The sequence below is a fragment of the Trichosurus vulpecula genome, chromosome 1 (assembly GCF_011100635.1).
Source record: "Trichosurus vulpecula isolate mTriVul1 chromosome 1, mTriVul1.pri, whole genome shotgun sequence".
Lineage (NCBI taxonomy): Eukaryota > Metazoa > Chordata > Mammalia > Diprotodontia > Phalangeridae > Trichosurus > Trichosurus vulpecula.
The window spans coordinates 80,091,398-80,155,360 of record NC_050573.1 but is presented as its reverse complement, the minus strand read 5'-3'; the positions used below and the strand labels follow the sequence as shown (position 1 = coordinate 80,155,360).

Sequence of the window (63,963 nt, the reverse complement as noted above, 5' to 3'; positions counted from 1 at the left end):
TGAGGACCTATCAGGTCACATGTGACCTCGAGGCCACAGGTTCCCCATCCCTATTAGATGTTTGAAACTCCACACGTCCAAAAGTGAACTAATTTTATTCCCCTGTCCCTTCTTCCTAACTTCCCTATTACTGTCAAAGGTATTATAATCCTCCTAATCTAGCTGTCATCCTGGATTCCTCAATCTCTCTCACCATACCCTCTTCCTGCCAACCCCCCCCATATCCAATTTGTTGTTAAATCCTGTTCTTTTTTTTAACCTTTGTAACATCTCTAATATATGCTTCCTTTTCTCCTCTGATACCGACACCACCCTTGTTCAGGTCCTCATCACCTCACCCTGGACTATTACAATAGCCTTCTGTTGGCCTCCCTGCCTCAGATCTCTCCCAGCTCCAGTCTATCCACCACTCAGCTGTCAAATTGATATCCTTAAAGCACAAGTCATACCATGTCACCCCCACCCCCATTCAATAAATTCTACTGTCTCTCTGTCACGTCCGGAATCAAATATAAAATTCTGTTTGACTTTTTAAAGCCCTCCATAACCTGTTCTCTTCTTCCCTTTCCAGTCTTCTTATACTTTATATCTGAACCCCATCTCCCCACCCCATACTCTGCAATCCAGTGGCACTAGGCTTTTTGCAGTTCTTCATATAAGATGCTCTATTTCCCAACTCTAGGCACTTTCACTGGTTTCCCAGCATCCCCCCTCCCCCACGTGAAATGCTCTCCCTCTTCATCTCTACTTGGCTTCCCTGGCATTCTCAAATCTCAGTTAAAGTTGCACCTTCTTGAAGAAACCTTTTACTATCTTCCTTAATCTTAGTGCCTTCCCTCTGAGATTATCTCTGATTTATGCTGTATGTATTGTTTTTGTACATAGCTGTTTGCATGCTGTCTACCCCATTCAATGGTGAGCTTCTGGAAAGCAGAAACTGATTTTCTGTTCTGTTTTGGTTTGGTTTGGTTTGGTGGAGGGGGGCATTGCATTTCTTTTCATCCCCAGTGTTTAGCAAAGTACCTGGGATATAGTAGGCACTTCTTAAATAATTATGGACTGACTGAGGCACCACCAGCCTAGTATTCTTGCCAGAGTGTCTCTGTGGTCTAATTTCAGGATAAAATGTTCAAGAACAAGAGAGGTAAGAAAGTATTTTCCCTGAGATAGGGGGAAAAACACCAAGAAGGGAAAACTAATGTGGTACTGCCAATGACTACCAAAAAAAAATTAGCTTTCAGATTTCTTGGCTTTCTCTCATTGCTAAGCCCAAGGCTTCAGCAACTGCCCTATCTAGGTGCAAAATTAATCTCTGGGAATTGAGTGGAATATTACTTGAAATATTAAAATGTAAAATCTGTGGTATATCCACAGGTCTAGAGCCCTTTTTTCTTCCTTCTCCTCCACATATGAAGAAGAGATAAAGCATCTATTGAGCACTTAAAATATACTGGCCATGGTGCTGTTTTAGGAATACAAATACAAGCAAACAAAGCAGCTCGTATTCTCAAGGAGCTTACATTCTAATAAAGAAAAAAAATACATAAATGATGCCTGGAAAGAGAGGCAGAGGAGAGAGAGGAAAGACTGCTATCAAGGAGATGGGGAAGTTTACAGACTAAGTTGATCCAGGAATTAAGTGAACCTGACTGGGGACCCTGGTGAAACGGTGAGCACCAGTTTCATCAGAATGCACCTTGCTAGTTACATTTTCCCCAAGTCCAGTGGAAAAGAATCATTTAGCTAGTATTTATATAGCTCTCCTCATGTGTCAACTCTTTTGATCTTTACAATAACCTTGGGAGATAGATGTCATTATTATCCCCATGTACAGATGAGGAAACTGAGGGTAAGAGATTTGCCCAGGCTTACACAGTTAATAAGAATCCACTGGATTTGAACTTAGATCTACCTGACTCAAAGTCCAGGACTCTACCCACTATGCCACTTAACTGCCTCTAACAAGATAGGAAAGTAAGGCATCAGTAGGTTAATGCCAAAGGTTAATGTCAAACACACACCCCCTTGGTTGGGTCATGTATATTCCAACATTAGAAATTTATCATTCCTGCAATCACAAATGATCATTAGGTCATATTCTGAATGTAGAGGATACTCTGGCAAGATCTGGATACTAAGTTTTCACAAAAGTCCTCTAATTTCAGGATAAAATGTTCAAGAACAAGAGAGGTAAGAAAGTATTTTCCTTGAGATAGGGGGAAAATCACCAAGAAGGGAAAACTAATGTTGAATAATGGAAAAAGTGTTAGCTTTGCAAATCAGAGATTCTAGGTTTGAATCTTTAGTCTGCCTCCTTAAATCTCAGTTTTCTGATCTATAAAATTAAGTAATTAGAATAAATGACCTCTAAACTCCTTTTCATTTCTAAAACTTATAAGACTCTGCATAGTTACCAAATCAAACCCAGTCCAGAGAAAGCACCATCTCCAGAGGCCAGTCCAAGCCCCATAAACTAGCTTAGACATGTTCAGGGGCCATACCTTATGAGTCCCCAGAGATAACAGAGGGGGCTTCTGAGGCTGGAAGTGGCAACCCCAAAGAGGACACCAAACTGTCCAAAATTTATTCCTACTTCTCCCATTCCCTTCATAGATCTGTGATACTTTAGAGCTGAAGGAACCTTAAAGGAAGAGCTCACCCCCTCATTTTACAGATGGAGAAATTGGCCAAGAGAAGGAAAGAAATTTGCCCAAGGTCACATGGCTAATAAATATTATTGCTGGGATTAGAACTCATGTATTTGGATCATTCATCCCATTGTATCAGCTTGACCCTTCCTCTCATTCCCAATTATGTTGGATCATTCCACAATGAGTATTTCATATTCACTGGACCGATCCTCAGCAGACAGGACACAAACAGGTTCCCGTCAGCACCCAGATGGGGTCCTCACATACTATAGTGCCTTAGTAAATGCTCCTCCCTCTGGGAGCTCACAAGCTATTAGGGTATACATGTGGTTACACTGCAGAAGCCCCATGAGATCACAGAGCACTGAGATTTGGAAAAGGGAGGGAACTCTTCTGGATGATGGCCTCCTCCTGGAAGAGGAGGCATTGTAGCTTAGACATGAAAGATGGTTAAGATTTCATTAAATGGAAATAGGAGAGGAAAAGAGTTTCAAGGGGAAAAAATAACATGAGAAAATGTGGGTGTGTAGCTGGGGCAGGGAGGAGGAAGAATCAATTCCACAAATATTTATCAAGTGCCACCTCTGAGGGCTAGTTTGACATAGTGAAGAGAGAGGACCACCTTGGTGTTAGGAGACCCAGAGTTCTGCATCTAACACATACTAGCTATGTGACCGCTAATAAATCACTTAGCCTCTCAGAGCTCTAGGCAGCTAAGACTATAAATTACAGAGTCATCATTAATTTGCGACAGTGGCAGGAGTTTCCATGCTAAGATCTCCCTATACTATTGAAATCACAGGCCTGGATTTGGGCAAGGAGGAAGGGAGGGGAGACATAGAAAGTTACTGAAGTCTTTGGAGGAGGGAAATGTGCTTTAGGAAGACTTTTTTGGTAGCAATATGGAGGATCATTGGAGAGAGGAGAGAAGAAGCAGAAAGGACAATTCTTAGGCCTTGTTCAGGCCTTGCCCTGAATAATGAAACAAATTTAAGATGAGAAAATTTAAAGGAGTTTATTGTAATATCCAAGCAAAAATATGTTGAATGTAGCCAGGTGATGAAATTCAAACCCCCAGGTTCTTTTATAGACAACTTTTTGTAATAAATCATCATAGGTACATGTTTCCAAAAGGCGATGGTGCTATTGCATCTCAGCTCCTTCCCCACTGCTGAATTGCAGGGAAATAAGATTAGGGCAGAAGGGGGAATCTGTGGCCTTGAGGCCATATGTGGCCCTCTAGGTTCTCAAGTGCAGCCCTTTGACTGAATTCAGTCACATATGGCCTCAAGCCACAGGTTCCCCACCCTCGGATTAGAGGTAAAGTGTTGGGGTGAAAGTGAAAGTACATGTAGCTATGTGTTGAGTAACAGGTTGAGGATGAGGTCAAAATGCTGAGCCCCTCCCAAAAGAGTGATTAACACTACCCAGAAGATAAGTCAGATTGGAAACAATGGGGTAACCACAACTGAGCTAGCATCAAATTTCAATAATACCCTGCTGTGATGCTAACCATACACAAGGTGCGGCACCACAATTAGACCTATGTCACTTCTCTATCCTCAACTACAACATCCCAAACTCTTTTGCCTGTAAATGTGGAAGTTGGCTTGAGGATCAGTTCTTTGAGCCAAGGAAGACATTGCAAACATAAACAGCATGCAATCTTTATGAGGAAACACAAGGGAAAACCCACAGACAGATATTTTAGCCAGTGAAAAGTTCTGGACTCCAAAATATTTTTATAGCCCATGGATTTTGGCAGTTACTCTTGTGGGTATTCAGATGGTAGGGTGCCCATCTCTACTCCTCCTTTATCACAGTTTTCTACACAAGGAGTTAGACTGTCGACAAGAAAGGCAGCTAGAGACCACTCAGTGGGCCTCTGCATAAATACCGTGGGCAGACCATGACAGGCAAATATACACAGTACAAGGGCCTAGGTTCCTGCACTGGTACAAGTCCAAGCAAAAATGATAAGCAGCTTACAGAATGGATAACAGTTCCATAACATGACCAGACTAACATAACAAGCAAAGGTGAATAAAAAAAAAAACTCAACATAGCAATAGCTTTAGGGCCGTGAAGTCCTTTGGCAGAGACAATGATCTTCAAGGGTCTGGCAAGCACTTCCTGTGCATCTGGCAAATAGCTGTGTGTGGATCAGGGCAGGCCAGTGGAGGCAATTTCTCAACCATATTCAGGTCCTGTTGTGGTTTTCTGTTCTTAGTTTTTGAAGAGGACCAATGACATCAGGGGGTGATGTCTTGACTTACACATGAATTGGATTTAGGTGAGGCAGAGTCCTTCAGGTCCTAGGTCACTTGGGGAAATCTTCTTGGTAATGCTACTAAACCCTTCTAGTGATAAGACTTTGGGTGATTGAGTAAACTGTGACAATTGGATCAGATTGATTTTCCAGTAATTAGTTCATGTGGTGAAAATCCATTCAGATCTTATGGAAGTAATCCTAATGACAACAGAGCTAGAAAAAGAACAACAAATTAGGAACCCATAATTCACCTGAAAGTTCAGAGATCTTGTTTTTATGTGGTTCTTGCACCTTCTACCTTCACCCAAACCTCATATCTGACATGCACAATGCCATCCACAGGCTAAAGGAGGAATCGTAAAAGGGTCCATGAAGGCATGACTTGGAAAATAAGCTCTCCCATCCTTTAATATTCTACACAAATACTTCAAAATAGGGTGGGAAAAAACACAATTTAAAATTCTTTGGAATCTTTATATATCATATATAATTATATTATAAATAATATTAATTTATATAATTGTGATATATTATACATATTATATTATATTCTTATATAACAGTTTATATGTAAAAAAATGAATCTAATTTTGAAACTATTACCAAAAAATACTGTAGGTGTGATATAAACATATATACATACATATACACATGCACACATATAGACACACATATTCTTGCTTTTGTTCGGTTGTTTTTCAGTTGTATACAACTCTTTGTGACTCCATTTAGGGAGTGTTCTTGGCAAAGATACTGGAGTGGTTGACCACAAATACAGATTAACAAAAGTAAGATCTTTAATACTTGTGTCCTATTAAACTCAGATGTTTTAGTACCAGTCTATTTATTAATAGATTTAGTATTGCAATGACAAATTTCCATTATTCACCTGCCTGATTATAGAAATTTGCTGTGAAAGGAAAAAGGAGGGATATGGTTATGAAAATATTAAAACCGTCCCTTCCAGGGCACAAACTGATCTGACATGAGCCATAACAGAGGGAAAACTCCCTTAGTTCTCTTTGATGCTAGGCATAAGTAGCACTTAACAGACAACTGTGCAGGCAAATTCTTCATCGTTCACTGAGTATCATAGCCAGGCTCAGTAATAATCAGTTGGGAAATTTTCCTGTTCAGAAAGAAAATAGTGCAATTGGAAATTGAGTGAAGAGGATCCCACTTTTGCTTGCATAAAGTCATCCCCTTGACTTTTCCCAGGGAAAGACATCTACCTGTAGCAGTTCTCAAATTGCACTCCCTTTGGGCAGCACATGGCATTCGCCTTGAATGGTGGACTATTGGCTTCATGACAATTCAGACAATCACACCTGAAATCAAAACTTATAAGAATATCAGATTACAATCCCAGACACTTTACTTCAAATAGCAAAATTTTCACTAATCAGAGTTTAGGGCTAGATTGTTATTATTATTTTTCTCATGTTGCAACAGTTAACAATGAGCAAGTATAAGGATATTTCATTTATCCTTCACTTATAAATTAAGAATAATCACATTCTGGATCTTCAATTGACTCAAAACCCTCCAGAAAAGTTCTGGCCACTATAAGTCTCCAAACTAACATATCTGTATTGCCTATTAACCCCTAAAGCAAAATGAAATCTTTGAATTTAAGGTCTGTTGTTACTAAGTTGCTTCAAAGATGTAACTTCAGTATATACTATTTATTAATAGATACAATTTCATAATATTCACAAGTGATAACTAAATAATCTTAAATGAAATGTATTCTTTATTACAAGCAAACTTGTAAGTTTCTCCACTTTGGCTGGGAGTGGTCCTAGTTTTCCTAACTTCAGAATTTTTCAACACACTATCAGCAAGGCTGATAAAATCTTATGACTTTGTCCAAGTAGAAAGGCCCAAGGAACCTCACAGATGAGGATAACTTAAAGAGGTCCCTGGTACTTTTTTTCCCCCAAGGGTGAGTTATCAGTATTATCCATTTTTAAAACTAAATATATCCAATTAAATATCTAATACCTTTTGGTGACTTTGCTTCTAGTTTACCTAAACAATTAAGTTGTGTTATATCATTCACAGAAGAAAAGACAGTGGTAACACAAAACATTCTTCCAAATTAAATTTTATTTACTTTTAAGTTGCTCCCTGATTTAAATAAGATTCTCTTTTTATGGTCAAGAAAAGAGTTAATAATAGATAGTTCTCAAGTACCAGATAAATTTAAATTGTAAATGCAAACCCACTTTTTCTTCACTTTGGAACTTCACATATACTACTTTTTTTTTAAACTAGTTCCAGTTTCTTTTTTTTCCCCTCTAATCAGTGAAATCTCCTTCCTCCCTTGCACTAAAATAGTAAATCTCACTTTCCAGGGAAAGACTAGTCTAAGTGCTATTTCCACACAACTTTCAAAGAGTTTTTTTTCATAGTTTCCCTTAAAACAAATTCTATGGAGTGGTACCCCGAAACTCACTAAAACATTTCAGCTTTTACAAAAGATTCAAATCACAATTTGGAAATTCATAGTAGAGAAATTATATTTCAGTCACAAATTTAGTCTCTAATTAGTTTACAATGCCATAAATTCCTGCAGATTGGAGGAAAAGATTATATTCCCTCTTGTCTGTGTTCTCTAGTCTGCCACTCCAACTTAGAAAAGGAGAGGGCAGAAAGGAAGAGAAGGAAGGAGGGAAGGAGGAAGGAAGGAGGGAAGGAGGAAGGAAGGGAGATGGAGAAGGAGAGGGAGGGAAAGAGAGAGAGGGAGAGGGAGATGGAGAAGGAGACATTCTTTCCTTTTTGAAGGCTTTGAAAGTTCTGTAGAAAAATGGTCACTCCCTTTTATCCTTTGGCTGATTAGGCCACAGGAAAAGGTTAGTTTAATCTACTAAGACACAAAACACATACAATAAGTCAAGATAGATATATAGAAGCACTAGCTGATGACGTTTTTCCTATCTCTCACAGTAAGTTTAATCAAAAAGTCTGAGTACATCTGTCCCTAAGCTGTTTTGAAATTCCACCGTTCTAAGCTCCCCTCCTGGGCTGTCTCCCTTTCGCTCAAGCATATTCTCGTCTTAGTTGTAGTGATAATGACAGAAGTTTCAGCTTCCAAAGCCCCTCTCAATCCCACCAAAATCCCATTTTGACTAGACTACTGATCTTTAAATCTTGTTTAGAATGTGCATTTGACTGACTATAATTTTAATCTTTTATCTGGCCAAATTTTTTTCTCTCATTCCCCCACCCCCAGCCCCGGCCCCTACAACTTTCTCAGTCCCTACCAAGTGATGAAGTTCAACATACAAAATCCAGCAGGGTACCTTTTTCCTTTCCCCAAGCTCTTTTTTTCTGCTTGTCTTTCTTGGGAGTCAGGAGGAGGGCCTGTCCCAATCCCAAATGAATCTGAATATGGATATTGCCTTGCAAATAAGGGACACTCCCTTGCCCACCCTACGAGCCCCTTTCCTTACCCTGCCTTTTCCATGTTCACTCTTGCTCTTCATGCACAAATGAAAAGGGGGAAAAACAAAATTTGGATTTGGGAAACTATTTCTCCTTTACCTTCTTGAGCTTGGGGAGTTTAATTTTCTAACCACTTCATCACATCTGGCTGACTACTGGGGAAGTGCACTACTGCCTATGATAGGATAAAAAACCCTGGTGCTGGCAGGAAGTTGAAATAAAATTCCACAGTGAATGCCCCCTGTGCAAAGTGATTTCTCTTGGTTGATTTGGCAAAAATTGTTAAAAGAAAATTTTTGTTCAGGCCTTGCCCTTAATAATGAAGCAAATCCAGAATGAGAGAATTTAAAGGATTTTTTGGTAACATCTAAGGCAATAGTTGTCCTTCATACTTGAAGAGGACCAAAATGACATTACTATGTTGGGATCAACATACAATGGGTCTAACTGTGGCTGATTAGACCAATATGAGCTCAGAAAGCTCTACCACAGATCAGGCACAAATAGTCCTTATGAATATTTGAAATGGAAATATCTCTAAATTTGGATATCTCATTTCTTTTGAGCTAGTGTGTCTTCTTTTACATGAGCACATCATGCTGGACAGTTCTATGTTACTGTCTCTCATGTCTCACAATCGATTCCCAAGTTCTTCAAAGAGACCTTGAGAGTGTCCTTGTATGACTTCTATTTTTTTTAATTCCATATTTTATTATCTAATATTTTTTAGTTTTCAGCATTGATTTCCACAAGATTTTGAGTTACAAATTCTCTCCCCATTTCTACCCTACCCCCCACTCCAGGATGGCATATATTTTGATTGCCCCATTCCCCCGTCAGCCCTCCCTTCTGTCATCCCACTCCCCCCCATCCCCTTTCCCCTTACCTTCTTGTAGGGCAAGATAGATTTCTATGCCCCATTGCTTGTATATCTTATTTCCCAGTTGCATGCAAAAACACCTTTTTTTTAGTATCTGCTTTTAAAACTTTGAGTTCCAAATTCTCTCCCCTCTTCCTTCCCCACCCACCTTCCCTAAGAAGGCAAACAATTCAACATAGGCCACACATGTATCATTATGTAAAATACTTCCACAATACTCATGTTGTGAAAGACTAACTGTATTTCCCTCCACCCTGTCCTGTCCCCCTTTATTCAGTTTTCTCCCTTGACCCTGTCCCTTTTCAAAAGTGTTTGCTTTTGATTACCTCCTCCCCCATCTGCCCTCCCTTCTATCATCCCCCCTTTTTATTCCCTTCCCCTTACTTTCCTGTGGAGTAAGGTACCCAATTGAGTGTGTATGTTATTCTCTCCTCAGGTCAAATCTAATGAGAGCAAGATTTACTTATTCCCCCTCACCTGCCACATCTTCCCTTCCAACAGAACTGCTTTTTATTGCCACTTTTATGTGAGATAATTTTTTTTTATGGGATAGCCAAGGAAATAGCTAGTCTTTTATTGGAGGGAAGAAAACATATCACATCTCAAGTAAACCAGTTCAGGGGCTCAGTGGCTAAACTGGTGGGGTACCAGCTTGTAATGGGTTCCACAGTTAGGGCAACGCTGTGTCTCACCTTTATGAAGCCAGAACCAGATGACTGCACTGCTGTCCTCTTCACAGATACAGCCCACTATTCACTTGTCATCAATGGAAGGGACCAGGTTGGGTTCCTCCTTAGTCCCTGGAGCTGCCTTTGGGGCTAGGATATTGTATGGATCCAAATCATTCCCTGAAGCCATCATAATCTCTCTCTCCAAGCCAGTAGCCTGCTCCTCATCAGAAGGGATTCCTCCTCCGGTTGCCATAGAGTGAACGGCCACTTGAGCCGGGCCAGAGGCCCTCAAGGCCTGGACCGCCAGTGCCCGGCTCCTCGCAGTAACCTTGAAGCCATTGCGTCTGAGACAACTGCAACCAGTTGTAACAGCCTATGTGAGATAATTTACCCCATTCTATCTCTCCCTGTCTCCCTGTATCAATATATTCCTCTCTCACCCCTTAATTTGATTTTATTTTTTTAGATGTCATCCCTTTATATTCAACTCACCCTGTGTTCAGTTAAGATTCTTTTAGTTTTGATTCACTCCTACAAAATGCCCAGACCAATTCAGAGGATAATAATGATAATTAATTAAAGAACAGACAAATGCACATTAGTGTTGCAGAGGCAATATCCTAAACAGCTTAATACAATGACTGATAAGGTGAAGCAAAGATATACAAGTATAGTTACAGAAATCATCACTGAATCAGGAGAAGCACCAACTCTGAAGTTCACAGCTGGGGAATCCCGGGTGATGTGGGGGTGGGGTGGGGAGCCTGTTGAATCCAGATCCAGAAGGTCCCAGGCAGAGTATCCTCTCAATGGGTGAGACTACAATTAGGTCCCTAAACTTTTTTCTTTAAGTAGCCTGAGAACAAAAAAGGCTCACTGCCAAAAGTGTTGGCAAGGTACCAATCCTTACATGAGGCTCGGGGGTGGGGGCAGCCTCTCCAGAGTCCTAAGGACAGCACTTTCCCAGGATGGCTAGTCCCAGGAATTCATAGGCAGTTGATAAGTACTTCCTTGAGGGTTTGGCCAATATCCCACAAGGACATCTCCCTCACATTCTCAGGACCATGTGCTCTCCAAACATGCTAGGGGTGAATTAAAGTTCATCATATCCTGTCTCTTTAGTAAACTGAGGTCTGTGCTTTGGTAAACTGAGGCCTGTGCCAGTATAATCTTACCCTGGATCGACATGATCCTTTTGCCCTGTATATATATGTATATTCCCTTCAACTACCCTAATGCTGAGAAAGGTCTCATGAATTACATGCATCATTTTTCCGTGGAGGAATGTAAACAAAACAGTTCAACTTTAGTAAGTCCCTTATGATTTCTGTTTCTTGTTTACCTTTTCATGCTTCTCTTGATTCTTGTGTCTGAAAGTCAAATTTCCTATTCAGCTCTGGTCTTCTCACTGAGAAAGCTTGAAAGTCCTCTATTTTATTGAAAATCCATATTTTTCCTTGGAGCATTATACTCAGTTTTGCTGGGTAGGTGATTCTAGGTTTTAATCCTAGCTCCTTTGATCTCTGGAATATCATATTCCAAGCCCTTCAATCCATTAATGTAGAAGCTGCTAGATCTTGTATTATCCTGATTGTGTTTCCACAGTACTTAAATTGTTTCTTTCTGGCTGCTTGCAATATTTTCTCCTTGACCTGGGAACTCTGGAATTTGGTGACAATATTCCTAGGAGTTTTCTTTTTGGGATCTTTTCTGAGAGGCAATCAGTGGATTCTTTCCATTTCTATTTTACCCTCTGGCTCTAGAATATCAGGGTAGTTCTCCTTGACAATTTCTTGAAAGATTTTTTGATCATGGCTTTCAGGTAGCCCAGTGCTTTTTAAGTTATCTCTCCTGAGATAACTTTTCCAGATCAGTGGTTTTTCCAATGAGATCTTTCACATTGTCTTCTATTTTTTCATTCCTTTGGTTCTGTTTTATAATATCTTGATTTCTCTTAAAGTCACTAGCTTCCACTTGCTCCAATCTAATTTTTAAGGTGGTATTTTCTTCAGTGGTCCTTTTCCATTTGGCTAATTCTGCCTTTCAAGGCACTCTTCTCCTCATTGGCTTTTTGGAGCTCTTTTGCCATTTGAGTTAGTCTATTTTTTAAGGTATTATTTTCTTCAGTATTTTTTTGGGTCTCCTTTAGCAAGTCATTGACTCATTTTTCATGGTTTTCTTCCATCACTCTCATTTCTTGTCCCCATTTTTCCTCTACTTATCTTACTTGCTTTTCCAAATCCTTTTTGAGCTCTTCCATGGCCTGAGACCAATTCATAATTTTCTTGGAGGCTTTGAATGTAGGCACTTTGACTTTGTTGACTTCTTCTAGCTGTATGTTTTGATCTTCATCACCAAAAAAGATTCTAAAGTCTGAGTCTGAATCTGAGTCTGTTTTTGCTGCCTGTTCATGTTCCCAGTCAACTACTTGACCCTTGAGGTTTTTGTCAGGGTATGACTGCTTGTAGAGTAGAGAGTGCTTTGTCCCAAGTTTTAGGGGCTGTGCTGCTGTTTTCAGAGGTACTTCTACACAGCAAGCTCTGCCACACCAGCACTCTTCCTCCCCTTAGAACTGCCAACCAGGACCACAACCCAGATCCAAGCAGGCTCTGCGCTCCTGCTCTGATCTGCTGCAGGTAGGCCTGGGGCCAGAAGCAACACAGCTGGAGCTCTGGAAGCAGCTGCAGAGCTTCACCACCTCTACTGCCCCCAGGATTGGGGTCAACCACGCACTCCTCTCAGTCCAATCTAGCAGTTTTTCCACTCACCTGCTCCGTTGTCTTTTGGCATTTGTGGGTTGAAAAGTTGGTAATTGCCACAGCTCACTGATTCAGGGCGCTACGGCCTGTTCCACCAGGCTCCTGGTCTGGTTGGTCCTGGTGTGGCCCACGCTGGGCTGTGCTGTGCTCCACTCTGCTCCCAGCTCCATGCGATAGAACCTTTCCAGTGACCATCCAGGCTGTCCTAGGCTGGAACCCTGCTTCCCTCTGCTATTTTGTGGGTTCTACAGCTCTAGAATTTGTTCAGAGCCATTTTTTACAGGTGTTTGGAGGCACCTGGGGGAGAGCTTAAGCAAGTCCCTCCTTTCCAGCCACCATCTTGGCTCTGCCTCCATATCACTTCTTCTGATCTCCAAGAGAGCACTTGGCTTGTGTGAATTCTCTGTAAAATAGTCTTTTAGGCAAACATAAATTTGGCATTTGAAGAACATCGTCAGCACTCTCTGAGGTATAGTTTGAATGCTTGTCAGTTTAGCTCAAGAAAGGACCTGAGTGTCTTATTTTGCTAGGTAATCTTCAGAATCTTCCAAAGATAATTTAAATGAAAGTGATTCAGTTTCCTGGCATGGTACTGATATACTGTCCAGGTTTCCCAGGCATACAACAATGAAATCAGCATAATGGCTCTGTAGACCTTCAGTTTGGTAGGCAGTCTAATACCGTTTCTCTCCCACACTGTCCTTCAGAGCTTCCCAAATACTGAGCTAGCTTTGGCAATGCATGTATCAACATCATCTTCTATGTGTACATCTGTGGAAAGTATGCTACCAAGGTTAGTGAACTTATTCACAGCATCCATTTACTGTAAACTATGGTTCCATGTATGGATGGTGTGGTGCTGGCTGGTGGAGAACCTCTTTTTTCTTGATGTTAATTGTAAGGCCAAAATTAGCACAAGCAGCAGAGAGTTAATTCACACTTTGTTGCTTCTCAGTCTCAGGGTCTGCATTGAATGCATAATTATCTGAGAACAAAAAGTTGTACATCAACTCTCCCTCTACTTTAGTCTTGGCTTGTAGGTTTTTCAAGTTAAATAATTTACCATCAGTAAAATAGCTGACCTTGATGACCTTTCAGTGTGGTAGTTGACCTTTCATCCTCATTGAAGGCATCAGACCATATTAATGTAAACCATCATGCTAAAAAGCATGGGAGAAATCACATAACACTGTTTCACTCCACTGAAGACTGAGAAAGTGCAAAAGCATCATCCATTTGCCAGAGCCCATGTAAGCACGCCATCATGGAATTGACATACAATACCGATGAGCTTCTCCAGGCAAGTAAATTTTGCCATGATCTTCCACAAGCACTCACAACTGGCAACGTCAAAGGCCTTGGTCAGATCAACAAATATATACAGACCTCTGTCCTGCTCCAGGCAGTTTTCCTGGAATTGTAGGGCATCAAATACCATATTGATCATTTCTCAGTTCTTTCTGAAACTACACTGGCCCTCAGATAGATGATCATTGTCCAGGTGAAGGATCAGCCTATAAAAAAGGACTCTGGCAAGAATCTTGTAATGACTAAGAGAAAGACCCCCTTGGATTATCACAGGACAACCTATTTCTTTTTCCTTTATACAGATGGACAATGGAGGCATTCTTGAGCTCCTGAGGGATAATCTCCTCTTGCCTTATAACCTGGAAGATGTCAGTAAGGTTTTATATGAGCAGTGGACCTCCTGCCTTGCAAATCTCAGTTGGAATAGAATCAGCACCAGGTGCTTTGCCGCACAAGAAGAGCCTAATGGAATTCAAAACCTCTTCTTCAGTTGGAAGTTCAATTAGAAAGGGATTGATGTCAACTTGAGACATATGGTCAATGACTTTAGCATTGTTTGATGATGCTCTGTTGAGAACACTATGGAAGTGTTCAGTCCATCTCTCCAGCATTATGTCCTTATCACTAATCAATGTGGCTCCATCAGTGCTGAGTAGTTGAGATAGACCAATAGGTTTCTGGCACATAAATAGGCTTCAGAGCATCATAAAAGCGTTTTGGATTTTTCCTATAAGCATAAAACTGAATTTCATTTACCTTACCAATGAGCCAAGAATCGTGCATCACTCTAAGCTTTGCTTGCATATTACTTTCGATGGAGTCAAACACTGACATTTTAGAGACTGACAAACTATCCTGCTGTTAAATCCTGTGGAATTCTCATTTTTCATGCAGTAACTTCTGAATTTCCCCATCATTTTCATCAAACAGTCCTGATGCTTGTGAGTGTTCTAGACCTAGATGTGTAAATGGAGTGCTGTATACCACATCTTTATAAGCTCCCACTCCTTTTCTGATCCATTGTTGCCAACTGTGTGTTGGCTCAGCTTTCCCTCCAGATTAGGAAATTGTTCACACATGGAGATGTGCTCTATTCTGTTGACATTAAGTCTTTCAGCAGTCATCTTGCCTTGGGGCCACCACTTTTGTTGAATGTGAATGTATAGCTTGGAGAGGATAAATCTATGATCAGTCCAGCACTCTGCACCACACATCATAAATCATAAAATGCACAAATCTTCAGTAGTAAGTGACTGTTGCTGTTGCTTTTTCTGACTCCATTCCTCCCAAGGACTCCCTACCATGTCTGTGCCTACCCTGGCATTAGAGTCACCCAGAATTACAAGCTTATCTCCTTTTAGCACACTGATGACAAAGATCTCCAGGTCTTCAGGAAAATTTTCTTTGATCTCATCAAGGTTCATCCTGGTGGGAGCATACTCACTGACGATGGTGGCATGGCATTTTCTTACAAGGGGCAATCGCATTGTCATGAGCCCATTGTCCACTCCTTTTGGAAGGAATACAAGCTTGCTGGTTAGATTAGTTTTGATTGTGAAACCTATGCCAGCTTTACAGTACTCCCCATTACTTCAGCCACTCCATGGCTGAACATGAATCCAGCTCCAACTTTGGTAAGTTGGCCTTTATTTGCCAGCCTTGTTTTACTCACAGTTGCTACTTGGATGCAATAGGTGTAGAGTTTTTTTGCAAAAAGAGCTATTCAACTTTCAGGCCTATTGGATTTCATGTTGTCCACATTATGTATACATTATATCTACCGATGGTTAGTGGAATCATCTTTGTAAAAGTTTTTGAAAAAAAAATTGCGTGTGTTTTGACCACAGGATAGGATCCCCATCTGCCAGGGTAAGCAAGTCAGGGATGGGTTAGGTGAAGTGGACAATTTTTAGGGAACCTTTTATAGTCCCATCATCATGCAGTGAGGTCCTTTAAAAAAGGCTGCTCAGACACCCAGGGGATTGACAAATCCCACTGCTGCTTCAGTTAGTGAGAAGAGGACTCTATGACCTGGACTATCTGTGTGCAGGGTTGTGACTACAGCTCCCATTGTATCCACACCTGCTGCTTTGTTGCTTGCCCACCACCACAGTACTTTGTGGTAGGCAAAAATGGTAAAATGGTAAGAGTGATGTCTTTTAACTTGCACATAAATTGTCTTTAAGTGAGGCAGATTGCATGAAGTCATCAGTTTCCTTCTCCTCCAGAGTCATCAGAATCCATTGGGAAGACAAATTCTTTTTTTAAAAATTAATTTATTATTATTATTTTTTAGTTTACAACACTCAGTTCCACAAGTTTTTGAGTCCCAAATTTTCTCCCTCTCCCTCTCCTCCCCCTCCCCCCAAGACAGCATGTAATCTGATGTAGGTTCTACATATATCTTCACATTAAATTTATTTTCCCAATAAACAAGTTGTAAAGAAGCATTATAACCAATGAAATGAACCATGAGAAAGATGTAACAAAACCGAAAAAAAAAGAGAGAGCAAATAGTTTGCTTCAATCTGCATTCAGATTCTGTAATTTTTTCTCTGGATATAGATAGCCTTTTCCTTCATGAATCTTTTGACCAGACACATTCTTGCTGAATTTGTCTACTGAAAACCATCTACTGAAACAGTTTTACTAAGGTGTGGCCACTGCACATGATATAGCTTCTTGGAGCCACAGGTGAGAGTTGTGTGGCAGGTGGACACCGAAGATGGATGGGAGCCCTTAAAATGGCTCAGTTGCCCTCACACTAGAGGTACTAGTCTTCCCCAAACACTCCATACTCCCCAACATGTACACATACAAGTAAATATAAGACAATGTGAGAAGGGTTATGAAGGAAATGGTACTTGAGTTGGACCAAAATGGAAGCCAGGGCTTCTAAATGGCAAAGGCGAGGAGGAAGCACAGACCACGAATAGTGGACGGCTAGTACAAAGACACCGAGATAGAAAATGGAATGTCAAATATAAGGAACAGCCCTTCATCCAGTTTGACTAAAACACACAGTTTCTGAAAGGTGTTAATGTCACAAATCTGGCAAGGTAAGTTGAAGCAATACTGAAGGTGAAGGTAAAGGTCTTTAAATGACAGGATTAGGATTTTGTCCCTTATACAAAAAGGCAATAGGAAGCCCCTAAGATTTTGAGTAAGGCAGGGGTAAGGTCAGATCTGTATCTTAAGAAGGTATTTCCTCTCTATGAAAAGTGCCATTGGAGAGCAGAGAGACTTATCTAACTCCTTCATTTTACAAAGAAATAAACCAAGGACCAGAGATGGAAAGTGACTTTCCCAGAGTCAGTAGGATTTGGATCATCAAACCCAGAAGTTAAAAACTAAGATCCCACGTGCTCCTTCCTCTGCATCTTGCTGCTTGCCCAGACAGCCACTGCACAGTGGCTAGGATGCTGGCCCTATCAGGACCTGTGTTTGAATGTCAGCTCTGACACTTCCTACCTGTGTGATTCTGATCAGATAGTGTCACGGTTCTGTACCTCAGTCTCTTCATCTTTTAAATGGACACATTAATAGCGCCAACATGGAATAGGTTATTGTGAGGCTTAAATGAGATTTAAAAAAAATAATTCTAGACAAGAGGTGGTAAGAGCTGGATTATTGGCAGTGTGAGTGGAGAGAAGATATTACAACACAAAATATATAAAACAATACAAAAATATCGTGGAGATAGAATCAACAAAACAGCACATAGCAACTGATTGATATTGATGGGGGAGGGAGTTTAGTGAAGAAGAGGGAAAAGTCAGAGATGATACTGAGGTCCTGAACCTGGGTAGCTTGAAAGATGGTGATTTCCTCAATGCAGATAGGGAATTTGGGGGGAAATAGGTAGGTTTAAAGGGGAAAGATGTTTAATTTTAAACCTATGGAGGGAGACAACATGGTACAATGGAAAGTGGACCCAAATAGGAGTCAGAGGACCAGTGTTCAAACTCTAGCTCTGCCACTCACTATATATGTCACTTCTCTGGGCCTCAGTTTCATCTATAAAAAAAGGGGGAGGGGTTGGACAGAAGACTGGCAGCCCAACTTCTAGTTTTCTAATGTTATCTCCACCAGTTACTTTAAGTGCCTCAAATGATCTTCCTCAACTTCCACATTTGGTTTTGGGTTTTTTTTTGCAGGGGGGAAGGCAAGACAATTGGGGTTAAGTGACTTGCCTAAGGTCACACAGCTAGTCAATGTGTCAAGTGTCTGAGGCCACATTTGAACTCAGTTCCTCCTGACTCCAAGGCCAGTGCTCTACTCACTGCGCTACCTAGCTGGCCCCAACTTCCACATTTGCGGGAAAAATAATAACTACACCCCAGAAGGGAAGAATTCATAATGAAACAATGTTTCAGAGATCAAAAGAATTTATTTCCATAAGCTGCTGCCTCATGTATTTCCAGATAATATGGAACTTTAACAATGAAACAGTTTCATAATAAGGACTTCAATTTAGAGGGAATCTAAAGACTTTGTTATGTTAGACCTAGAGTAGGAAACTTGGGGCTTTTGTGAAGAAAGACACAGAGGCTTTAAAACTGTCAATATTAAAGCCTTTCAAAGTAAAATTAAAAAGTAATATGGAGGAGTTGTGTTGGGTGATTTCTAGGCTTCAGTCCCATTCTACATCTATGCTTTGTGACTTAGTTTGTGTAATAATAATAGCTAGCATTTATGTAGCGCTTTTATACAAATGCCTCATTTTGACATCATCTTAACCATTGGAGATAGGTGCTACTATTATCCCCATTTTACAGATGAGGAAACTGAGACTAAGGTTAAGGTTAAGGGAGGTTAAGTGAAGATGAAGAAGTATCTGAGACTAGATTTGATCTATGGCCTTCCTGACTCCAAGTCCAAGGCTCTTTCCACTGCACTACCTGTCTGTCTAGTGACCCACATGAATTACTCATCGGGACATCCACGTGTCCTAAAGGTCACTCATCCTTCCTGTAGGTGACTGGAGATGTGGTGCTGAAGCTCAGGGGAGTGCAGTATAGATTTGAGAGTCATTGATATTGTCCTACCTCCTTCCTTCTGGAAGAGGGCCTTGACACCAGGAAGGTGGTGCTGTGACATGCAAGTGAATTGGATTTAAGTGAGGGAGGGCTGTGCAAAGTCACCAGCTTCACTTTCTCCTCGGGAGCCACCTGGGTCCAGTGGCCAGACAGAGATCAGGATGACTAGAGATGGTGCAGATGTCGGTGAGACCTTGGCCTTTTTAAGCTAAGGTCTTAAACGGGTCTCAGTCATTGCTATACCAGCTAGCCGCAAGTAAGGGAGTGGCTTCAATCACACAGGGGACAGTGGGTGGAGAGAAGAGTGTGCAGCGAAGAGCCCTGGGGGATACGCAAGTTTAGGGACAGGAGCAAGTGTGTGCTAGAGCCAGCTCATCCTGGTTCACGAGAGCTGGCTGTTAAAGTTTTAGTGGGAGTATTTACACCTCAGAAATCTGCAAACATTACAAATCAGGGCTCGATTTATCGTTCTGTTCATTGTCTGTTCATTCCCATTAAGAAATGGGAAAATGTGAACTTGTAAAAAATAAATAAATTCCGGACACACAGTTAAAAATGTACGAGGACATCTCTTGAGGGGAATGTCAAGAGAATTATCTGGCACAGGGGAGGTGGTTGTAGGGTCCGGGGACGCAGGGTTGGGAATATGGGTGAAGGTCGGAGCAACATGGCTTTTGATTGGACTACGGAAATCTCGAGTCCTCCTACCAGCCTAGAGAGGCCCCAGTGTTCGGGAAAGGAACTTCCGCTCTCTGAGGGGCGGGCCCGAGGCCCCGCCCCTCGGAGCCGAGAGGTGGAGTCCTAGGGTGGCCGAACGGGCGTGGCCCCGACGTCCGAGAGTCCGACCCGCCCATTTTACACATGGGGAATACTGAGTCCGGGCGAGGCTCTGGCGCTAGTCTCACGTCACCCCGAGGGCCCCTGGCGGTGTGCGCGTCGGGTCCCCGAGCCTGACCTTCGGGCTCCGTGCGTCAGGAACGTCCCGGTCCCAGCGAGCGAAGCAGCGACCTCGGCATCGAGAGAGCGCGGGGCCATGGCGGCCTTCGGGGCCCGGGTGGAGCCGCCACCGCCGCCACCTTCTCAGCCTCTGCAGCCGCATCTGCAGCAGCCGCAGCCGTGGGCGGCGTCGGGCCCGCGCTTCCGCTGGTACCGCTACCAAGAGGCGGCCGGGCCGCGGCAGGCGCTGCGGAGGCTCCGCGAGCTGTGCCGCCAGTGGCTGCGGCCCGAGCGCCACAGCAAGGAGCAGATCCTGGAGCTGCTGGTGCTCGAGCAGTTCCTGACCATCCTGCCGGCCGACGTGCAGGCCTGGGTGCGAGGCCGCAGCCCGCGCTCCGGGGACGAGGCGGCCGCCGGCGTGGAGCTGCTGCTGCGGCTGAGGCTGCAGCAGGAGCAGGGGGCCGAGCCGCAGGTCAGCGCCCCGACGGGACGGGCCCCAGGGAGGGGGAGGGGCGACGGGGGGATGGGAGGAAGGACTGCAGGCGGCCCACCCTTCCTGTCCCGGCCACGGCCCCGACCAGTGCACACGGCCACCTTGGCAGGCTCCTTACAGTAATTACAAGAGCCAGCACTTAGGTTATATTAGATTATTTTATGATATCGTATTTATCCTCACATTGTATCGTATGATACATGTAATATGTCATGTCATATGGTATGTCATATTTTGTGTCGTAGTATGTCCTGTATTATCATGTTTTGTTTTATGTTACATCATCATCTCATTATATATTGCATTTTCAGGGTAGTAGATAGAGCACTGGACCTGTAATTCAAACCAGCTCAAATGCGGCCCAAGACATTTATTTTCCGAGTGACCCTGGGCAAGTCACTTAACCCCTATCTGCTTCATTTTCTTCACTTTTAAAAAAAAAAGAAAGAAAAGGGAGTAATAATAGCACCTGCGTCTCAGAATTATTGTGAGGTTAAAAGAAGATAAAATGTATCGAGGGTGTATTTTACAGGAGAGGAAGTTGAAGCAGGCAGAAGTGAAGGGATGTGCCAGGGATTGATTACCCAGCTACTAAGTGTCTGAGCTCTGGTCTTCCTCACTCCTGGCCACCTAGCTGCCGCCCGATGTAACTCTGTCAATGGATAGAGAACTGGCCTTGAATCTGGTAGAGCCTCTGTCCTATACAGGCTGTATGTGGCCTTGGGCAAGTCAATTAACCTTGCTGTCTCCTGGGGAACTGCTAAGACCACAAATTGCCGAGAGAGTCAGTCTGCTTTGGTGGCGCTCCCCACTTCCAAGAAATCACTGGTCCTTTTAGGAAAACAAACAATATTATGAGTACTTTAGATAAGTATAAACCAAGTGCTTTATGAGGTCTGTGTGGAAAGCTCATTCCTGACTGGGGAGGTTCCCGGAAGGCTTCTTTGAGAAACTTGAAGGTCGGGTTGGATTTGGTAGGGAGGGAGCATTCCAGGGTTGGCCTGCCTGAGAAAAAGTACGGAGAGGAGAATCAATCATAAAGCATTTATTAAAGGCCTACCATGTGCCAGGAATTGTGCTGGGAATACAGAAACAAAAATTATACAGTCCCTACCCAGGAGTTTGACTGTGAAAGGGACAAGAGATAGAAGGTTGATGGAGGCCTGACCATGTTTATAGGGATCAGGGAGTGACCCAGGAGACAGAAAAAGATTGAAGACTAGAGAGGGAAGAAGGGGAGAATAATTTTCTCCTTTCTGTGGAGGAATTGGAAGGAAATAGATTCAAGGAGACAAGGAGAGGACTTGGCCTTGGCAAGAGAAGAGCAGATAGGTTTTGGAGGCTAGAGAGTAGTCTTTTTTGGCAGGAATGGAGGGGTCATAGAACAGTGGGTGATGATGGAAAGAGCCTGTTGAGGTTTCTGGGTTTGACTGCTGGCTCTGTTACTAATTGTGTGACTTTGAGTGAGTCACTTCAACTAGATGATCTGTTAGGTCTCTTGTTACTTTAATGATCTATGACCGACTAACTCTGTGAGGCTAAGAAAGGTTGGTATACGCAGGGATGGAGAACCTGGGGCCTTAAGGCCACATGTGTCCTTCTAAGTCCTTAAGTGCAGCCTTTTGACTGCATCCAATTTTACAGAACAAATCTTTTTATTGAAAGGATTTTATTATTTATTCTTTATTATTCAGACAAAAGGCCTAGCTTAAAGACCTGGAGGGCCTTAAGGCCAAAAATTCCCCATCCCTGGTATAAGCCATATTATAGAGGTCTTTCAATACCAAAGGGTTTTGAAGGGCGCTGTATGTGGGTCTCTGAGAGTGTGTCTGTTTCAGCAGTAGGTCCTCACCATGTGGTTCTACTTGTTTGTCCTCATGAGAACAGGTGCTTCCTTAATCAGACAAATTCCCACAGAAATTGGAGCCCTGCATTTAGTTCATCAAGTGTATTCCCTTTCCTGGGACATATCTCTTTGTGCTGTAGACAGGTGTATAGGCCTTTACTTTGAGTTGGGGTTTTCCTGGGTGGGGGTGGGTAAGCTGGCTCCCCTTCCCCTTTAGTGTTCAAACCACTGCCTTCAGGATGCAGGCCTTAAAACAGACTTGACTCTTGAGTTCTAGGTACACTGATGATTGCTCCTATTTCTGTATTTCTCCACCTGAAGCAATCCTCAGAACTAGCTGTTTCTCCTTTTTTCCTCCCAAACAAACCAGATCTCTATCTCTCCAGCAACACACATTCCTATTTTCTTTTTATCACACCTCATCACACTGTGTGCAATTGGATGGCAGACTTTGGTTTTCCTATTTGGATTTGGCTTTCTAATTTGCTGTTCAGACTGTTTGTGTGTATCTCTTCCTGAGCTTTCTGGCTATAACGAGAAGCATGGCTTCACATTGTTTGAACTGCTTTTCATGGAATTGTCACAGAAGGACAGTTGTCCCCTTCCCCTGAAGAAGGCTACACTCCAGAAACTAAGGTCCTAGCCAAGATAAATTTGTTTCTGAGTGTTTCATTCCAGTGTGCTGATCAGTCTATACCCAGGCCTTCTGTGAATGTTTTCTTTACATTGATTTTCACATTATCCCTTTGAAAATAGTGACATGTTTCCAGAATTGAGCCTCCCTTAAGAGATTCTAGACTCAGTTGTGGAATTTCCAAGGATTTGAGAAGGTTCTGGACTTTAGGATTCTCACCAGTCTTGTCAGTTGGCACCAGGGGTACCCTTATTCATTTTTTACAGAATCTAAGCCCATCTCATCTAACTTAAGAATCTTTTCTGCATTATCTCCAACAAGTGGTTCTGCAGCTCTCTTCCTTAAATTTCCCCCTCAGTCTTCTCCAGATTCAGCCTTCCACAGAATCTCATAGTTGAAAAGGATCTTAGAAGTCACCAGTCCAGAAATCCCTTTGGCAACATCTCCAACAAGTACTTATCCCGAACTACTGGAAGACCTAGAGTGAGGGGAACCTGCTTCCTTCTGAAGTTTTTTTTTCTAAATCTGATTATCTCTTTCATGCTTTCATGTTTGCATATTTTGCACATGCTCTTCATGAAGCACATCGTGTACACAGTTTAAAAATGTGTTATGTATTTTGCCTGGAAGTACTTTATTTTCTACTTCAGGACCTATGATCTGCAAACTAAAACAAGAAGAAACTGAAGGAAAAAAAATCCTAAAAGCAATGCGCTTATCTCTTTCAGGAACTTGAGAATTAGAACAACTTTTGCCTTTGGAACTACCACGTACATACTTTGGGGATAGTTACTTGACAGCAGAGAAGATACTAGAAATTTTTGACACTGCCATCAAACATGGCAGGACCAGAAGATTTAAGAAGTTCTGTCTTGACTCTGGGACCTGAGTCTATTTCTTGCTGAAGTAGAAGTAGAAACTACTAGGAGATTTGGAAAGGACCATCATCACATGGACCAAGAGTAATCCATCCAGACCTTATACTGAGCAGATGTTAGCAGTAATTCTTGAGAGATTGCATTTAAGAGCTTTAGTTGTTATGATTACATAGTTTAGTTAGATGCTTTACACTTTTCCAGTATCTTGCCATAGGAATTGATATTGCTGTGCAATATCAAATCAGTCAAATACAAGCAAATACAAGGGTCCATTTCACCAGGATTCTCAGGGCCAAATGAAAATATTGGAGTCTAAAATTTGACCGCTCCCCTTGAAACTATCATACTTACTCGCACAAATGTTCTTGTACTTGGGTACATCAAAATTAGTGTTTTCCCTTTGAATTCTCTGCTAGAGGTACTCAGAGGCTTTAAAATTCCTTGGAGGTCATCTGTACAGAGATGTCAGACAAGGTCCATAACACCAGCGAGACAAGAAGATTTTTTTAGTGTCATCACAAGGTCTGCCAAATCCTTGGAGCCAGAGTTCTTTGTAACGTATGCCAAAAAAATGAGAAAAAGGCTGGTGGAAACTGTATTAAGAAGAGATAGTGAAGCAATTTATTCAACTACTTCTAGACTGGGTTTTTCAAAGTGAACGTAGCACTTGCCTATCATTATGCAGGATGTGTTTTGAGAAAGTGCACATGTAAGAGCACCTTGGCCCAAGGGCAGGGCTTGAAGGCATATTTACACATATGCATGTGTTATCTGTGTGTGTGTTTGTATGTATGTATGTGTATATGTATATGTGTGTGTGTGTGTATGTATTGTGTGTGTGTCCATACACAGACATTGGAGTAATTGCCTGATTATATCCTGGACATCTTGGCTCTGATAACAGAAGAAATTTCAAATGCTACTAGAATCGATAAGATAGGAGGCAGCTAGGTGGCACAGTGGATGGATTGCCAGTCCTGGAATTAAGAAGATTCCTCTCTATAAGTTCAAATCTGGCCTCAGACATTTACTATCTGGGTGACCCATGGCAAGTCACTTAACCTTGCTTGCCTCAGTTTCCTCATCTATAAAATAAGCTGGAGGAGGAAATGGCAAACCACTCCATTATCTTTGCCACCAAAACCCCAAATAGGATCACAAGGAGTCATACATGACTGAACAACTACAAACTAGAGGGTTAATTTTCTAAAACTGAAGTGTGACAGCCTTTTGTTAGGTTTGGAACTCAAGGTGGGACTCCTGTACTCACTTTGATTTTTAAAGCTTTTAAAAAAATTTTCAAGGATATAGTCCTGTATGAAATATTTCAAGCTACCAGCTGTCTCTTACATAGTGCACATGTTTAGATGTGTTATTTAAAAAGAAATACATTATTTTACAGGTTGTGTGTATGATAATACAGCTATACATTACAGAAATACAAACAGTAATGCTTGGAGACTATTAAATAAATGCTTTCTTGTTGGATTCCTTCTAGCCTTTGCTCAGTACAGTTGGTTTCATAGCCCAGGAAGGTTACTTTGGTCAATGTCAGCATATTAAATCTGACTCTTCAGTTCCCTTCCTTAGAGTTCAGGAGCCAAGTAGCCTTGTTTTAGCTGTCCCTCATGCCTGGAATACACTCCTTCCTCGCCTTCATTTCTCAAAATCCTTCTCAGAATAGCTTCTTTTAGAGCTCAGCTCAAGTGCCACTTCCTATAAGAAGTCTTTTTTAATCTTCCTCACCCCACCCCCATCACCATGTATTTTGTACAGACCTGGCTAATCCATAAAGGCAAGGACTCTTCACTCTTGTCTTTATGTTTCTACTGCCAGCATAGTTCCTAGTATATGTTAGAGCCCAATACTTATGAATTGATAGATTGTTTAGTAACATCAAGGTGAGTAAAACCACCAACAAAGACTACAGCTCTTCTGTGGTAGTAGAGAGAGCATTGTAGAATTTGCTGTTTGAAGTGTCTTCCTCTGTGATTTTTGTAGGCTCTGTAAGGGCAGAGACTGTCTTCAGTGTCCTCTGGTACCTTGTGCAGAGCGAAAGATTTAGAAAGTACTCAGGAAAATCAGAACCTGAGAAACCCTGATCATCAGATCTATAGGGGCCTTCTAGAGCATCTGGTCCAGCTTCCTCCTCTTACAGATGGGGAAACTGAAACCTGAGTTGGGAGGGGACTTGTCCAAGGTTTCACAGTTCAGCCCATTGTGCACATTTGCTGGATGCAGAGCATCATCACTCTAGACCCTGGGAGCAGGAAGGGGTGGGATAGAAAGTTTAGATAAGCTGGTAGAGGAATAAGCTATAAACAGTGATAACCTTAATATACAAAAAATTGTGATGAATTCTAGCATTACAAAGCATAGCTTTAAGTTACTGCATGGTTGTTACTGATGGATTAAAAAATCTCTGTGGAAGCAGTGGTATTTGAGTTAAGTTTTAAAGGCTTATGGACTTTGGCCTTCCATGTCATCATTAACTGACAAGTAAACTAGCCCAGAGGGGTCAGGTGGATTGCCTAGCGCTGTTAGGTCAGGATTTGAACCCAAATTGTTGGACTCCAAATCCAGCAATTTCCACTCTATCACTGGTATTGCCTCAGGAAGGCAAAGGGGATGAGGAAGTGGGAAGGAGGATTTTTTAGGCTTGGAGAACAGGAAGAAAAATGCACAGGGGCAAGAGAACACAAAATGGAGAGGGAGGTGCAGTACAAAATATTCCCTTTCAGAGATTTGTCCTCAGCACAGAATAGAGCCTAGACTGGCAGGCTTCTGATTACCTAATGCTCTCTCTTGCCTCTACAACATATGATTTCTGCCTGTTGCTTTAGAAAGAAAAAAAAAAAAAGAAATCCTAAGTTTGAATCCTGGCCGTGCCACCTCCTTATCCTGTGACCTTGGGCAAACTGACTTTTCCTCTCCTTTCCATTCTATGAAGGGGTCAGACAAGATTATCTTCAGTCCCTTCCAACTCCGAGACTCCTAGATTGATTGTTTAGGTTTTTTCCAATGAATCAGAAGTTGTCCTGTCTCACAAGCTTAGAGACTCCTTGCCTTGAAATGGAAAAGCATGAATTCCGATGAAAGGGTTGGGACAAATTCCTACAGGGTAGCTCTCATGGACCTACTTGCCTGTCTCATAAAACAGATGCAATATAGTCAAGGTTCAGTCATCCCTGGTGACTGGAACTTTTTTAAAGCAGGAATGATATAAGGAAGGGAGTGGGTTTCAATTAGGGCCAGGCAGATTACATAGGAATGTGTTTTTTCTCAAAATGTGGGTAAGGTAAATTGTAAGAAATCCCATTTATGTTGATGTCAGAGTTCTTCAACTAGATCTCCTGTGGCTCGAACTCCTCTTAGTTGTCTCTTCAGACTTCAGGGAACTTTTTCTGTGCCATTTCCATGGGGTAGTGGGTTAAAGCAGTGGACTTTGAGTCAGGAAGACTTAAATTCAAAGCCAGCTTCAGACACTAGCTATACTTCTCTGCTCAGGTCACTTAACCCAGGCCTTAGTTTCCTTGTCTAGAAAATCAGGATTAGACTCAATATGTGGCATGCATTCCTTCTAATTCTAAATCTACAATCTACCCCATGCCCCTTATCTTTTAGTAACATTCAAGGTTTCTCTCAAGTCCTTTCCACTGCCTGCAGGCCTACATACTTGAGTGCTATTTATCTTCCCGAGCCCTGCTGGGCCTTCTTGGATGGCTCCATGCCTCACTAGTGCTTGCTGTCTTTGATGGTTTCCTGCCTCTTTCCCCAGGGAGAAAATCTGGAGGCTAGAGCCTAGGGTATTGGTCCTGTGCTGTGCCAAGGGTAGACTTGCCCTATCCTCAGAGCCATGTCCTCACCTGCCGTGTTCCTAATGGTCCCCCAGGTACCAGGCTTTGCCCAGCAACCGGAAGTGCTGTCAGAGGAGAAAGCGACAGAGATGACAATCCTAGGAGCAGTGCCAGAGTCATCTGCTTTGCCTCCCATCAGTGACTCTTCAAGAACAAAGTCTGAATCTCTTCACCATGGAACTGTGGTCTCCCTCCAGGATCCCCAGCAAGGTATTCTCTCTTTCCCATTAATGGGACTCAAAGACTTCAAAAATCTGATTTCATTGGTACAAGCATCCCATCCACCAAACACAGATCACAGCCTCTCTATGCTCCATGAATTGCTGTAGCCAAATAGTTGTTTTTCAGTAATGAGTTCTGCTCAACTTGGCTATGCAAGTCCTCTGACAGAAGATAGAAAATCCATCACTGGGCTCATGCATGAAGCCTTCCCAGTTTGGTAGAACTGCTGGTATTCTGCTGCTATAGACTTTGAAAATCTAATCACCTCTATGCCACAATGACAGTAGAACTTTGATGGAGGTTAGATACAGCATGGCACAGTGATATTGCACATATCTATAAAGCCCTTCATTTCCAAAAAGCTTCCATAGATATAACTTAGCTTGAGCTCACCACAACCCTATGAGACAGATACTGCAAGTGACCTAGGGACATAAAAGTGACTAGCTCAAGGTCTTATCAAACTGAAGTCTTTTACTCTTGGTCCATTGATCTTTCCATTATACCATTTCATCTGGGAGGGAATGCCAAGATATATCATATAAACTGTAAGTAGTCCAGAGGAGAAATAGAACTACCTTACCTTTCCTCATGGCTGCACCCTCTGTATTCCTCCCCCCCATTCATCCATCTGCATTCCCCAGCTCATCTTCCTCTTTTTTGACAAACCTTGCCAGGCTCTAGGGATGGAAAGGATAGATAAGGCACGAACAAGGACCCTCCAAAGACAAGTATATATATACAGTAACTGGGGTACAAAGAGGGGGATAAGTTAAAAGGAGTGGTACAAAACTGTGTTATTAGAAATAAAAGGAAAGAGATCACTTTTACCTAGGGTGGGTCTTGCATGTGGGAGAGAGATGCAGTCATGGAAGACTTCAGGGAGTAGATGACTTTTGAGTTGGACATTGAAGGATAGAAGAGAATAAAATAGAATAGAATAATTTCAATAAATGAGAGTTGGGGAATTTCTTTTCCGAGGTTGGATAATAGTGTGAGCAAAGTCAAGGAGATAAAAGAGAGGGCAAGCTCTGGACCAGCCAGAGATTAGCCTAGTTTATCTGGAATGTAAAGTACTTGAAAGGGATTAGTGGAAGATAAGATTGGGCTGGTTGATTGAAGCCACTTTGTGGTGGGCTTAGAATGTCAGAGTTTGGAGCTTATCCTTTATAGGGCTATTCAGAGCCCCTGGAAGTTTTTTAGTAGAGAAATGCCTTGCTCTTAGTCTTGCTTTTAAGATTACTGAGACCTCCTCGTGGAGGTTAGTGTCCAGAAGGTGAGCCTAGAAGCAGTGACACAGGTTAAAATGTTATTACCTCTGTTCTGATAAGAAGCAAAATCTTGAACTGTTGGGATTAGGGGGAATGGTAGGGACTAGGTTGGAGGGTTGTTAACAAAGGTAGAAATGATAGGATTTGATAATGAGGGCCTAAATTAGGGTGGTTTCTATGAGCTGAAGGAAGAGGATTAACTTGAGTATTTGTATGGAGGTAGCCTAAACCAGATTTTAAAAGTGGGATTTAGAAATACTGGAGGAATAGTGGTACCATTAAAAGAAATAAAGGGGGTTGGGAGGGTCAGGCTTGGAGGCTAAATGAGTTTGGATTGGAGCACGTTAAATTTGGGATGTTGAGATGCTGGCAGAACATACTAACAGATATTCAGCAGGCAGTCGGAAGTACAGCACTGGAGTTTGGAGGAGATGTATGTGGCATCATCTGCATAGAGGCAATAATTGAAACTATGATAGTTTATGAGAGTCTGGAGAATCACCCCTATTTAGGAGGTTGGTGTAAGAGTAGCTATGAAAATACAGAGAAGAAGTAGACAATAGGAGAAGAATCTCAGTAGTGTGTCTTAAAAGCCAAAGGAAGAGAAATATCAGCAAGCAAGGGGTGGTCCACAATGTCAAATGTCACAGAGAGACTAAAGAGGATGGGGACAGAAAAGAAGTCATTGCATTTGTTAATGAGTTGATCTTGACGATCAGAGTTTCAGAAGAGAAGAGGGGCAGAAATCAGAATGAAGGAGGCTAAGGATTAAGTGGATCGTGAAGAAGTAGACCCAGAAAGTTTGGCTAGAGATGTAAAAGTGAAGATGATAATCCGAAGGGTGGCATGGTCCATAGAAATTTTTTATAGGATTGGGTAAACCAGAATGTATTATGAGTTAAGAGCTAGGAAGCAGTAGAGAGATTTGATGAAAGATCAATGGGATGGAATGCATTCTTTGGTGAGTAGAATTTAAGACCACCCTTAAGGTCTAGTTTTAACCTGGCTTTATAGCATAGTTTCACAAAATTCCCTTTTGTCAGTCAGTAAACATTATGTGCCAGGCATTGGGCTAAGCACTGGGGATACAAAAAGGGGCAAAAGACAGTGCCTGCCCTCAAGAAGTCTACAGTCTAACAGGGGAGACCACATGCAAAGAAATATATACAGAGCAAGCTGTATACATTTCTATATATATTCTTATTTATTTAAGAAATAATTAACAGAAGGAAGGCATTGGAATTAAGATTAAATTAAAGGTTTGGAAAGACTTTCTGTAGAAGGTGGGATTTTAGTTGGGACTTAAAGGAAGTTAGGGAGGCCAGTAGTTGAAGTGGGAGAGGGAAAACATTCCAGGCATGGGAGTCAGCCATAGAGAATGCTGGGAGCCAAGAAGTAAAGTGTTTTGTTCATGGGGAAAGCCAAGAGGCAGTATCACTAGATTAAGGAGTACATGTTGAAAAATAACGTAGGAGGGGACCAGGTTATGGAGGGCTTTGAATGCCAAATAGAGTGTTTCATATTTGCTTCTGGAGGCCTTAGGAAGTTTGTTTATTAGGCAGGGTGGGGCAGGGCTGGGAAGTGACTTAGACTGGTGCTTCTGGAAAATCACTTTAGTGGCTGAATGGAGGAAGGATTGGAGTGGTGGCACTGGTAGAGGAGAGAAGGGTATTCCAGAGATGTTGCAAAGGTGAAATCAAAAGGCCTTAGCAATAGATTGGATATGAGGGTTGAGAGATAGTGAGTAATCCAGAATGACTTTCATGTACTCTTTGTTCCAATACAACTGGTGTTTATTCTCCAGCTGTATATCGGAGAAGTCTGGTTTCCATCTGTGCAGTGTACTCTTAATTCAATTAAAGCTGAACTCAATTGCCATCTTCTCTTTGAAGCTTTTCCCAATTTCTGCAGTGAAAAGTCTTCTTGTTTGGATCTCTCTTTTGCTCCCATCAAATGCTACCTTGTTATCCCATCCTCATAGTGGAATCTAAGCTCCTTGAGGCCGGCAACTCTCATTTGTTACCTTTTTTCCCCATTACCTTACACTTAGCAGGTGCTTAACAAATGTTTATTAAAACATCTATTAATTGAATTAATTAATGTTGAAAAATACATTTGTCAAAATTGAATAGAATTAAAGATCCAAGAGTTGGGTTATCCTTATCAAGGAGGAGGTCTATTCTGAGGTGGGAGAAAAGAAGGAAAGAGTGAGTAAGTATTTTGAGAGGAAGAGAGGAGTAGAACACAAAGGGAGCTCCTCTCAAAATGGCCTTAGTCTGCTCAAGACAGTAAAGGTCATCAATTGAGTGTGAAAAAGAAGGAAGTATAAATAGAGGCCTCAGGAGAAAGATTGAAGAGTGTGAAAGACTCAGTCCCTACTTATCTTTGATATTCCTATTGAGCGCCCTATCCTTGATTTTTCTATTGCCCTGGCCACTCGTCTACCCTCATTTTTTCCTCATCATCTCTCGAGTCACTTGGGTCCACTGTGTCCCTTTCATCCTTTTCATTCTCATTGTTTCTCCATAATGAGATCACTATTAAGATGGGTCATCACCTTTTTGTTGAGGTTTTGTAATTGCCCTGGGCTACAGGGAAAATAAATTTGCAGAAAGGATGAAATAAAGTTGGAGGGGAAAAAAGACCTTTGTTTCATTGAGATTGTACTGTTTCTGCCTTGAGTCCTTTGTCTCAGATTAAGTATTGAGTGACATTTGCATTTTTCTTTATTTTAGATCATGAAACCAGGACTGTGAATGAGGAGTTAATTCTAAAGCAGGAAATTTCTGAAGAGGTAGAATCCCAGTGGATGGTTTCAGAAAGACCCACAGAGGAAGTTTCCCAGGGACCTGTGTTTGGAGAAGCCCTTGAACAGGAGGTCAGGTTAGAGAGGCAAACAGGAAAATCTGGGGAGGAGAGCCTGAACAGATCCCTTTCCTTGGAAAGGGGTTTCAGACCAGTGACAGCAATCCACCAGACAGCCTCCATAGGGGAGCAAGGCCAAGAATTTGATGAATTTGAGAGAACCTTCAGTCTGAGTTCAAATCATGTTACAGATCAGAGATTTCCTATTGAAGAGGATGCTCATTGTGATACCTGTGGTGAAATCTTTCAAGAAACCTCAGAGCTTATTGAACATGAGAAAATTCACATTGGAGAGAAACCTTATAAATGTGATGATTGTGGAAAGGCCTTTGGTCGAAGCTCACACCTTATTCAGCACCAGAGAATTCACACTGGAGAGAAACCCTATGAATGTAATGAATGTGGGAAAGCCTTCAATCAAAGTTCACACCTTGTTAGACATCAGAAGATTCACACGGGAGAGAAACCTTATGTATGTACTGAGTGTTGGAAAGCCTTTAGTCGGAACTCAGTCCTTATCAGACACCAGAAAATTCACACTGGAGAGAAACCCTATGAATGTAGTGAATGTGGGAAAAATTTCAGCCAGAGTTCTGGCCTTAGGAAGCATCAGAGAATTCATACTGGAGAGAAACCCTATGAATGTAGTGAATGTGGGAAAGGTTTCAGGCTGATCTCAACCCTCATTCAACATCAGAGAATTCACACTGGAGAGAAACCCTTTGAATGTGAGGAATGTGGGAAAGCCTTTCTGCGGAGCTCTGGGCTTGTTGAACACCAGAGGAGTCATTCTAGGCAGTGAGCAACCACCCAGAGTAGCCCTTGTGAAGGAGGCAGCATTGGATCAGACCCTTCATCTGGGATAACTCCAAAACATAAATTAATCTCAGTTGCATCCTTTTTGCCCAACAAAGACCTACATTAGTATCTCTGTGTACCAGTGTCTTACCTTACAAGACCTAGTGCAAAGGAGAAGTTGGGGATCAAGGGTGCCCTGGAAGGAGACTTCCTTACTAAATGGAGGTGGGATGCAAAAGCACCTGTCCTGAGTACAAAAAGCAAAGGGGGCTCAGGCATGGCTCTTGAAACAAAAAGATACTGTGTTATCCGAATCAAGACAGCCGAGAGACCAAATTCCTATAACATTCCAGTGAACACCAGAGAAAACTTGTTTTTATGATGCTTGTAACTTTTCCCCTCTTCTGTTCTTTTCATTGACCTTCTCTTCTCAAGCTCCCAATCTATCTTCCTGTGGTTAGAGCAGCAAAAATCTTCAGAAACCCCCCTGGTACCTACATAGTCCTGCCTCAGGGACAGGGAGTGCCGAGATACTAGGAAATTGGGTTCTGCGTTTTTGGAGGGGCCTAGATACAGTAGTGGCACCTAGGAAGAAAGCTGGCAGGAAAGAAGAAAGGGGTATTGGGAAGCCAATCTAAAACCAAGAAGTGCCTCTGAGGTTTACCCCAGCAGGAGGCCCCAAACTCTGCTGGGAGGAGTATCCAGAAAAAAATCAGAGGTGGTTGTGCGGGGCAGTGCACTACCACTCCTCACTCCTGCTCTATGTTGTGCTTGTCACTTGAATGCTTCTTCAGAATTCAGGTTGCCCACGTATGGCCCTGGTTTTGTCATGAATCTGATCCCGGATCTGTGGCAAGTCCTAGGGCCTTTTCATCTCTGTCCCCCTCCTCAGCTATAGAAATGGGAAGATCACCTATAAAGCCCTTTCCAGTTACAGTTCTTGATTGTATTATCTTCTGTCCACCAGGTTATCTCTTACTTTTCCAACTTCCAGAATGCTTTTTATGGGGATATACAGTAGACAGAATGTAGACTCCATGTAAGGCAATTTGTGTATGTAATACCAGGAACACTGGATTTGGAGTCAGAAGATCTGGGTTAAAACCTTGGCTCTACTGCTTACTATCTGTGTGACCTTGTGCAATTCTCACATCTTTGGGCCCTAGTTTACTCATCTGTAAAAGAGATTGGAATATGAAAGTATATGCGTGTGTGTCCTGAGCACTGTTCTAAGCTGGTAGAAGACAGGCAAAGGGCTTATTTTTCCAAACTGCAGAGGAAGATGTGAGAATGGGCCAGCATGCCCTGGTCAGAATTGGCCCACCCCTGAAGGAGCTGACAGGGGTCCCTGTGTGAGAAGTTGATGGAAGCAATGCATCACACGCATCAGTCTCCTCACTCTCACTCCCTAATTCCATGCAAAGGTGACTTTGGATCTCAGTAGAAAACTCAGACCACTCTTTCTAAGGTTAATAATAATGTCCTTAATTGCTAAATGTGATGGCCTTTTCTCATTCCTTATTCTTTCCCTCTTTGCAGCGACCATCCCCTCCTTCTGGAAACACTCTTGGTTCAGTCTGTTGTTCTCTCAAGGTTCTTCTGTCTTTCCTTTGCCAAATCATCATCCATCTCCTTCCACAAGGGTAGATGTCTCTTAAAGCCTTGCCTTAGTTCTTCAGTCAATCCACAAGCATTTATTAAGGACCTACTGTGTGCCAGGTACTCTGTTAAGTCCCTGCTCTTGAGAAGCTTTCAGTCCAGCTGGGCTAGACTACATGCATATATACACATTTATAAAATTGATATAAATGATTTGAGGAAAGGTACTAGTAGCTGGCAAAGAACAGAAAGGCTTCTACTTGAAGGTGGTGCTTGAGCTGAGCCTTGAAAGAAACTAAGGATTCTAAAAGGCAGAGATGAGCAGAATTATCTTTCGGGCTTGGAGGATAGCCAGAGCAAAGGCAGTGCAGTAGGGGTATAGGAAATGGCAAGAAGTCACTTTGGTTCACCTGTCTCTCCTGTTTTTGTGACCACACAAAGTTCAAGTGTCATTGGTTCTCAAATTTATACATTCAGTCATAATCACTCTCCTGAACTCTCTTCATGCATTCAATCCAATTCAGCAAGCATTTGTTTAGGACCCACTGTGCCAGGCACTGATGTAAGGGCAACAAGATGGTCTCTGCCCTGAAGGAGCTTATAGTCTACTTGGGGAAAACAACATGTATTCAAATAAGCATCTATAGAATAAATTCAAAGTGATTTGGGAAAGGAAGAAAGAGCAGGACAACTCTGGAGATCAGTCAGGAAAGACTTCCTGTGGGAGGTGGCCCTTGTGAGGTAGAAGTGAGGAATGAGGGTTTCTGGGCAAGATGGGGAGAGCCTTTGCAAAGAGATGGAGATGCAGTATCATGCTGGAGGATTGGTATGGCAGTTTGGGCTCAAATACTGAGTGTGAGGAGGAATGATATGAGATGGGTCCATAAAGATAGGTGGGGGCTGTTATAAGGGGCATTAAATGCCAAGCAGAAGTGTTTTATCCTAAAGGCAATGGGGAACCACTGAAACTCACCAACTGCCTACTTGATTTTCCCACCTGGATGTCCTGTAGTCATCTGAAACTCCAGTTGAAAACAATTGACATTTTCTCAGACCTATCCATCATCTTCCTAATCATCCAGGTTTGTCACCTCTCTTGACTCTTCTTTCTTTTTACCCCCCAGTTAATCAAATCTATTTTATTTCTCCTCTGGAATTCCTCTCATAGCAATCCCCTTCACTTCACTCAGATTTCCACCACCCTAGTTCATCTATAACCTGGATTGTTCCAATAGCCTCCCAATTGTTTTTTCCTGTTTCCAATTCATCTTGTATACAGCTACCAAAACTGTTACTAAAACAGGTTTAACCATGTCACTCCCGTATTTGGACATTTTAAGTAGCTTTCTATCACTTTCAGGAAAAATAAAGATTCCTTAGCCAGATCTTTAAGACCCTCCATAATTTCTACATACAGATTGATAGTTAATAAGTAGTAATTAATACCTATGTCATATTACTCTTCTTCATACCCTAGTTTCAGCCAAACTGGCATACCAGCTATTTCACAAATTTGATGTGCAGTCTCCTATCTCTGTGCATTTGTAGATTTCTAAACCATGCCTAGGATTTCTTTAAGGTTCAGCTCAGATTGCAACTCCATGACACCTTCTCTGATCCTGTCACCAGTGAGTGGTGTCCCCTCAGATTGCTTTGTTTTGACTTACCTAAATACTTAGTTTAATGTTGAGGGCAGGGTGGTCTCTATTGTCAGTTATCGTGCTTTAAAAAATGTTTGTTCCACTGCCCGCTACATCTCAGAATTGATAAGGATCTCACAGGCACAAGAACTCTCTCTACAGTTTGCATATATCTCCTGGAGCCTTTGTTGAATCCTCTTGCAACCCACTAGGGTGGGGGATGATACAGCTATGAAGCACAGTTCAGTAGGTGACAGGTACATTGATAACTAATTCACAACCTTATATGAGACAATTAGAGAGGAACAAGCAAAGTTGAACCTAGGTGACTTTTCTAGCCTTGTTTCTTGGTTCCTCTCCCCCAACCCCTTTTCTAGCCTACCTTTTTTGGGCTGCAAGTAAGACCTATTTCAAACTACCCTAGGCTGAGCTTCAGTATCTTCCTCTATAAAATGAGGTATTAGACAGGGTCCCTTTAATTTTTGCTCTCTATCCAGGCCCATTTCTTCTAGGAGCTTACTCCCTCCATTGTACCCCTTCTCTTCAGTCTCTCCTAATTCGCTTTCTCATCACCACTGCCTGACAATATGCCTGAGTTTCCGCCATCCTTAAAAATCCTTCACTTGATATGTGGACATATTCAACTTAAGAGAACATATAGCCCAGGCTTTTCTTGAAAAATCTAACACAATTGCATTCATCAGAGGGATGTTTGAGTTCTCTAAGAAGTCTTTTTTCCATTTTTTGCCTACACAGAAACTTTCTGTGCACATGCCTTAGGGGATTGTTAAATTGTTACAATGCCAAATAACAATGTTGGGGTTTTTGTGTTTTGTTCTTTGCTGAGGGCAAATTTGATACCACAACCTATATAGCTCATTAGAAACATTGTTATTGACATAGGAGATGTGGGCACATTTATGTCTTCATTGGATGAGATAACTTACTGTTACAAACATACTTAACATAATTTTACTTTGGAAGTCATTGAGTTTTCTGACTGGTCTTTGTAGGAAGAGTAAGTGATCATTTGTGGGATGGGAAGTGATTCAAATAATGTCAGTTCAGTAACTATTGCATTAAAATAATGTTGACAAAAGAAAAAAAAATCACTTCTCCCTGTCATCCCCTCATGTTCTTAGCCTGTACTCTCACTTTTATAGCCAAACTCCTCTGAAGGGATTATCTATAATTGGTGGCTATATTTTCTCACCTCCTATCCACGTGTCAGCCCCTTGCTTTCTGGCTTCCTATCCCACCACTTAACTAAAACGGCTCTCTCCAAAATTTCTAACTATCTCCTTACTCTAAGCCCACTGACCTTTTCTCAGTCCTCATTCTATTTGCGTCCCCTGCAGCTTTAGACAATTTGGAGCACTCACTCCTGGACACCATCCTTCCTTGATTACTGTGATGTTATTGTCTCTCTTGGTTCTCCTACCTGCCTGATCACTCTTTAGTCTTCTTTGCTGGGTCATCATCTTCCCATCCACTAAATGTCAGCAACCCCTAAAGCTTTGTCCCACGTGGACCCTTGTCTTTGGTGACATCAGCTTCCATGGTTTTAGCCATCGGCTCTATGCAGATGACACCAAAATATATTCAACCTTAATCTGTCTTAAATTATCTTCACATGCTATATATTTCCTTCCAGTGTCCTATAGCCATTTCATACTCAGCCATGTTCAAAACAGAACTTGTGTTTTCCCCCACACACTTCCAAATTTCATAACCACAAGATCCTCCATGTCCCTTCCCTCTCATCTCCTAGACTCAACCAGTTGTTAAAACTTGTCAATTCTGCCTCTTCCTTTTTCAGTCCAACCCCTCCCTCCACTTAGGCAGCCTCTACGCTATTTCAGGCCCTCATTAACTTCTCCATTAGACTATTAAAATAGCCTCCCAGTTAGAATCTCCAATTTCTCTCATTCCACTTCATCTTCCTCTCAGCTGTCCAGTTGATAATGCTAAGATACAAATGCAGCCATCTCACTGCCCTGCTTAAGAAATTCCGAGGGGCCCCCATTACTACCAAGACAAGATCCAAACTTCTGACCCTAATATCCAGTATTGTTTCATATTGTTCTTTTCATGTATTTTATTCAGGGCAAGCTGATCTGTTCCCTGTAAACACCATTCCATCTCCCATCTCTGACCCATGCTTAGGTATTTTCTACACAAGATGGCTGGCATGCATGTTCTTAGAATCACTCAGTTCCCTTCAGAGCACAACTCAGGTGCCATTTTTTTGCATAAGACATCAGCCTGCCAGTTTTTAGTTGTCTTTCTCTTGAAATTTTTTTTTTATAGTATACAGTGGTTAGTTAATGTTTGTTAATAGAGTTGAGTCTCCTAGATGCTTTCTAGCTTTAGCCAGGAGGACTCGCTCTTGTACACAGCCCCTCTCTGGTCAGACCTCACATACCCAAGCATGCCTCCATTCTGTACTTGAGCTGTACCAGTCCCAGAATCCTTTTCTCCAAATCATCTCTCCCTCCTGCTAATTTAATTTCTCTCCAGGTAACATCACTCTTGAATCCTTTAGCTCTACTAAATCTTCCAAGCATTCAGTATGTTTTCTCATTAAACTTGTTCAGAAACAGGCTAGTTTTCTGTTCAAACTCCTTCACCACATTCAGACTAGTTTTCTGGCTCCGAAATGGCCAACCACGTCTTTGAATCTTCTTTCTGATCCCCTTAAGACTGCAGAAATGGAGGCAACTATGTTCCCCACAGCCTTGGTAACACAGCTGTTCTCTTTTCAGATCTTCTCTCTCTGGCTTAGCCAAGAGAACTATCTACAGACTGCAGGGTTACATAGGGAAGGCTGTGGAAAACCTGAAGCATTCACTGGCCTAAGACTAGCTTCTCCCTATTTTTTTTCATACTGATAGAATGGGAGCCCCTGGAGAGCAGGGAAAGTTTTTTTGTTTTAATTTTGTCTTTGTATCCCCAGCCAGTCAACTAGCATCTATTAATCATCTGCTGTGTGCCTAGCACATAATAAGTGCTTAATAATATGCTTCTTGTTTGATGTTCTTCTGAGGACTTAAGTGTTGTGAAGTAGAAACCAATCCTTACTGTAGCCTACAAGATTACACTTCTTTGTAAGGTCTATTCTCCAAAGTGATTTGGAGTCAAAGGATTTGTCCATAGTCCTTTGAGCTTGGATATAAAGCCTCCCCTCCCCTTCCCCCTTACTCCTCTTGAGGGGGAAAGGATTGTGTTCTCTCCTTTCCATGCTCTATGCAGCTTCTCTCCACTGTTAATGCTGGATTCCAGCTACCAGTGGATTTTTGCCTCTGAGTCCAGGCTGATGGAGGGTAATTACTTAGCTCTCCCATCAAGGAAGGCCTGCTTGCACCCAGAAGTTGAGTGTCTGGGCTCCCAGGTGGAAAACAAGCTCCATGTTGCGCCCAGTATAGCACATTCTGTCCACCACTACCGTCTGTAGTAGTTACTTCTTCTTTGCTGTCCTGGGCCTCCAGGATGTACTGAAAATACACACCATGACTTGCCCATGCTGCCAACACTAAGGTGCTTCCCAATTTCAGGTGGCTTCCAGTTATATGGGCTCAGGACTTAGGTTGCTGGTCCTTGGACCCATTAGTTACTCCTCTGCCCAAGTCCTTTGGGTCACATTCTTGCCCTGTTCCCTAATGTTGCAACCTTGTCCAGCTGGATGAGCTGATGAATATCAGACCTGTGTAGTTGTCAGCAACGGAATGTCCTCCAAAGTGATTTTGGAGTATATTACTCAGTCCCTGCTTCTTTTCCCAACTCCAGATTGTCCTCAGATGCCTAAACTCATTCTGGGAGTAGCCTTATCCTTGTTTGATGTTGGGTGGTGACAATACTGGCTGTTCCCCCCCCAAAATGCAACAATGTCACAGGCTGTCAGTTGCAAAAATGTTGGGCATTTAGATGATTAATGATACTGTCCCTGAAATGACAGGGTCCCCTATTTTCCCTGGAAAACATGTGGGGATATGATCCCTGGCTTCTGCAGCATGTGTGTCAAAGCATTCTAGTGACCTGGGTTGGATCATCTTATTGCTCCAAGAGATTAGTGTTAAGTATTTGGCAATGCCCTGCCCCTGCCCCAGTGTTCTACACCACCACCCCCACTTCCTCCAGAATAATAGGCAGAGGAAGCTGTCTCCATTGTCATCTGGATAATCTGGTCACTTGTGGTCATGCTTTTGCCTGATACTTTAAGTTCCCTTGTGGGCCTGGCTCTAACCCAAACAGCCGTGAAGTGATTTTGTTAAGTGGTTATAAGACCAAATCTGATTATTATATTATATATTATATTGTTGTCTTAATGCCCTTAAATCAACTTAGGAATCAGGGGCAGCTGTGTAGCCCTGTAGCCTTCTTTTCTCTGAGGGGGAAAAAAACCACAAAACCAGGGAATGGGTAAGGAGAGGCAGTAAGAGTCAGCAGAAACCTTTGTCGGACCTTTATTGGTTCCCTGCTAATAGGAAACAACTGCCCAAACCAGGGTGGGGAACCAGCAGCCTTGAGGCTACATATGGCCTAAAATTCGGATTCAGTCAAAGGGCTGCCTTTGAGGACCTAGAGGGCCATCTGTTGCCTTGAGGCCTCATGTTCCCCATCCCTGGTCTAAACTCACTCCCTACAACATATAATTCTTTTTTATCATCCAGCCCCATACTTCATCTGTTTCAAAATCTGAATTCTACTAATGCTCTTTTCCCCCTTTGTTTCCTAAACAGTTTTATTTCCTGAAAATTTTCCAAGGGTTTGGGTGTTGCCTCATTACCATTTGGGTGTTGCTGGCTGCTAGAACTATTTGTTAGAGTCAGCACTGGGGTCAGGATGGTCACGTGGCTGGAGTTGCAGCAGTCAGGCCGGGAGTTGACAAGCAGCTGTTGCCTCCACCTGCTGTTAAGTCTCATCTTCAACATTTAGGGGTGGTATAATTCTTAGAATCAAAATGTCATCAAGATCAAATCACCATGTAATTTATTTTTTGAGTTCCAACTAGATATTACAAGAATCATCATGATGGAAAAATTGTGACATTACTGAAATCGCAGGAGATAGAATCATGTATGTTGCCAAAATAAGAACAAGATGAACAGAGCTACAGTTTGCCCTGTAACCCCCTTCCTATAGTGCTTTATCAGAAGCGCTCCAAGTTTTGGAGGTTTTTGGTTTTTGTAAATAACAGCCTTTATGAAAACAAAAACAAAATTTTCTCAGTTATATGAAATAGGGCCTCATAGTGCAGTGGAAAGAGCACCTCATTTGTACTTAGAGGATGGATTCAAATCTCAGCTCTGTTAATTACTACTTTGTGTGACATTGAGCAAATCACTTAACCTTTCTAAACTTCGGTGTCATCTGTTAAATCTCAGGAGGTTGGATTTGTCAGTTTGAGAACTTTCTGATCTAAGGTCAGTCCTCTTTGCAGTCAGTAATTATTGAGAAGCACTCCCAAAGCACTTCTGTTTATGTGGCTTATATCTCTTGATATTCATTGCATTAGAAATTAATTAAAACATTAGTATTACTATGAAAGTGATTTTCATTCAGTCAATAAACATTTATTAATTGCTTACCATGTGGTAGGCACTGTGCTAAGTACTGGAGGTTTTGACCTCATGGACCAACTAAATGGGTCTTGGGGATCCCTGGGCATCTTTGGATCATACTTTGAAATCTGCTGGATTAGATAATCTCTAAGATCCCTTTCAGCTCTAAATCCTATGATAGCGGACCTGGAGAAAATGAGTAACATCTGGCAAGTGGTATTGGGTTAATTAAAAGGAGAGAGGGGAGATAATCCTCTCAGGAAAAAACAAAAACTGGTAGTGGTATAGTGAAGGGCACAAATAAAAACCTCTCAGATAAAAATGCTTTCTTGATCATTGATACTTATCAGTTTCATCAGTGTGGGAACTCAGTAATACAGATTGAATCTATACCTTCTCATGCTATGCTACCCTGGTCTGTACTTTCCTATAAATCTCCTACCATAAATACTCTATGTTATCCACCCAGTGTTCTGCGGGCCTCCCTCTAGATCTCTTGCTCATATATAGGTGCCAGTGAACAACATGGTTCTGTTGTATCTTGCTGTTCAGGTCACCAGCCTACCTCCTCTTTAATGTTGCTTTTGTTTTCCAAGCATTCATTTTGACTTAAACTCCACTCCCTCTCCAGACCACTCCCATTAAACCCTGGTAATTAAAAAATTCAAGGAAAACCAATTCACACAACAATCACATACTGTATATCATATCTATAACCCCTGCCTCTGTCAAAAGCAGGAAGGGTGTGTTTCCTCTATCAATTCTGCAGGACCATGTTTTAATGATGTCTTTTACACCAACAATGGCATGCATTTCTTTTTTGGTAATGTGCTACATACTTCTCATGTTCACCATATGTTTCTCCATTGCCTTTTGGGTGACCTGCAACTTTTAATTTTTTGGAGACTAATATTCCTGTTTCACCACAATGTAGCAGAAAAAGATTGGTGTTAAAAAGATGGGCCTTTGTTTCAAGAAATTTGTGGCTGTTTAAGACATTGCTCAGTTTACCAAATACAGTCTAGTCTGCTCTTTCCCCCCCATTAAGTTCTTGGTGCAGTTCATTGTCCATGAACATTTTCTATCCAAGATACATGTACTAATGGACCATCTGTATACATTAGCTATCCAGCGGCATATCATAGTCTAGATTCTTCTCTCATTTGGTTTTAGATAGTTTAGTCAAACTCTTGAATTATAGTAGACCTCATTAAGGAGGCTGTTCAGTATTCTAGGTTTTTAAGTGATCCACATGGTGTCATCTGCAAGGAGGAACATCTAGAGAACACTACTATCTATTGATAAACCCTCTTCCAAGTCAAGTCAACAGGCATTTATTTTGTGCCAGGCACTGTGCTAAGTGCCTGGGATACAAAGAAAGGCAGAGATAGTCCCTGCTCATATTCTGATGGTGGAAGACAACATGCAAACAACTATGTACATACAGGGTATCTACATGGTTAACTGGAGACAATCTCAGTGAGAAGCCATTAGCATTGAGGGGGACTGGTAAAGGCTTCTTACAATGTTGGGATTTGAGCTGAGACTTGAAAGAAGCCCGGAGATGGAGATGAGGAGGGAGAACATTCCAGGCATGGGAAACAACCAGTGAAAAGGCACAAAGTTGGGAGATAGAGTGGCCTGTGTGAGGAACGGGAAGGCTGGTGTTAACTGGATCGTAAGTCAGATTGTGAAGGGCTTTAAAAGTTAAATAGGATTTTATATTTGATCCTGAAGGTACTAGAGAGCAGCTGGAATTTATTTCATAGGGCAGTGGCATGGTCAGACCTATTCTTTAGGAATTTCACTTTCGTAGCTGAGTGGAAGATGGACTTGAGTGGAAAGATCCTTGGGCCAGGGAGACTAGCCAGAAGGCTATTGCAATTGTCTAAAAGTGAGCTGATGAGAACCTGTACCCGGGTGATGGTTCTGTTGGAAGAGAGAGAGGTACATAAGTTATCCCTTTCACAGTTTGGGGGTTAAGGGCACACTGGCTCCGCAATTTGGAAAATCCGCAAAACACTTTTTGGCCTCCCCTTCATACCAGAAAAGAAGTCTGATTTTTTTTTCTTTTTTCTTTTATAGGGTGTTTACAGCACCTTGTAAAATTTGGGTGAAGTATTTGATCATAGGCTCTGTGTCTTCTGTTGGTCTTTGTGTATTGTCTGCAGCTTCTGCAAAACTCTCAAAAAAAATTCCCATTTAATTTCTTCTGCTGAAATCATGATGGGCAAAGTTGCTATGTGGAAGGGATAACTGTATGTGAGAGATGTTAAAGTAGAAATGATGAGACTGGCAATAGATTGGACATGTGGAGTGAGTGAAGACTTGAGGGTGACACCAAGGCTGTGAGCTTGAGTGACTTGACTTGTTGACATATGCATGGGAGGCATTTTGTAGAAAGGGACCCTTTGAGATAGCACTTTGCCCTATGAAATAAAATGATGTACAGTCAACACAAAATAAACAGTGGAATTTCGCATTCTCTACACTTTATGCTTGCATGACCACAAAGATGTGGTCTGCTTTAGAGTACCATTTGCCTGTGTATTGCCTTCTTACCTTTCATCAAATATGCCTTTGATATGTCTGTAAATTATTCTCACAAAGATTTTAAGATGGGAAAGGAGGCAAATGGGTCAGTACTTGCTGATATTTATTTGTCTTTTTTTTGGTAGTAATATCCATGCTTAAGATATGGTTAAATTTTTTTGTGATATTTGGTGCTTGCCTTTTGGACACTTCTCAAGGAAAGTATTCATGAAATATAGATATGAAACTTCTGTGTGCTCTGCAAACCTCTTTCATTTCATAATATGAGCCACATTTTCTGATGTATTTTTGATGTTCCCCCATGTTTCTGCCTTTGTATTGAAGTCACTGGGTATTAAAAGTATATATTGATTTAATTTGAAGTATCTTAATGAGTTCTTTCTTGAACTCGATTACAGGCTACTCCACCTAGAAGAGCCTTTTCTATTTTTATTTTTTAGATTTTTAAAAATATTTTTAAATGTTCATTCTTTAAATTTAGAGCTTCAATATGCTATAACACATCTGTAGTACTCTCATTTATCACAGCTTCATGACTTTCATCAGTTCCATTCAGCAGCATGTGAACAACACTGAAGATGACAGAGTAGTCCAAGGTTGGAGTTTGGCAAGGCATGATTGGTGATAGGACAAAAGGCCAAAGAATTTGAGTGTAGAGTTGTACTGATTCACCAAGGCATTCTCAAGTCTTCCAGGCTTTATTATTTTTTCTTGACACTGTTCCCTTCAGATACATGGGCACTGTCAGTCTGACTTGATGGTATATCCTAATGACCCCTGAGTATTGCTACTCACCCTTCCTCTTTTTCCTTAGGTACAGAGGGCCTTTCCCTCCAGAATTCCCCGTTGTTTTTCCTTTTGTTTTGTCTTCCCCAGAGTGTGTGCTCTGTGGGAACAGAGACAGACCCATTTTTTTTTTCTATTTGTGTCTTTAGCCTCTCTCCATTAGCATAATTCTTGGCACATAGTAAGTGCCTAATAAATGCTTTTTTCATTCATTTATAAGTAAAAGGCAATTGGAGGTGGGAGAGAGTACTGATAATCGGAGGCCCAGGGAACACTGCACAGAGGAGAACCTGAGCTGAATACTGAAGGAATATAAGAATGCTAAGAGGCTAAGATGAGGAAGGAATGCAGCATGGAGGATGACTGCTGTACGTTGCACCTGGGACACCCTCCTCTCACATGTGGGACCCCAAGACTAGCTATCATGGTTTCAAGGGACTCTGTGGTTCTACACCCATTTAAAATGAAAGCTCACTAGCCTCCCCTGAAGTGTTCACTTTTTGCCTAGTTGGCTTGAGGATGCAGATATTTCAAAGCAAAGGCTTTGAAAAATGAAATAAAAAAAGAAAGAAAACAGTAATATTTGCAATAAGACACTCCCCTCATAAGTCTAGAATATATGCTCTCACAAATATACATAAGAGTAACACACACAAGGGGGCCCCACACAAAGCATATATGTGAAAGGGCAACATCCCTCTGATGCTGCAATACCACTGATATCTTCTGGTGATGTCATTGTGCTTCTCTCACTAGGCCCTGTACCTGATGGTATGGGTCTCTGTTGAGCTAATAGCTCTGATGTGTTCCCCTGGTCCCTGCTGATCTCATAGCGATTACTGTGCAGCTGATGATACCCTGCTGGTTCTGTGGCATCTTGGGCACATTATTCTGCAGGTCCTGAAGAACTCAGCTGAATGTTACTCAAGGAGGTACTAGACATATAATCTCTACTCTGTAGCTCCCTGAGACTATTCTGACAGTGATTACTCTGGCTCTACTGCCTGACAGAGTGTTGGACTGATCATGGATCACCCCTCCCCAAGAGATAATTAAAGTCCTCAATTACAGATCATTATCTAATGGTCAGTTACTTCCAAGATCCTCTTAGGCAGCATAGAAATGAATTTGAGTAAAAATAAAAGGTAGGCTAAGGGCACAAGATCAGTGTTTGACACCCACATAGCCCACATTCCAATCTTTATCATGTATATCTGTGAGCTGCAAAATCCTATTTCAGTGATGCAGTATTGAACCTGTAAATACAAGAAGGGGAGCGATGGAATGTCCATGTGCTACCGGGGCAGCCACCAATTCACATGGTAAATCTTGCAGAAGAGGCTATCTCAAGTTCAGGGTACTCCATGGGTACACATCTGATAAAAACCAACAAAATATCATAACTCATGAGCTTTTATCCATGTGTTTACTTTAACTAGTTGGCTGGATGACATAATTCATTCAAACATATAATAAAATAGTATAATCAGAGAACTACTAATAAAGCACTTCCCCTAGAAACCTGGATTGCACATACACATACAATTTTATATATACATATGAGCACACACACATAAAACTGTACAATATATAACATGCAATATGTGTGTATATATGTATATACATATATACAGCTCTTAACACATGTATGCAGGGGCAGTTTACACTTCTACTGCAGGGTGGCCAATGCTATCTGCTGCAGTGGATCATCCTAGTCCCTGATTGACTTGAGGGGCATGCAGTCTCTCTGCCAGTTTTGTAGTCCCTGCAGACGTGAGCGTGGCAGATGATTTCTTGTGAGCCTTGCTCCATGCTGTTCTCCACTGGTCACTAACAGCTGCATCCCTACTGGTCACAAAGTAATGGACAACTTTGCCCTAATTCAATTTTCAGATGGACTCCTTGATGGAGGTGCTATTTCCTTGCTATAAAATGAAGAGTGGACTCTACCATTCTCAATTCCAGTTTAAAGTCCAGGGGCTTTTTACTCTAGCTCTCTTAGAAAGGTAGGGGACTTTACACTAGGAGAAAAACCCCTCTGCAGTTGTTTCTCTTCCTCCCACAGCAAATGTCCCTCAGTTCTCAGTCTTGGTTATAATGGCTCTACCTTCTTTCAAAGTGGCCCTCACTCCAGGTAGCTAATTCTTACAGACTCAGAACAGACTCAGAGTACCAGTGCATTAAGACTTGTCAAGATATTAAGAGACACTCTGTTTTTCCAGAGCTAATGCCCAGCAAACAGGCTGTGCCCTGAGCTTGGCATAACAACAATCCATTGCACTCACCCCTTGGATGATCTCATCTTTTAGCAAAATATATTCCTTTGACCAGCACCAAATGTTCTCCCTTTTTCTCAGGGACCTGAGAGCCAAAAGCAGCCTACTAGCTGCAGCAGAAAGTGATCAGTCACACCTCCTGACACCTGTGCTTGTGTAACTGCTAAGTGAACCAAACCAGATACTGCACTCCTGTTCCTGCCATGCTAATTCTGGTACTGTACCTCACTGAAAAATCACAAAGCTCAATGACCCTTATGCAATGGATCTAATGATTTAAGAACTGTCCCATGGGACTCAAGAACACCTGTATTGTCCCCAAAATGCCTGCACAGGTGTGCCTGCTGTGGGAACTGTTTACTCAAGACCTAAGGATGCCGGTGTTAGATTCTACCTTTTTGTGGTTTTCAGGCTTATAAGCCCTACCCCTACCCAGCAAGTCAAGTCCTCCTACTTAGGCAGGGCTTTGGTTTGCAAACCTGTTTTACACAGTTTGAAATTAATTAAACTGCTATTTGATTCCTGACTCTCCTGTCTCTGGCCTGCTTTGGTCAGCTCTGGCCTCCCACAGGTTACAGACCAGTCCGGTACATTTAAAATTCTTTTGTAGGTTCTAAGTTTTTTTTTTTCCATCTCTCAATCTCTCATTTTAAATCTCAACTTCCTGGTCACTAAAGACAAGGGGCTCTCAGCCAGAGGCCTTAATCTGCTTTGGAGTTAAAAACTGCTAGTCCCTCTCTAGGAGGATGGTTGGATTTTTGACATAAATGGAGCTGTTTGGAAGAAGCGTGGGTTTAGAGTGAAAGATGAATTCCATTTTGGACATGTCAAATTTGAGGTGCTGATGGGACATCCAGGCGGAGTTATTCAGCATGATGTTATTGATATGGTACCTTGAGTTCAGGAGAATACTGCTGGATATATACATTGAATAGTCATCTGCATAGAGATAGTAAATGAACTGATGAGATCACCAAGGAGAAACAACAGAGAAAAAGAGAGAGAGAGACTCCATCATCATCACCCTAGAAAAATGCCCACATTTAGTGGGCCGGGGATATTATCTGTGATAAACAACAAAGCCTAAAAAGAAGCAGTCAACAGGTAGGAGGGGAACGGGGAAAGAGCAAATGAGGAAGGAGAGAGTATCCCGGAGGAGGTTTGGTTGACCATATGAAAAGCAGTAGAGAGGTCAAGAAAGCTGAGGAACTGGGGTGGGGAGGAAGGGGCAGAGAGAAGGCATTCCATGATAAAAAGGCAGTATAGCACAGTCATGTGTAGGATTTGCAATGTGAAAGACCTAGCTGGTTTCAGGATTTTTCTCAAACACTGATCATCTGTATCATCCTGGGTGGGACTTCATTATCTGTAAAGAGGTTAGACTAGATGATCTCTGAAGTGTCTTCCAGCTCTAGATCTATAATCCTATGATGTAGCATTGGAAAGATCATTGATAGCTTTGCAGAGACCCATTTAAGCCAGAATAATGGGGTCTGAAATCAGATTGTAAGGAGATGGAGGCAGTGGATTCGGTGACTCCACTGCTGTCAGGAGACAACCCTTTAATCAAGTTTGACTGTGAAAGGGGGATGGGTGTGGGGGGAGCAAATGAAGGTTTTTTTTTTAAAGGATGGGAGAGAGCTGGGCATGTCTGAAGGCACCAGGAAAAGAGCCATTGCCTAAGGAGAGGAGAGGGGCAGATGTGGGTTGTGAGAGAAAATTATTTGGGGGACAAGCTCCTTGGAGGGGACATACATACAGAGAATCGGTTTTGATGAGCAAGAAGGGGGAGAGCTACCTAAAAAGAATCAAACAACCTCAATTTCTTAAACAGACAAGCAGAGAAGACGGAAACACGAGTGAAAAACGGGAAGGTGAAAACAAAAAGCTCAGGAAAGCCTCACTTTGGACCTTGAAATTGTAGATGGGGCAGAGGCCGGCCACCGAGATGTCAAATCCTCCCCGCCGCCTAGAGCGGCCGCGCGGGGCCTCCTGGCCTCAGAAGGCACCAAGACCCTCGCTTCCGGTCAGAGGTTTCTGTCTCGCGCGGGGCGTCTCTGCAGCGCCGGGTGAGTCGGGGGTGGCTTAGGTCGGGGGAGGGTGTGAGGGTGAGCGCCCCGGGGACCTCTCCAAGCGCGCGCGCGCTTGGTATTTCTCCGCCCTGCCCAAGGGAAGGAGGGGCGGGTTCGTCCCTGGCGGCCAGACTTGGCCCGGCGTGCCGGCAGGGGGCGGGCCCCGAGGTGGGGCTTTGGGTGCCGGGGCGGCCCCATCAGGGAGCGGCTCTAACTCTGGAGGAGCTGGAGCTGGGACCGAGCTGGGCCAGGCGAGGCCTCCGCCCTCCTGCACGCATGCGGACACGCGCACCCCGCCACGCCAATCTCGGCCCCTTCCACTCCCCGCCCCCCCCATCCGCCCCTCACCCTGATGCTCCGCTTGGGCTTCGCGGCCGGCTGCTGCAGTTTGCCCGCAGATTCTCCGCCAAGCTCCAGCCGACCCTGCCCCCCCCCATCCAAACCCCCGCTGAGCTCCAGCGGAGTCCGAACAGAGCCCCAGCGGAACCCCCTCTACCCCTACCCCCCCCAGCCCTAGCCGAGCGCCCGTTTGAGATACGGCTGCGGCCGGAGTCCCCGTCAAACATCAGACCCTCGAGCAATAATACGGCAAGCTAGTGTTTGGTAATAATAAACGTATGTATATAGACAGTCAATTAAAATGTATTAAAATGTGACAGGCACTGTGCTAAGCGCTAGGGATACCAAGAAAGGCAAAGGCAGTCACAAAACACAATCTTTTTGTTTGGGGTCACTAACAGCTGGGGATACCAAGGGAGCCTTATTTTAGCCATGGCTCTTGAGCTGAACTTTGAAAGGAGTTTGGAGTTTGGAGAAGTGGAGAGGGAATGGCAACTGTAAAGGGCAGCAGCAGAGTGCCAGAGGAGATACAAAGCGTAGATCACACTTGCTACTCACACTTATTGGGGGATGAGACACTCACACGTAATTGCAATACAAAACTTTTCATGATAAATGACTTAGAATGGGTTGTGAGTTACTAAGTCCCAAGTATAGTGAGAAGATGACTCAATGCTTTCATACCAGGCTGGAGACACCCGCCCCCAACTCTTAAGTAAGAGTCTTTCGGACAAGGCTGACTGTCCTCAGTTTCTGGTGCTCTGGGTTTCATATCGGCTCAAAACCATATAGCTTGATGTGTTTATATTTACTAGTCATCCAGAGGGTGATTGCTCAAGGCAAAGTCGTTTATTGAAACAGCATGATTAGAAAAGTATGGCTGAAACACTTCCCCCATAAATAAGGCAAATTCTTTCAAATACACTTTCAGTGGGAAAAAAGAGACATGTAAGTAACAGTAATGACATGTGGACATGGTATATATGTGGATGGGCAGCACCTCTGATGCTAACCAAGGTCCTTGTAAGGTTTCCAGTTTGTTGTGGTGACACAGGTCCAAGTCTTTTTGGTTCTGTCTCCTCTCGGCATGTTAGCCTATTTTGCTGGCTCTCCTATGGTCACTGTCTTGCCACAGGCATCCTTTCTCATGCCCTATCAGACTCAAACCTGTTTTTTATCCTTAAACGTGTTCTTCTGACTTATTATTTCTGTCTTCTGTACTACCATTTATTTACCCAATCTCCTTTGTTCAAAACATCAAGGTTATCTTTGGTACTCCTCCCTCACATCCATTTAATTGTTACATTCTGTCAACCGTTTTCACAACATCTAATATCCATTCCTTTCTTTATCCCCTGATACAGGTCCTCATCATTACTTGCCCAGACTATTATATAGTGCTATATACTGTGATGTTTAATGGATCTCATGGATAATAGGTTTACTGTCCACTGGCACATGTCACAACTCACCCATACTTTCTTATCCTATGTTATTCTTTTCTATGTACAGAACTATATAAATGTGAGTTTGTCACTTATTGTTTTAATATATAGGGAATTATATTTATTCTGCTTAATCCCAGGGGACTGAAACAGAAACAGATTTCCAGAAAGGCAGATTTCAGTTTAATAAAAGAAAGAATTTCTAACCATTACAACTCTTCCCAAATGGAGAAGGCTGCCCTCAGAGGGATGCAGTTTATTAGTAGAGGTCATAGGATCACAGACCTTGAGCTAGAACCCCTCATTTTACAGATGAAGTTGGAGGCTAAATGATTTGACCAAGTTCACACAACAGTGAGATCAGATAGAAGCTGATGACCACTTGGGGATTACAGATTTAGAACTGGAAAGTATGTTAGAGGCCATGGAGATCCTCCACATATGAGGAAATTGAGGAGAGATTAAGTGCCTTAGCCAGGTCATACAGGTATTGAGTAGCAGAAGTGATATTCAAACTCAGGTATTCTGCCTCTTCATCCTGGGCTATAACCCCTGTATATAGTATGGTGCCTTCTGTATTGTAAAGGAAGCTTTTATTCCAGTATGAGTTGAACTAGATTCATCCTGCCAAGTTTTCTTCTTGTTCTGTGATTCTATGGTTATTGTTACACTATCTTTCTAACAGATACAGGCCTAGAGACTGTAGATAGTTATAGAGTATCAGAGCTGTATGGGACTTTACAAATTATTTTGTTGATTATTTGGTTACTTTACAGATGAGAAACTGAAGCCCAGAGAGGGGCTTTTTTATGGTCACACAGTGAGGTAGTTTTTGAGCTGGTACTAGAACCTAGATCTCCTGCCCCACAGAATCATATGAGTCTGTCCTTCAAATCATGGACTCATAAGATTACTGAGGTGAGAGGGAGTTTAGAGGCTTTGTAGTCCATTGTTTCCCAACCACTGGCTCATAGCAAATTGTTCCTGGTTACACTCTTGTGGGGAAGGACCTTTGCTCTTGACATTGATGATCTTCATATAACTTCTGTAGTGAGCTTTGAAAGACTAGTGCATTAGGAGCAGGCCTTCACAGGCTTGCTATAGGGAGACCTGAGCCTGCTAATGGATTCAATACAAGGTATTTATTAAGTATCTTCTCTCTGCCAGTCACCATTCTAGGCACAGGGAGTGCAGAGACAAAAATGAAACAGTTTTGCTTTCAATGAGTTTGCATTTTATTACATTTATTTTATGTATGCAGAAAATTAAATACAAAATATATGTAATTTGCAAGAGAACACTGTCAACTAGGGATCAGAATAGATTTCCTGTAGGACATGGCATTCAAGATAACTTTCAAGGAAGTTTAGAATCTTATGATGTAGAGATGGGGTTTCCCAACTGTCTAATATTCCCCTTTCTGCCTTAAAAACAGACAGGCTGCCTGGGTTCTCTGTCTTTCGTTGTGGGGCTGTGAGCATTTCTTTTTAGGCATCTGAAGATATTACGGCTCATGGATGGGAATAGGGTGGTTGAAGAAAGCTTTCTGGAGGCAATAAATGTTAAGAATTGGCTTAGACAGCTGATAAAGTGGTGTCGGCAGTGAGGAGAGAGGACTTTTCATGTTGAGGGACAACAGGGGCTGGAAATTTGGGATCTGTCCTGGTCTCCTCAAAGTTCCTTTGTTCCCCTAAATCTTCCTAGGTTCCTGCCCATTCCACCACAGGAAGGCCAGGAAAACTGACAATGGAGGCTGAATGCCTGTCAACCAGGCCCCAGGTGAGCAGTCTTTTACCTGATTGTTTCAGACCCAGTGTGGCTTTTCTTTCTTTCCTTGGCCAGCAGTTTCTCTGTTAGTTTCTTTCCCCTTCAGGGACCTGAGCTCAAATATTCTTTCCTTGGGGCTTATAACAGGCCTGGGGAAGAGAAACTCTATGGCCTGTATCCCAGATGTCTAAGCTACCCCCAGTATACATACACACACATACATCCCTTTTACCCATGCAACTATAGAGTTTGAAGTCACTGCCCTAGGGCCTCTTTATTAAATCATTGTAGCTAAGATGAGGGATTTTGCTTCTTTTTGGATTTGGAAAGTATTTTTAAAAGTCCATTTCCCTCCCAAAGTGTGGCTTTCCTCACCCCATCAACCCCAGCCCTTTGCTGAGAAAGGGATTTACATATTCTTTTCCTTCCAGCTCAACATAAACATGCATAAATTGGACAGTATCCCATTCTTAAATATATCTGGATGGGTTCACACACTCAGTTTTGCCACCTTCCCTTCCCATCCTCTCACCTTTGGTCAGAGAAGTAGGACTGTGCTGGGGCTGCAACAGGAACATATTTTTTTTCAGGCATTAATGATATTTGAGGATGTGGCTGTTTACCTCACCAGAGGTGAGTGGAACTGTCTGGAGCCTGCTCAGAAGAGCCTCTACAGGGATGTGATGCTGGAGAATTATGAGAACATGATCTCATTGGGTAAGTTCTCTCCTCTGGCTCAGTTCTAAGATTCTTGGCGTCCTGTTTGGTAAATAGCAATGGGGTCTGATGGGCTATTTGTGTTTGTTTGAAAGATTCAGGAATCAGAAATCGTTAGTCCTGTTGAGATTCAAACATAGGATATTTTTGTTCTTTTTTCCCCATTCCACTTATCCTCTCTGAGTCTCCTGAGAGCTGAAAATGGACAACTTCTTTAATGTTCCCTGGAATTATAATTTCCTCTTCTTCAAGTTCCCTGGAGGAAACCAAGCTTTTCTACCTCAGTCTCAGAATTCTTCTTGAAAATGTTGAAGGCACCACCAACTATCCAGTCACTTAGGTTTACAACGTTGGAGTCATCCTTGACCCTTCCCTTTTCCTAACCCTCCATGTCCAGCCAGTACCAAGTCTTTCTGCCCTAGTCTCTGGGAGGCCGTTTGCCCATCTGCTCTTCAGCCCCATGATGCTTCTTCCCATTTCCTGCTCTGAAGGTGGCTTGGGTACCCCTCACCTAGTCCTTTTGAGGCTCTGGCAGGTAGTGGGACATAATGAAGTTAGAAGACCTAGGTTCAAATACTGCCTCTCATTTTCAATATCTGTGTGAGCCTTGGTTTCATCATCTGTGAAATGGGGATAAGTCTTGTAGTACTTACCTTATAGAATGATCAAATGAGATAATGTATGTGTCATGCTTTGTAGACTTTAAAGCACATCAGATATTATTGTATCAATATCAGATACTATTATTATTTCTGTTCTTCCTTACCCTCTTCCCAGCCTTTCTGAGGCCTGCCTCTCGTATATGCCATCATGGGACCAAGACACTATTCTCATTTGCTTCCAGTACCACATAGCTATCTGAAGTAACGTGTTTAGAAGCCACCAAGAACCCTGAAAGTGGAATACAAGCTCCTTGAGGAGCTTATATTTTGGTCTTTGTCTCCTTAGACCTAGCATAGTACCTGGTACATAGTAGGTGCTTAAAAATGCTGGTGGCTTTGAAGATTCAACCTTCACTTGATCTTTTGCATTTTTCTTCTTTTCTCCTTTCACACTAAAGCCACCTAGCACAGGTCTCTATCACTTGGCTTCCTAATTGGTCTCTCTCCAGCCTTTCTCCTCTTGAGTCCATCCTCCACACAACTTCTCAATTGTCCTTCCTAAAACAGCTATGTGATCCTGTCACTCCTCTGCTTCAGTGGCTCCCTATTGCCCCAGGATAAAATATAAATGTCTCTCTTTGGCATTGAAAGTGTTTCACAGTCTGGCTTCAGCCTGGTCTTCTAGGTTTATTGCAGATCACTCAGCTTTCCAGGCAAAATGGTCTATCGGTCAGTTTCCTGTACCTGACCTTCCATCTCTGTACTTTTGCATAGTCTATTCCTCATGGCTAGAATGCATCCATTTCCTTCTAGCCTCAATCTTAGAGAATCCATCCCTAGCTCCAGGACTCAGCTTAGACCACTTCTTGTAGGATGCTAATCCTGATCTTCCCTAGTTGTTAAGGCTTCCCTCTGCCTGTCCTCATGACTTCATATCTGCCTTGTGTTTATGTTATTTTTACCTTTCTATGCACATGTTCCCCACTCCCACAGATTGTAAGCTCCTTGAGGTCAGGGGCTCCTTGTTCTTGTCTTCGTATCTTCAGCATCTAGTATAGTTCTTAACACACAGAAGGACCTTAATAAATGCTTGTTGAATTGAATGTACCTCGAGGTGGGGATTTCCCATACTCTTAGTTGGAAGACAACGCATGAACTATTTGTTTTCTGTGCTCTGACTTCCCTTCCCTTCCTGCCTTTGTTCCTTGAGGCTTCCCACATGGAAGTGTAGTCCTCAGAGGGCATGCAGACTTAGCAGACTTTCCCTTGGCCTGATGTTCATAGCCTCTCCCCTACCTGTTCTCCAAGGTCTGGGGCTAAGCTGGGGGCATCACTTTGTATTCAGGACAGACTACCAGATACCATTTCCTTCCCTATGAGCAGGATTTCCAGTATCTAAACCTGATGTGATCTCCCAGCTGGAGCGAGGGGAGGAACCATGGGTTGTGCACACACAGGAGAAAGTGACCTTGAAAGGAGATTGTTCAGGTGAGTGTGTGAGAACCTTTCCTTCATTCAGTTATTGAACAGGCTTTTCTTTACTGAGCGTGTCTTATGTGCTTAGTAGGATATTAGGCTTGATTGTTGAGTCAGGGTTACTGTAATTAGAAGAGGCAGTTTCTGCCTTAAAGGAGGTCACTCTGTTTGGGGAAGTAGAACAGGAAAAATGAACTCTTCAGAGAACAAGCGAAGGCAGTATACGGAGCCATACCGGTCCTGCCCATGTCCATAGGGGCTGAGGAAGTGAAGCCTTAGAGTAGTCAGAGCAAAGGAAGCATATGCAAGGCAGGCTCCTTGGAGGACACGATGTTAATTCAAATAGTCATAGGATTAAAGGATTTAGAGAAGGGAGCAACCTTAGAGGCCATCTTGGCTAACTCCTTCATTTTACAGGAATTGAAGTCAGGTGAGAGGTTCAGTGGCACTTGTGTCCATGTCGTGTCCTCCAGGATAACATAAACTCATTAGGGCCAGAGACTGTTTAATTTTTATTTTTACACCCCAATGTTTAGGGATAGGAATAAGGCCTGGACTTGTGGTTTCATTGGTACAGGGAACCTCTGAATGAGCAATTGCCTTCACTAATGCAGATAGACACCTTCTCTGTAACTTAGAGTCTTGCCTGATGTGCTGAAAGGCAGGTGCTTAGTAAATGTTGACTGGAATTATGTTATTTGTACCCTCCATGCCATCCTCTGTGTCCTTCCCACTTTTAACAGACCTACCTCTTTTGTTACATAGATATATTGTGGCTCTGTTTTAGTTCTGGTATCTGATCCTTGGCATACATTGATGTTGGAGGTACTGAGTGCTGTGTTTGACTCTGAGACTTGCCAGCTACATAACCCTTAAGTCCCTTAGCCCTTAGTTTCTCCATACTATAAAATGAATATAATAAAATACAAATAAATAATGTGGATAAATAAATAATAATACAACCTATCTCATAGGGTTGTGGGAAAAGGGCTATGTAAATTTTAAAGTGCTCAGTATGTATGAGCTGTTAGGATTACTAGGCCTTCATAAGGTGTTGGTGTCTCCCAGTGGCAAGTGGCTTTTTTAATAATGACAACCCAGATAACCAACACTACCCTCAGCCAATCCCAGAGACCTTTTAAGAGCTTTGTCTGAGAATCTTCACAGAAAACTTAGAAGAGTTCTCTGTTGAGGCTTATTGTGCTAAATTCTTAGATGTCCAGAAATACCTACAGCACTGGCCTGTCTCCCACTGCTTTCTTACTCTGAATTCTTGTTACCAAAAGAACACTACCTGTGTGAGTTTGTAGGACAAGTAATTTAACCTCACTAGGCCTCAGTTTCCTAGTCTTTAAAATGAAGGGGTTAGGCTAGATGTACCCTCAGATCTCTTTCAGCTTTAGGGCCTAGGATCCTGGGGTTATCCTCTCATTCCTCATCTTTGGCTTTTGATTTTGTGTTTCTCACTAAAGACTGAGCACAAGGGAGTACACCATACTCATTTATTTAAGTAAGTTAAACTAGACCTACTTGGCAAAAAATAGGAAAAAATTATAACACTCAGTAATCATATGCCCCAGAATGAGCCTGAGATGTGAATTAGTTCCCCTGAGGGGCAGGGAGAGGGGGCAGTGGTATAGAGCCAGCACCAGAGGAGAAAGTAAAGGACAGGCCACCAAGCAGGAGATAGTGGCATCCCATTCAGCCTTGGCTTATCGTTGGCCTGCTTCATGCCCCACTGTGAGCGTCCTGGCCTTAGAACCAATCCTTAAACTGAAGTTACAGATCCAATTCACTGGCTTCTATACCTACTGTGCTTTATGGGCAATTGAAGTTTCTTAAGGTAGGCCACTTTTGACTGTAGGTGATTTTTGCTTTAATCACTAATTGTAGAACCTGATGCCTGGGTCAAAAATGACACCCCTGTATAATAACGTTTTGATTTCTATGACTTTATGTTTCCCTCAGGATGACTTAGAATCTGAGCTTTAGCATAAGAAGGGATCTTAGCTACCATCTAGTCCAGCCTCTTCACTTTACTGATGAAGAAACTGACTCTCAGAGGATTTCCTGTTGGTATCCTCAGGGCCCAGTCTTGTGCCTGGTACATAGTAGGTACTTCATAAGCCATTATTTGTTCATTCATTCATTCATTAGCTTTGCCAGGGTCACACAGCTATTGAGGGGCAGAGCAGGGACTTAGGCTCTGGTCTTCTCTGGCTCAGCTGTTGTTCAGGGCTGTCTTCATGGATGCCTACAGACCTTTGGAGTTGCTGAACAAATACTGGAGGCCAGGTGTTTCCTGTACATCTTGCCCCCATGAGGGTTTTGATCAAGTTAGGAGACCTGGGTTCTAATCTTGTCTTCCACATTTACTGTCAGTGTGACCGTGGGCAAATTATTCAACCTCTCAGAGCTTCAATTTCCTCATCTGCAAAATGGGTCTAACAATACTTGCACTGCCTACCTCACAGGATTGTTGGGAAGAAAATGCTTTGCAAATCTTAAAAGTTCTAGAGAAATATAAGTTATTATGCTTAGGCCGAGGAAGAAATGTGGCATAATAGGTAGGTAAATAGATAGATAGCCTTGGAGTCAGGAAAATCTGGGTTCAAGTACAGCCTCTGACACATCCTGGGTGTGAGCAAGGGCAAGTCACTAAGACATTACAGAAGAGTAGCTGATCTGCATCTGTGAAGGAAGGTTCCACACCATGATAACAATGATAAAGTCACAGGTCTGGGAAAAAAAGAATTCTTAGGTAACCAAAGGCCCTTCTTGTGCCCAGTCGTCTGAATTTGGTAGCTGACCCAGCCTTCTGACTTAGTGAGACAGTATGATAGAGAGCTCTGGGGCTGATTCACTGTTGGTTTTGTTTAAGTGTAGAATTTCTCCCTCTAGCAATTCCTGGAAACTTCTAGTGATGTTTTTTTTCTGTTACTCAAACTTTTTTAACTCCGGTTCTCAAACTTTTTTGGTCTCAGAACTCCTTTAGAATCTGAAAATTATTGAGGACCCTGCCCCCAAAAGAGCTTTTGTTTATATAGGTTACATATCTACCTGTATTTACTGTATTAGAAATTAAAATGTCTTAATATAAGTATGAAAATGTTTTGAACTTGAGTATACCCTGAAAAAGTCTTCGGGGTCCCTAGGAGTCTCTGGACCAAACCTCAAGAACTACTGCTCTCTATACATTCTGTCATATTAGAGAACTCATACATTCTGTGTATGGGCTTTGTGTCTTGAATTTTCTTCTACTGAGTCTATAAGGGACCTGCTATAACATCTTTACTAACTTTCAATATTCCATTTCACCCATTTTATATTTTAGCATTCTAAAATTAGTGTATTTATATGAATTTAGTTCTGCTATTTAGTTCCTCAGTCAGTTCCCATTAGTTAAAAAAGTTATATGGTTTCCATTATTTTCCTTGCTGACCTATGTATCTTGTGAGAAATTTTGCCTCTTCCACATTGATTCTTCTCTATTGGCCTCTCAATACTTCAGATTAACAGGTGTTTATCAAATAAAAGGCTTGAGTCAGCAGAGTATAGTATATAGAAAGTTAGTCTCAGGGGTCATGAACACAAGTTTAAATCTTGTCTCTGACACATACTGGCTGTTGTGACCCTAGAAAAGTCACTTAACCTTTCATTGCTTTTAAATAAAACTTTTTCTTTTTGGAGGGGGGGAAGGCAGGGCAGTTGGGGTTAAGTGACTTGTCCAAGGTCACACACCTGGTAAGTGTGTGTCAAGTGTTTGAGGCTGGATTTGAACTCAGGTCCTCCTGACTCCAGGGCCAGTGCTCTACTCACTGCACCACCTAGCTGCCCCTTCTAAACAACTTTCTAATACTATATTTCATTGATGTTATTGACTTTCCATGTCAGAAGGAGTTTTCTTATCCAGAAAGTCCCTATATTCAGGTCTAGTACCTCTCCCTGTGCTTGTCCTTCTTAAGAATATATGAACATACCACTGTATAGACAAGGTTTTAAGGGAGGACATATGTGACACTCTTTTGTTTTAAGTAAGTTTTCTTTGACATCTTTTGTTTATGACCAGGGCTTTCCAAACCCGCAGTGCAATTTATGTGGCAGCCTACAAGCTTAGGAATTTACATAAATGCTTTAGTAGAGGAAGCTGGGCTACTGCAGAGCTCTCACTAAAATGGCAAATCAAAATATATTGTCTGTTATTTTAATAAAAACCTAAGGTTGGACAGCCCTGGTTTATGACCATAATTCTCCTCAGTATCCCCATATAACACATAGTTTCATATATGCATATATACATAGTTTTACATATATAGTTTTATTTTTAAGACAAAAAAGAGCAAAAAAATCAATATAAGTGAACATTATGTTGAAAAAGTCTGAAAATATGTGCAATGTATAACATTTGTACATCTTCTGCCTCTGCAAAGGGGAGGAATGGGGGTATCTTATATCCTTTTTAAGCCATACAAACTTTATAATTTTACATCATCCACTTTTAAAAAAAATAAGTTTTAATTGATGTCATTTTTATATAACCATAGTTTTCCCCAGTATCCTTCCCATTAATTAGTTTTCCATTAATTCTATTAGTTTTCCACTAATTATATCAGTTTGTTGGCTTGTCCTTCATAATTTGTCTTAACTACAGTAACATCCATGCCAGAGAAGTGTAAAATTATTCATCCCAGAGAGCTATGCCATATGACAAATAGTACTTTTAAGACAAAAAAGAAAAAGAGAAAAAAAATTAGCATAACTGATCAGTACATCAAAAAAAGTCTGAAAATATGTACAACATTTGTGGGAGTTTCTTCTTATCTCTTCTTTCAAGCCTTGCTTGTTATTTATATTTTTACAACATTCACTTTTGATTTTTTCGTATGTGATGGTTATTTCCATTTGCATTGTTGTAGTCATTATGTATATTGTTTTTTGTCTCTACTCACTTTACTCTGCATCAGTTCATGTTGATCTTTCCATGCTTCTCCATATATATCACATTCATCATTTCTTACAGCACAGTAATATTTCATTACATTTACATACCATTTTGTTCATCTATTCCCTAATCAATGGGCATCTACTTTGTAATTCTTTTTTATCACAAAAATGTGCTTCTATAAATATTTTGGCAGTAGAAACTCTGGGTCTAAAGTTATGGGCATTTAGTCACTTTATTTGCATGATATCAAATTGCTTTCCAAAATGGTTGTCCTGGTTTATAGGTCCACCAACAATGTACTAGTAATGCAGCTCTCTAAATACTCTTCCTTTAGCTCATTATCTTCTCAGTCATTCGGCCCATGGTTCTCAAGAGCTCCTTTTCTCCCTATTCTCAATTCATCTCTCTGATATTGCTATTCATTATTTGTTATCTTTCAACCCTTCTATTCTCCTCTTTATACTTTCCCCTTCCTCCTTGGGCTCTTATTCTCTGGCTTCACTCAACCTTGGTATCTGTTATCATTTTTTTCATTTTATTTCTCCTTTCCATCCTCTATTGAAACTATGATGCTAGCATTGAAATCTTTCAGCACCAAGTGTCCTAGTCTCATTCCTACCCCTGCAATTTCTTTTCTGCCAGGATGAAGAGCAGGTAATATATATATGCTTTAAATTCATTGTTACAGATTTGGAGACCAGGCCTGAGAATGAGAGGTTGTCTCTAAAGCAGAAAATTTCTAAGGAGATGGAATTAGAAGTGGCTGCTTTGGAAAGATTTTCAGGGTATCTTCCTCAGAAATTCAGATGTGAAGAAGCTTGTGAAAATAAAGACAAATCAAAGGAAAATCAGGACTGTCTAACAGAAAGACTGAAAAAGCTTTTTTCACAGAAGAAAGGTTTCAAGCCAGTGACAGTGATCCACCAGAAATCGCCTACGAGGGAGAGACATCAAGAATGTAATGAATTTCAGAAAAACTTCAGAAAGGAGTCAAACCCTGTTGGACATCAAAGAATTCCTTTTGGAAGGAAGACTCAGCCATGTGATAAAATGAACCAAAGCTTCAAACAGGATTCAGATCAAATAAAGGGCCAAGTGGAAAAGAAATCTTGTAAACCTAATGCATATCAGAAAAGTTTGAGGCAAAGCTCAGCCCAATCTGGACATCATCAAAGTAACTATGGAGAGAAACCCTATGAGTGTAATGAATGTGGAAAAACCTTCCGTCAAAGCTCAGCCCTTAATCTTCATCACAGAATTCATACTGGTGAGAAACCCTATGAGTGTAATGAGTGTGGGCAAACCTTTAGCCAGCTTTCTAACCTTAGCACACATCAGAGAATTCACACTGGAGAGAAACCTTATGAGTGTACAGAATGTGGGAAAGCCTTTCGTCAGCATTCAGTTTTTATTCGGCACCACAGAATTCACACTGGTGAGAAACCGTATGAGTGTAATGAATGTGGGAAAGCCTTTACTACCTGTTCATCCCTTATTCTTCATTACAGAATCCATACTGGAGAGAAACCCTATGAATGTAGTGAATGTGGTAAAGCCTTCAGTCAGAGCTCATCCCTTATTCTGCATCATAGAATTCATACTGGAGAGAAACCATTTAAATGTAATGAATGTGGACAAACCTTTAGCCAGTTATCAACCCTTATTAAACATGAGAGAACACATAATGGAGAGAAACCCTATTTATGTAATGAATGTGGAAAATCTTTCCGTCAGGACTCTCAACTTCTATTTCATCAGAGAACTCACAATGGTGAGAAACCCTTTCAGTGTAATGTATGTGGGAAAGACTTCAGTGCTCGTGCATCCCTCATTCAGCACCAGAGAATTCATACTGGAGAGAAGCCCTATGAGTGCAGTGAATGTGAGAAAGCCTTCCGTAGACGCTCAGAATTTATTCGGCATCAGAGGGTACATACTGGAGAAAAACCATATGTATGTAATCAGTGTGAAAAATCCTTCAGTGTACACTCTTGCTTTATCCGACACCAGAGAATTCACACGGGTGAGAAGCCTTATAAATGCAACGAATGTGGGAAGGCCTTCCGTCAGAGCTCTCATCTTCTTACACATCAGAGAATTCATACTGGAGAGAAACCTTTCGAGTGTAAAGAATGTAGGAAGTCTTTTTGTCACAGAATATCCCTCATTCAACATCAGAGAGTTCACATTGGAGAGAGACCCTGTGAAAAAGTTGTCACTTCATGACTTACCCACTATTCAAGAAGTAATCTGTCCAATTTATGTTCTCTTTCAGTAAGTGGGGTGTGCTGCATTAATCACATGACTCAACTCCTGAAACACATACCTTTCCTGAAATTAGAGGCTGGATCACTGTGCAAACCCCTGATAGTCTTAACATACATTTCTATACCTTTATTCAGGCAGACTCTGATTTGAAGCTGAGGAACCTCAGTGGTGGCTTTCAGAGGAAGCAGCTCTGGTGTCCAGAGACCCCACAGAAGCTCTCATCATTTGAAAATGACATAAAAGCTGGTGCCTCTCAGTTTTATTGTTTTTGCCCAGGTGCCTTTGGAATGCCTTCCTGCTTACTCTGCTTTGCTGCACACCAGGAGTTGAGGCCTGGAGGTGGCTCATATGGGGCCATCTTAGTGCAGCTGAGTAGTCCTTCCCTCCCAAAGACTTAGTAAAATTCATGAATCTTCCCCATTTATGATTAGGGGTTTCCCATTCAGTAGCTCTTTGTATTTACTGATCTCCTTGGGAACTTTGAGTTGCTTTATGCTTTTCAGGGCCTGGGACTTTGTCTTAAATATCTGTTATATTCCCCCAGGGCCCAACACAAGTTCTGCATGTGGGACCTGTGATTTCATTGGTTGGTAGCGGGAGCTCCTGGCAGGAATGTGGGTCAGTCCAGTCTTGTCCAGAACACTGAGATGCAAGGTGACTTGTGACATGGACAATATGTCAGAGGCAGGACTTAAACCAAGGTGGCCTGGCTCCTGCCAACTTTCCATTCTCTATACCATGGCTGCTTCTGAACAGTGGGTGCAGTGGGGAAAGCATTGAGTCTGGAGTCAGAAGACCTAGGCTTTAATCCTTGATCTGACTTAGCAGTGTGACTGACCATGAGCAGATCACTTAACCTTTTGGAGCTTAAATGTCCTTAGATAATTGTAGACTAATTTATGTTAAATAGCTCTTCTTGTAAAATACAAATACTGCTTGTAACTACTATTTCATTCTCTACTTAGTGGGAATTCAATCTGGTGACTTTCAAAAGCCCAAGGGAGTTGTTTTCAATTCAAAAAGGATTTATGAAATCCCTTTTGTATTTATTCATAGAACACTGGGCTAAGCTGAGGAAGACAGAAAATTG

The 63,963-nt window shown here is 42.0% G+C and overlaps 1 protein-coding gene and 1 pseudogene across 1 annotated transcript; one reads left to right on the top strand and one right to left on the bottom strand.

Annotated features, from left to right (window-relative positions):
• Positions 1 to 9,820: 9,820 nt before the first annotated feature.
• LOC118852784 lies at positions 9,821 to 10,260 on the bottom strand (annotated as a pseudogene).
• Positions 10,261 to 20,060: 9,800 nt separating this feature from the next.
• LOC118833606 (zinc finger protein 616-like) lies at positions 20,061 to 62,879 on the top strand. Its single transcript, XM_036740985.1, has 10 exons — positions 20,061 to 20,575; positions 23,305 to 23,419; positions 27,707 to 27,881; positions 31,900 to 32,361; positions 49,167 to 49,311; positions 49,446 to 49,902; positions 52,803 to 52,877; positions 53,456 to 53,582; positions 55,568 to 55,672; positions 61,294 to 62,879. The coding sequence occupies exons 1-10, from the start codon at positions 20,061 to 20,063 to the stop codon at positions 62,829 to 62,831; spliced, it is 3,714 nt and encodes a 1,237-aa protein (XP_036596880.1). The 3' UTR covers positions 62,832 to 62,879.
• The last annotated feature ends 1,084 nt before the right edge of the window (positions 62,880 to 63,963 follow it).

Bases quoted from the DNA above. Each gene is read 5' to 3' on its own strand.
- LOC118833606 (XM_036740985.1), top strand. From the start codon at position 20,061: ATGGCGGCCTTCGGGGCCCGGGTGGAGCCGCCACCGCCGCCACCTTCT. The intron at 23,420-27,706 runs GTGAGGGGAACC...ATGGTCCCCCAG, and splicing joins GAACTACTGGAAGACCTAGA to GTACCAGGCTTTGCCCAGCA. The intron at 52,878-53,455 runs GTGAGCAGTCTT...ATTTTTTTTCAG, and splicing joins GCCTGTCAACCAGGCCCCAG to GCATTAATGATATTTGAGGA.